A 72089-nucleotide genomic window follows, 5' to 3' on the forward strand; every position below is an offset into this window, starting at 1 on the left:
GGGACCATTTAAGTACCTTACACTGAATATTTGCCCCCTCCATACAAATTCCAGTTTCTTCACTGCTTCTGTGATATTTATCAACCTGATGTACAGTTGGTTGGACTCTGAAATAGAACACAGCTCAACAGTTCAGACTGAGCAATCTGAATCACAACCAAAGAAAACACAAAGCAAAGGGCAAGGAGAGGGTTTTACAATTGTGATCGGCCTGTCTGCTCAGCATTTAATTTAAACCAAAGCACTGTTTCTTAGTGCCTGTAGCAATCATCCCTGCTGAAGGAAATGAAATATACTTAGTAAGCTAATACATGTGAATCTGTTTGGGGGGATATTTATTTATGAGCCTGGCACTTCAGGGTGTTTAGAGGGTAATTTCAAACTGTGAGGACTGTAAATTTAGAAGCCATTTTTCTAAATGTCAAGTATTTATTACATGAAAAATCATTTTGAGTGTGGAGCAGCTCCCCTTGGAACTGTAATGCATTTTGGGGGATGCTTTGTGGATGAATAGAAATAATCTTTGAGAAGGGACAAGGAAATGTTTTGTGTGAAATTGCATTGTGTGTGTAATAACAGGAATAAAAGAACTGGGCAGGATGGGGAGACAGATATTTTTCTCTGCCTCCTGCACTGGATCAGGTTAATCCAGTGTAAAATATAATTGGATCTGGCTTTCAGGGAAAGGCCATGACGTATGTTACTGTGCCTGATAATGTCATAAATTCTGAGAATTAATTGAACCAAAGTGAAAATCATAGCAAGGATGGGGCTCACAAAGGTGCTTAGGCACCTAAATCTAACATTTAGGTGTCAATGACATTCTCAAAGCCACGGCTTAGCTTCCACCTAACCCTATAGGTGCCCAAATCCCCATGGCGCCTAAGTTTCCACTGGTGGGCATGTACAAAGCTGCCTAAGTTCTAATGCTGCCCTACCATTAAGGAGCAGCTCTGAGTCCTAGAACAAGCCAAAGGGAATTCTCAACTAGGCATTCTACCACTATCTCACCAACAGGACTGCAGCCTGTAGGTGTGCTCAGAGCAGGCCTACAGGCTCAGGCCCTGCCCAAAAGATAGTGGGTATGCATATGCCCCCAGGTTACCCAGTACCCCAGTGGTTAGGGAATTCACATGAGATATGAGGGACCCTGTTTGAATTCCCCCTCTGCCTGATTTAGAGTACAGACCTGAACCCAGGTCTCCCATATCCTATATTTGCTGCGTTCAGTTTTCTTTTCAAGTCCCTTAGATTACATGGTTGATTGATAACACTTCCTTATTTACTTTCTCCACACCAGTCAAATGATTTTATGGCTCTATAAATATTTCCATTCCACTCTTCCTACAACATTTTTTCTTCCCTGATAACACATCCCTCCATCTTCATTCCCGACCACTATTTCATATGGACTCCCATGCTGTCATGTCTCCCTTGATGATTCCTCTCTGGTTTGGTTTTATCACTGGTTTCTCTCCTGAATAGAAACTAGCTTACACAGCATAGACGTCTAGCCCTCATGATCTCCATGCATAGATAGGAATACTTTTACATGATTATTTCATACTGAACTGCCTTGGAAAGTTCAATATCCATTCTTCATAGCAGTTATTACTTACATCAGGGTCTCTCTCGTATAGTTGGGCATTTAATGTCATGCGCTTTACTAGTCCATGAAACACCCAGACTGCAGTTCACTGATAGATTACGCAACAATTAATACCCACTCAGAACCAACTCTCTCTTTGTCTGGAGTCACCCCCTGCTAGCTCTCTCTCAGCTGATCTCTTGTCCTCTGGCTTTGTATGCAATAGCCTCAGCAAATCACCCAGCTCCCCCAAAGCACATTCAGCACAATCAGCATAATTACCTTAAGTCACACCTCAGTTCACACCCAAGAATCACTTTGCTTTAATGGACCACAGTTTAGATGAATTTAGAAACAGCTGTAAGTTAATGTTTGCAGAGTTTCTACTTCAGACTCACTGTTAAATGTCTCAGCAAAAGTGATTCTCCACTTTGGAAATTATCTGTATTACAGTAAAACCTATGGGCCCTAACAAAGACAGGTTGCCTCATACAATGGGTCCCATTAAAAGACATAGTAAGAGATGAGACTGACAAAGGGTATGAGGGAAAAGAGAGGAAGTGACTTGCCCAGGGTCACAGAGTGGGTCAGTTATAGAACTAGACCCAGCTCTTCTGACTCCCTGTCCAATGACTTGTTCCCAAGACCACTTGGGCTTCCTTTAAAGACCCTTTTATTGTTCAATGGTAATTACTGTACATTTGATGAAGAACAGTTTACTTTTTACAATAACTCAATCTGGGACCACTACAACCCATCCCTTCCATTTCAGGTTGTTGATAGTTCCACAGCTAATCCTTCTACAATCCTTCTTGTACTATCCCTCTACAATTTATTAAGCCAGGATGTTGAATTTTTAAAAAATGGCTTCTCACTCCTGAAAGAGATGGAGATGGTAGCTATTGAGTGTCTTCCTTTGGAAATCTGTGTCCCAGAGCCCAGGCTATAAGACATTATCGTTGTTTGCCTTGGTAATGTACTTATTGACTGGGTGCCGCACAAGGATTGCTGTGCTGAGTGCAAGAGAATAATTATTGGCATCTGGAATAGGGTTTTTCACCTGCAATGTGTGCGCTGCAGCTATACAAACAGTGGAAGGAACAAACTGGGCTGGAAATACTGAGAAGACATATTCCTCTGTACTGCACAGGGGTTGAACTTATTAACGATGAAACGGGCAACTTCAGAAGCATTGAAGTTATATCCCATAGGAAGCTCAATTGTAAAGGGTGCTTCTTCTATAGGTCCAGAATGTGGAATTCAGAGGAGCCATCCTACTTCAAAGACTTTGTGTTATCAAAAATGAAATGCAAACCATTTCCCATCCTAAACCAGTAACAGAATATAAATACGTACCTCTGGATACCACCAGTAAAGACACTGGGAAGGTAAGTGCTATGTGGCTTTGACATGGTGAGGGAACACAAAAATAATTTCTGAGCAGGCTTCCAGATAGCCCTCACTGTAAGACTAGTAGCACTTCGGGTACGTCTACACTTTGAACTGGAGGTGTGATTTCCAGTTCAGGTAGACTTACCTGCACTAGCTCTGATCTAGCTAGCACACTGGAGCCACTGCAGCGAGAGGGGCTAGCCATCCCCAACTACCTACCTACTAGCCCAGACAGGCTTATACTAGGGATTCCTCTTTCCTCCACCATTTCTATTCTTAGCGCGCTAGCTCAATGAGTTATTACACCTCCAGTTCAGAGTGTACACACACCCTTTGGGGCACAGTGCTCTCTATATTTGTTTCCTTATATGGCTTTCCCATGGTGGAGGAGGTAATCAAGTAACGTGCTTGTGGTCACACTGTGCTATTCCTTCTCCTTGTTTCTGGATGCTAAACTACATTAAAGACAGTTAGAAATATATCAGTATTTTCCTGCCGTAACATCTCCAGCTAAACAACTTATGTCATTGCCACAGGGGTGTTTTGTGAATGGGAGGGGAGGGGTTCACATCATTTTAACAGATTGTCATGGGGTCCATGCTATAAAATGTCCGTAGCTTATTTTTGCACCATTGCACAGCAGAGCCTAACTGCCTGAAATTCAGTGTCATCCGCTGTATGCATCAGCTTCACTATCACAGCACTAAGGAGGCAGGTCACTCTCTATCTCATCTCATTCATTATGTACTTTTGTAGAATGGCTTGGGTGAAAGCAGAAGCTGGACTAGCTGAAGAGCTTGCATCCCATGTAATTATCAGGGCATGCTGCAATGGGAGTCTGTAGAGAAAGACAAAGAAGCAAAGAAGTCATGTCGGGAAGATAAGAGAGAATGGCTTGATCAAAAGGTGAGAGAAGCTGAAGCAACATCTGTGAGAGGTGGCTGTAAGAAACTGTTTCAGGTGTGTAAGCAATTGCCGTTACAGTGGTATCATAAAAACGAAGGAGGAAGATTGTTAACAACAGAAGCGGAACAAAAGGAATGATGATGAGAACATTTGAATGCCATACTCAGCCAACTAAAGGCAGCAATTCCATTTGATGGATACAAAGAAGGTGAAAAATTAAATGTTTCACTGTTAGAAATTTCAGAAGCCGAACTAGAGAAAGCAATTAAGCAGTTAAAAAAGGGCAAAGCATCTGGCCTGATGTTTCGGTCACTGCTGCAAGGACCATGCATAGGGCTGCTTATGCTAACCCTGTGCCACCACTCCCCTGAGGAAATACCCAGCACAGTGCAAAGTGGCTGAAATAGGGAACATTATCTGCCCCCTTCACTTCTGGATTCAAGGTAGATTTTGTTTTGATTTTTGTTTTTTACAGAATCAGCCCATTTCCACTGTTACATGAAACCATGAACGCTTCTTGAGTCTTCAGGAGGTTAACAAACACACCCCTCCTCCTGGGCCTCAACATAAGTGAATCTGTTTTGGAGGGGTTGTCTTTAAAAATAAAATGTTACAAGGATTTGACTACCCAGGGTGTTGGGGCTGGAAAGGAAGAGGTGGGGAACTAACTTGTTGCCTGTTGCAGCCACAGTCCAATTCATCTACTTCCTTCAGTGCTTAATTTTTGCCAGGGTTGACCTCTGGGCTTGACAGTTTATAGTCCCGACACCTCTGGACTTGCTGAATCAGGTATGAATGTAAAAAAAAGTTGCTTGAGCCCCAGCACCTCTTTCATTACAAATTAAACACTGACTTCCTTCCCCTTACACTGGATACTTCATCAGTTCTCGCAATCAGTGCAAATGTAGGGTAGATAAGCAATCCTATCATGCACAGCATCTGTCAGGCTGGGTTCCCATTCCTAATTCAGGGTGGCTAGGGTGGGGCTGCTGGAACAGAGCCAAAAGATGCCCCACATGGCCCATGTTTCAGATTAAACCCTGGGAGCTGGGAAATGCTGGCCAGTCAACACCCCTATCTCCCAGCTGGCTAATGGGTACCAGAGAGACCCAAGATGGGGAGGAGTTACCTAGTGTCCCTCAATGAGCATCTGCCTCCCTTGCTGCTGGGACTCCCCACTTTCACTGCTGGAACCATCAAATTCCCCCACATATCGAAGCACATGGGTGGCTTTTCTTGTTTTGGAAAGGAGATTAGCATCTAAACAAAACTAATACCCTAGAATTTCTGTATGCTGGAGTCAGACAAATGACACTGTTTTTGCTTGTTTGTTGCATAAAGATGTATTAAAATACCTGGAAAAGAAAGAGGAAAATATAATAATTAAGTTATTCCATTTTAATCCCTTATCTCGTATGCACCTAATATCTAGCGTAAGAGGAAATACTGGGTAAGTGACAATATGAATCAGTTTAGTGTCCCTGATAGGACAGTGGTGCACATTTAGTCCTGAGTTGCTGTGAGTGTAATGGGAATTACAAGCATCTGCCCTAAGTGAAATTTGACCTGTAAATCCGTAGAACTTTCAGGGCGGTATCACGTTTTTGTCACACGATTAAACAATTTCAGTCCCATTTACAGGCTCCAGACTGAACAGCATTTTAATTTTGGCAAAATTCTACCATCCAGTATCCAGGTGGCTCAGTCTAGTGCTTTGTGTGCTACTCCATTCCATACAGGTTCTTAGAGCATGCTCATCGCCCTAGTATCTGAGATAACATGAGACCTTAATGTTCATATTCTTTTTCTTCATTCTTTCCAGTCACAGACTAAACAAAACAGTGTGCTGGTTTCTATAGTTAAGGCTAATTTCACACAAAGAAGGGCAGGGCCGGCTCCAGGGTTTTGGCCACCCCAAGCAGCCAAAACAAAACAAAAACAAAAAGCCGTGATCGCGATCTGCGGCGGCAATTCGGCGGGAGGTCCTTCACTCACAAGCGGAGTGAGGGACCGTCCGCCGAATTGCCGCCGAATACCTGGACCTGCCGCCCCTCTCCGGAGCAGCTGCCCCAAGCACCTGCTTGAGAAGCTGGTGCCTGGAGCCGGCCCTGAAGAAGGGATGCCAACTTTTCTTCTTTTTTAAACAGGAGGTTAGGTTCTGAGGGAATCACAAACTTTGTGGGAAACTTGTTGACATATCTACCCTTCCTTCTCTCTGAGGAGACCACAGAGATCTACTGCCCTTAGCTCCTAGATTAACTATCCATCAGGTTTCATTACCAATAAGGGAGTGTTTACAAAGACAGGTTTTAGTTAGCAAGCAGGATTATATGTGAAAATATGCCATAAGGTCACAGCAGCTGAGAAACTAGTATTTGCATATCTGAATATTTGGCAATGATCTGACTTTAGCATAGCAAATAGCATACCCCATGGTGCTCTTATATTTCAAAATTAGTGTATGATATCTCAAGTCAAATGGCATCTCATCAGATAAACACTTCAGCTAGCTTAAGTGCTCTAAAGCACTCTAAAGCATTTTCTTTTTGATGCAGAAATGCATTTGATTAGCAATGCCACATGCAATTGGGACCTATTAGTCTCTTTATTTCTCATGTATGCATCTTCAGTTGTTTGCATAACAAAGAAAAGAAATGGGCTGTTTTTAAACATTGTCAGAAACTGACAAAAATGTATCCTTTCATTCCTAATTCTCTGGTCTGATTCAAATAAGTTTTGGCAATTGCAGTTCAGTCCCTAACGGGCTCTAGAGCAGTGGTTATCAAAAATTTTTTCCCCCATGGACCACTTGAAAATTGCTGAAGGTCTCAGGGGATCACTTAATGATCTTTCTAAATGTTGTTTGTACCATTAGCTAACTATTGTAAAGTGCTTTGGATTAAAAGCACTATATATATATATATATATATATATATATATATATATATATATATATATATATAAAAAAAAAACAAAACATTTTTTGTTCTACAAATAAAAGCACACAATTTGTATTTTAATATCAGTAGTCTTACCTTTCTAATGTGATGGATGTGCCCTCTTTCCCCCCGCCACGGCAGCTCCCAAGCTAGGGCTGGGAAGGAGGGGAGTCTCTTCCTCTCTCCCCTGATGTGGCAGCCCCTGAGCTGGGGCAGAGACGGGTATCTCTCCCACCATAGCAGCCACATTGTTGGTGCTGGGAAGGAGGGCTGTCTTTTCCCAGAAGCCACAGCCCTGGAGCTGGAGAAAGTAGACTCTTTCTCTGGCCGCTGCAGCCCTGCATGTCCCAAATTCCCCCCACCCCCTCTTCTCACCCCACTGCCCCCTCCCACCTACTTCTTATTCCACCCACACCTCACCTTACATGTGCATCTTCTCCAGGGTCTAGGCCCCTAATTAGTGGAGCCACGCCTGCGCGGTTTCACTAATTAGCTGGGTGGCCCTTCATTGTCTTGTGTGTGGCCACCCAGGCACACACCTTAGCAGGAACTATCTGCGGACCACCTGAATGGAGCTCTGTCCACAGACCACAGTTTGAGAACCTCTGCTCTAGAGGAGAAAAATTCGTATCACAAAGCCACACCCACTACATGTACATATTTGATTTGATTTGATAAAACAGTCAGATACTACTTGGAGAATCTCGCAAATATGTAGCATAGAAGCTAAATCACCTGCTGTTCTCTTCGACTGAAAGGCAAATGCATCAAGGAGTTTCAGAGTAGTAGCCATGTTAGTCTGTATCCGCAAAAAGAACAGAAGTACTTGTGGCACCTTAGAGATTAACAAATTTATTTGAGCATAAGCTTTCTCAGGCTAAACTTTCCCTCTGAAATTCATCCACTTGAGGGTTTTTTCTTGTATGTGTCAACTTAGAACTATTGTGCCCTAGATTTCTATATGATCAAAAATGACTTTAATAAAGAATCCATACTATTGTCTACGGTACTTAATACCTTCAAACCAGATGTTTATGTCACATTTTCATTTAATTGCTGTTTTGCAAATGTGTTTAACTTTTCATTTTTTGAAAAGAGAAAAGCAGCAATGATATATTTTTTTAAAACTTTGTTTTCTTTTAACCAATCCACTAAAAATAAAAAAAGGCATTTCCAAGTCATTCAAAACAATGAAGCGAAGAAACAAAAGGTATCTCCACAAAGGAATGGAAAACATTTGCTTGTGGTCTGCAATTGCTGGTATTTATGGAACGGAATATATATATTTTTTTATTGACTTGAAGTACAGTCCAATCCCCCCCCAATCTATATCTCTATTTGAGAACCTCTGTAAATATACAGAGAAAATATACTGCACCATTTAACTTCTTGTTGGAAGGTGTATTTTTAATAGTACGTCTTAAGGATAAAAAAAAGCACACGGATATGTCTAATAAGTCTTTATTTACAAACAGAAATTGCAAAAGTATTCCATTACAGAACAATATGGAATCGGTGCAGTGTGTTAAGAATGCATCATAACAGTGAAATCAAGGGTGGGTTTTTGTTTTTGTTTCCCCCCCTCCCCCACACATAAAATCATTAGGCACTTAAAAACATAAAACAAAGTAGAAATTAAAATGAACTGACTGATGTCTCAACAATACAACTTCACCTCAATTTCCTGTTATAAAAGCAAATGGTGATGCACACGTACAGTAGAGGGGCAATGCATGCCTCCTCCTAAATCCTGCAAAGAGACATTTATACATTATACTGTAACACCCTAATGTGTGAGAACAGACAATAGCAAGTTTATATCTTAAAGCATAAAAATGTGCAGTGATAAATCTTTAAGAGACCTTTTGAAAACAACAAAATTAGCAGAGCCTACACTATCAGCGTCTTTTTTTCTGGCAAAATGCAGTCGTAACAGCACAAAGGATGTATAATAACTACTGTGATATTCACATATAAAAGAAACAAAATAAAAGTGAACCCAAACAATACACATTTTGGAGATATTGAAACCTCAGGCAAGGGATACAAGTTTTAAACCTGAGACTACAGTTATGTGTTATGATGCATGGAGTTACCTTGAAAATGAAAATGTATGTTTACTTATAACCTTATAAACTCATGTAGTTTAGAATCTCCCCATTTACCACTCTCCTTTAATTTGAGTCTATGCATCACATGGACTAAAACAAAAGTAGAGATGGTTTGTAAAGAAGCTTAACTCCTATATCTGCTTCAAACCAGTATCTCAATTTGCAGCCATGATTTTGCACCTGTCAGTTTTGCAATTGTCTACAGGCACAATTAATCTCACCAAGATATTTAACTGATATGTACAATTAGGTAGCTGGATTTCAAAGCGTTAGATTCTGGAACTGGATCTACCCATACACACCCCTGCACCTGTGTCAAATCATCTTGGATTCTACACTGTGAATTCAGGAGAGGGTCTGCAGGGGTGCATTCCGGTGATCCAGTTGCAGATCAGGATGTTAGGTGACATTATTTGAACCCACAAGCTGTCCTTGCACAAGCTGTCCTTGCACACTTGTGGGTAGGTTTTAAAATCTGTCCCTTAGTATGTCTGTAGTGAATTGGGGGAGTCACAAGAAAGGCAAATGTTGGGGGGGGAAAACCCAAAGTTTTTTTTTTTTCCCCCAATGGAATAACTCTTATAAATAAAAAGGCAAATGGAAGAAAGATTCTCTCACTTCTGAAACCACCAGGTAATGAAGTCTCTTGGTGTAAAATGGGTCTTTACTTGGTCTGACTTTTCTAGAGGAAGTAAATCCGGGAAGCAATTGTTCAAAATGACAGGTGAAGAGTTACTTGTTAATGGAGAATTCAATGTGATAGTCTCAAAATTCTGCCATTGGGATGCATCACTCCTCTTCCCCCCTATTTTTGGAAATATTTTGTAACTTCTGTATCATTCTAATAGAATTTAATGAATAATAATTTTATTAGGTATTTTGATGTAATTAACATCAAGAATATAAACATAAGGGCCAAATATGAAGCTGTTATGAAAATGCACATAAAACATGTGTAAATTACAAATATATTAAATATGCTTCAATTTCACAGGACTGTAGGAATATTTCTATAACACAGGGGTAGGCAACCTTTCAGAAGCGGAGTGCTGAGTCTTCATTTATTCACTTTAAGGTTTTGCGTGCCGGTAATACATTTTAATGTTTTTTAGAAGGTCTCTCTCTATAAGTCTGTTTTACAATACAACACTAGTTTACTTATATAATATATAAACAAGTTTTTCAAAATGTTTAAGAAGCTTCATTTAAAATTAAATTAAAATGTTGATTTTACACTGCCGACCTGCTGCCAGTCTGTTCACCTAGGCCGGCAGCGGGCTGAGCGGGCCTGCGGCCGGGATCCCGGCTGGCCAGGGTCCGGCAGCCAGAATCCCAGTGGGCACTCTAGTCCACAATCAAAATGATTTTTTTCTGCAATAATTTCTCCACTTAGTGGAGGAATTTGCAGGATCAAGGCCTTCAATAGAAAAAGTTCATTGCCAAATCTAACACATCATACCATGGAGCTAATAAATACACACTTTTGTCCACCTTGTATGAAAACAACAAAAATGTCAAAACATTTTAAAATTATAATAATTTAACAAGCAAAACATTACAAGTGTCACAGTGGCACCATCTTGAGATTGTGCTTTAAATTTAACCAATAGTCAGGAGTTCCAAAGATTTTCCAGATAAATTTTGTTTGCATAAACAATTTTGATTACAGGAAGTTCAAAAATGTAGCAATCACTATGTCAAAAATCATTCACTTTTCTCCTTAAGTGTAAAATATTTCCAAATTATAATAGTGCAGTTTAATGCTCACAAAACAACATCATATCAAATCCAATACCAAACTTCTGAAATATACACAAATTTTCTCCTTTGGAATCACCACCCTGGAATTAAAACAAAACAACATGTGTTACTGTTTTTTGTGCATAAGTAAACCCTATATTAGATTAAAAATAAGCCAATTTTTACAATTCTTATCACTTAAACCGGTTTTGCCTCACACATCTGTATTCAGCCTTATGTTAGAATAGAGTCTGTCTCAGACATTTGTTATACAACATCATAGGCTCAGACTCCTGAGGGTGTGGAAAGGACTGATAGTGAGCTATCTAGTTCAAACATCTGTTCTCTTTAGAGGAGGGCTCTAAGCTCACTAGAACATCTCCAGTAGTTGTTATTCAGCAGTGCCTACAGTTAGGCCATGGCATGGTATGCCTCTTTATCACCTCATCGCTTTATCAGCAGCTTTTATCAGCTAAGCAGGGTCAGGCCTGGTCAATATGTACATGGGAGATAGACATAGAACATTCAGATATAAATATAAGATGCTGTAGAGGTAACTTTTAGTGTTTCAGATTCTTGCATGTCTTCTCCTCCCCTTCCTGATTACAATTAGCATAAATTAATTGTAAATAAAATTGTTTCCATTGACAATTTCAGATCCATTATATCTATTCTGAGGCTTGCTAATTAGACAAGAACAATTTATCTTCACCAGCGTTATGCTCATTGTGGCCCAGATCCAGCATAGCACTTCAGCACATGCTTAACTTTAAGCGTGTGAGTAGTCCCACTGAGTTCATAGAGTCGACTCATGAGCTAAAAGTTAGCACATGCTGAAGTGCTATGGTGGATCAGGACTTATATGCAGTACTATAGCAATGGCAGCTGCTGCTAAGGTTGCCTGGCTCCAGAAGTTGCTACATAGCCTTCTCTGGCTTGGCTGGAAAGTCGCATTATTGCTCGCCTTTGTATCAAAACTAGCTGCCTTTGGACCATCTTACTACAGCTGAAAAACCCAACCCCAATTCTTGGGCTCCACAATCATCACTGACCTCATATATTCAAACTGAGGCTCAGATGAAGGCATGTTCACCTATACCTTTCTGTCTGGCCCTACCTACCGAGGCTTTACTAGTATCAATGATACCCATCCCCTTCCTCTCCAAGGAGCAGCTCAACTCCACCACTCTGCTCAGCCCCTCCTCCTTTTGCCCCTCCCCTCTGATGGGCAGCCCAGCAATATTAACCTGCTTAGCCACACCTCCCCCTCCTACCTCTGAGGTGGCTCAGTCCTCCCTGCTTCACTCCTGCTCTCTGGCCAGCCACCCACCCCTGTGAGCAGCAGCTTAATGCTTATGTCAGATACCCCCTCAGTCTGGAGCCAGTCTCCTTGTCTCTTTCTGGCAGGCAGAACGCCTAGCCCATTTGCTTGTCCAGATAGCATTTCCACTTGAACAAGCCTTCTGAACAATGATGATTTTTGCCAGACTAATTAATGAAAAGGGCCTATTTTTCTCCTCTGGGGCCTATGTTTATTTGAATCCTCCAGGCTTATCTGGTTAAACCAATGAGCAAACAAGACTCTGTTCAACCAGAGCCATAGCAAAAATGACTTCGTTATTTAATACAAAATAATCTAGATCAGTGATTCTCAACCTTTTTGATAGCAGGGACTAGCTCACTGCCTTCCTCAACTGTATCAGGGAGATGTCAGGGACTGGTGCCGGTTCACGGACCGGTCATTGAGAAACACTTCTAGATCATTCTTTTAGTGTAATTCCAGGATTCTGCTGGAGATCTCATTGTCTCTCACTCAGTGAGAAAGTATGCATATATTCTAGTGCAAATATGTGTGGGGCTGTGTGTGCATAAGGACGTGCGTGCATGAGTGTGCATTTAAGTAGATGGAGCTCCCGTACTGCTCTGAACTGATTCTACACATACTGGCCGTCGGTTGATGGGAAATGGTGCCGCTTCATTGATGTCAAAGAATCTATGCCAAATTAAACTGCTGGAAGATTTGGCCCACTGTATGAAGTGCAATCTTCCCCTCTTCCTGTGGTTTGGCTTGATGGGCGACTCAAACTGCAATGGAAATGTAAGCCTCAGGCTAAGCTTTCTTCCTGACTACTCCTAGGGTTTCCTTGACTACACACCAGTAGCCCAAACCATCATTTCCTCTCTCCAAAAAGAGACACCCCTTAGCGCCAGGGTGGAGTAAACAAGCCACACCTGCTACAAGGATTTATCAGGAATCAGTTACCATCTCCCTGCAGGGTTCTCCACCTGCTAAAAGGGTGGGTCAACAGGAGAATCCTGCCACTTTGCTACATGAGTATATGAGAACATTGAAGTCAATGAAACGGTACCATCCGCAGAGAGTGAACACTGTGCGCAAGATTATGGCTGAAACCTCTATGGGTGCCCCAAGGAAGAAGAGCCTAAAAAACCTGCCCCAGTTGCATACACCTGCAGGGGACAGACTCAGACCTAATCCTTGTGCTCACCAGAGAGTGGAATATATTTTTTTAAATTATGAAAATGTCTGATTTTTAAAAGACTATTTTTTAATGAAAAACTTCATTAAAAATTTTAACCATCTCTACAGTAGATCTTAATAAAATCTTTCACTTTTGTTGTTAAAAGGACTAAATTCTTTCCTTTTGGAAATACAAGCCATTAAGTAAAAAAGTTTAAGTTTTTGGGCAGTGCAATTTACTCCTCAGATTGTTTTTTTGCAGCTTCCCGTGCAAATCTGGCCACAGACATGGTTTTCAGATCCTCAATCTGTCAAGCATTGACAATGTTTAATTCACCCATACATATGCTTAAGCTTTTTTGTGACTCCTATGTGCTCCATTCTGATGAAAAATTCATAAATGGCTTCCTATTCATTTTCCTAGCTGGCATAGTTACTATAATTAAAGTTATATGGCATAGTTATCATGATTAATATTATATGAAGCGCAAACAGCGGGATGTAAAAAGCATAGCAACTGCATGTGTGATTACAAAATACATTATGTATTTCTCAACATTCCCTATATGCCATTCCTTTTTACAGCTAAAATGGATAACCTAGTAATGTGCGTGCGCGCAAGCATATATCTCCCCATCCCCCATTCTATTCGGTATTGTAATGTTATATATAAGCAATCCTCATTCCGTTTTATTCTTTTGAACATGGGAAGCTCTGAAACTGTTGGAAGAAAATTGTGCTTATTTGGCTTGGCCCAGCAATCTCTTATCGTTATGAATCAACTGTGAAATATATATTTGAAAGCACATTTTCTAAATAGCACTGAAAATCATTTTGAAATACATTTCACAGTCTAAGCAGAGAAAAGTATTTCTTAGCTTTTGAACTTTCAGATTGCTTGGCTGGGTAGTTTTCTTTTATATAAGCTTGAAAAATACTGGAGAAAGATTATATCAACCCAATTAAAATACTATATTCAGGTCTCATTGTAACCTATTTATTGATGTTTGACTCTCCAAAAGATGGGAGTCCAAAGTCCTAGTGACTGACTCAGTCAACAACAGTACTAGATGATGAGCTGGAAATTTTGATGTAGCTGAAGGATGTACAAACAGCCACGTTGGCAGGTTGTGTTTTGTCAACAGATCAGAAGAATCTCACAACCGAATCTTTCCACAGTCAGCTGTAATTTGCACTCAGTAAATTGGTTCAAGATCTGGGCTAGGTTCTGTGCTGCATCGCTTAGGATGCAGAACAAAAGATGCAACCCAGGCAAAGAGGGTGCAGTGCTTCATGCCTCTATGATTCTGGGATGCTCTGTGGGCCAGTGCAATCCCCAAAGTAAGTTACAGCAGCCTCAAGAGCTGCTGTAACCTATGGCAGCTTCTACACTTTTGTTGACCGGCTGCTCTGCAGACCAGAACTGCAGCAACACAGAGGAATGTGGTTGCTCCCTCCCCTTGTGCCAACCTGGCATAGCCACTCTGCAGGAACATGTAAGTGGGGGGCACAAGGTTGCATACACCTGCCATATGCTGCCTCTTCTCTGGGTGAATTTGTCCATGGACTGCTTGGCCCTTTTTATGATTCCGTACACTGTTGCATCAGTGTAGAAAGGTTTAGGCAGCACCAGAATCTCGCCTCTTCTCTCTTTCAGGTGGTAGAATGTGTCTGCCTTAAACAAAACAGCCCACTTTTAGTCAAAACAGGACACCTTGGGGAAATCCATCACAACACACAAGAGACTGGCGGTCACACATTTGGGGCAATGGAACACTATTGATAGACTGAGTTGTGGCAATCACGGATGGTGCTGCCAATCCTTCATGTATGCAGAAGGATTGGCAGTGTGGAGGAAAACGTCGGAGTTGACCCTAACCTTTCATCTCCATGGTACTGTACATATAGGTAGAGCAGTCAAGCCTCCCTCTAATTCATATACATAACTCTCATTGACTCTTTGGGAATAGTGTGCATATCTGGGGAACACCACCTGGTTGCAGAAAATGCAGTTTTGCCCTGATATAAAACACTTCCGTTTAAGTCTTTGAGGAATCTGACTTACCTTTTTAGTCCGAGTCACATTTACCAAACTGCAGCTTCAGAATGCCCTTTCCATGAAGTTGGAGAATCTGGTTATATTCTTTGGGCATTGCATGGAAACCCGGCTTGGGCAGTTGGTTGTCATAATAATGGTGACTGATTGGCATCTCCTCTGTGGTTTTAGAGAAAGGCCAGAAGCCATACAACTTCACATTCTCACACAGTTCAATAGCAGCACTAGCAATCATAAAACCAGAAGACAATCGATATGCTTTCACGCCCTTAGTTCTCCAGAACTGGGCTAGATTTTTCAGGTATCTGGGATGAAAAAATATCGCCCTCTGTTTTGCTCTGAACTCTTGTAGAGTGTGGTATACTTTGAAAGAAGCAGCTGTGTTGCTTTTGAAGGAAAATGCTGGCAATAAAAGGAAAGCATTTCCATAACTTGCAATGTTCTCCAGAAACGTCACCTTCTTTTCATTCAGCTTGTTGTATCTGTCAAATAAAAGGCCTAGTGAACTTATCAGTTTTAGAGGGAAAAAATGCTTGAATTCAATATTCAACTATTTATTATTGTGGGCCAGAGTTTCACAACTGCTTGAGCAAGTAATCTGTGAGCACTATTACTGCCATTTAATCTGTACAAGTAGTAAATGTATAGGATATGAGCACAGTTTTACGTGTGCTATTATGAAAATCTGGCCTTATATAAATTTTTTAATATTTACTTAATTTCACAGGAATTGCCATATCAAATCAGACCTGTGTTCCACCTAGTCCAGGATCGTGTCTTCAAAGGAAGGTGCGAGAAGCCCCACACATTTAAAAATGGGCACATTAGCATATCCCATAAAAATCTTTATGCAAAGTAGTTACTACATGTGTGGTAGCTGCTTTACAAATGTAGGCTGCAACCGTGCAAAGACTTGTGCATGTGCCTAGTATGTGAATAGTCCTCATGGAGTTAAAGATAAGCACATGCTTAAGTCTTTGCAGAATCAGAACCTTAGCTGCTTTTTAAATATTGCTGGACTGATTGTCCAAGCTGATGACACCCAAAGCTCCTACTGACTCAGCACTTCTGAAGATTAGACCAAACTTCTAATGAATTGCCAGATCCCATGTCATAAACTGTTGAGCCCTCCAAAATTCTGCAATAAAAGAAAAAAATGGTCAAAGTGATTTTGCTTTGGGACTTTGTTTCAGCCCTGCAATAGTTTTTACATCTGTACTGTAAATGCCTTGAAAACCACAGTCCCAGGGCCGGCTCCAGGCACCAGCAAAGGAAGTGGGTGCTTGGGGCGGTTAATGGAAAGGGGCGGCATGTCCAGGTCTTCGGCAGAAAGTCCCTCACTCCCTCTCGGAGGAAAGGACCCGCTGCTGAAGAATGAAGCAGCGTGGTAGAGCTGCCACCGATTGCAGCTTTACCTTTTCTTATTTATTTTTTTGCTTCGCCGCTTGGGGCGGCAAAAAAGCTGGAGCTGGCCCTGCACAGTCCATAACAGAATGGCGGATATAAACTTCAACTATAGTGTTGTGAGAAGAACCCCACACTTAGCTTGCTAATTAAAAGTGATTAAAATTAGAACAGTTCTCTAGACAACCCTTTCCCTCTAAGACACTTACAGCTTTCTCTGAATAATAAAATCATTGAAATGGCCAAATCCCAAAGTCCTGACTCATTTTTATTGAGACCTTATTAAGGTTAACGCTGTTAACTTCAATGGAGGTTTGCCTGAATAAAAACCGGAGTAAGAACTTAGTGGAACATCATGATTAAGCCCAAGAGCAATAAATAGCTTCAATAGCCACCAATGAAACTGTCTTCTTATGCTAAACCTCTGGACCAAATTTTGCTTTTACTTGCAACCCCACTGAAGTCAATGGGCCAAATTCACTGCTGGTGTAAGCCACTAATACATCTCCATCTACATCAATAAGAATTGCAAGAGCATCAAAGCAGAATTTATTCCAAAGACTCCAGATATCTCCTTGACTAATGACAAACTTCTTTTAGAGACAAGATGGGGAGGTAATCGCTTTTACTGGACCAACTTCTGATGGCGAGAGAAAGAGAGACAGAAGTTCATCTAATAAAAGATATTACCTCACCCATCTTCTCTCGCTCTAATATCCTGGGACTGACATGGCTACAACAAAACTTCAGTTTTCTGTGTATTCGATTGTTTTCTTCTTACTTTTAAACTAGAGTCAATTTTGTCTGGTTGTGTCTGTTTGAGGAATACAGAGAAGACAGACCGTAAGAGGCTGTAAGATTATTAAGTAGTAAATATCAACATACCACACTGGTTCATTTGGCAGGTAAGCACTAGCTAGAACTGAAAGTTATAGAATAATTAGCAAGTTCTAATCAGACTTTTGTTGTTTTCTTCCCAAGAAGGGCAAGAAAGAAAAATACTTCAGAGATATATGTGGGAGGGATAGCTTGGTGGTTTGAGCATTGGCCTGCTAAACCCAGGGTTGTGAGTTCAATCCTTGAGGGGGCCACTTAGGGATCTGGGGGAAAATCAGTACTTGGTCCTGCTACTGAAGGCAGGGGGCTGGACTCAATGACCTTTCAAGGTCCCTTCCAGTTCTAGGAGATGGGATATCTCCATTAATTTATTTATTTAATTTAAAAAAAGGGAGATCTACTTTGGGTTGGATTCTTTAGTGTTCAGACAATTATAGAAATTTAGGTCCCAATTCAGGAAAGCACTTGAGCACATGCTTAACTATAAGTCCCAGTGATGGACTTAGACACATGCTTAAGGGCTTTCCTAAATCATGGCTATAATGCCAGCTTTAGAAAATGGACTTGAGATGAGAAATGCTGCTATTTCCCCTGGTTAGGAACATGTGGATGGGTGCAAACAGAGGCACTGCTAATCTCTGTATTGTTGACTCATTTCTGTTCAAAAGGACTTGTTTAATGGGTTTCCATTCACTAGTATACCTTTTACCTGGGAATTAAGAATCACTAATGAAGTAATCAGAATGCATTGCCCACTGTGATGGTATCCCAAAGGGTTTAATAACAAAATCTAAAGCATGTCAAACAATTAAACAACATTACACAGGAAAAAAAAAAATTATGGTGATACTTACTTCTGTGCTATGATACTTGGATTAACAGTCACGAGACTTGTTTTATTGCCAACATCTTTGCTAACACTTCCTGTGGTTGGGGGAAGGTTACACCTGAGGTTTAGAAACAGTTATTTAACTAGAACCCCACCACAAATGCCTTGCTATTATTCTATGCAAATTCCTCAACTGCACCATAATATTTACGTCACCTCCCTCTAAGCACCCGATAAATAAATATTAACGAACCCTTACAACATGCTTGAAAAATAAGTTTTTAACCGGTTTAACAGATGAGTACACTGAGGTACAAAGAGTCACATTTTCTCCATATCACATGAGTCAGTAGCCAAGCTACTAATAACCCAGGAAGTCCCATCTCCCAGTTCCCCTGCTCTAACCACTAGACTATATCCTGCCACTATTTCCTTCCAAGAAAGTAATGCAGCTCCTCTAAAGGTTTTCTGTCATTTTCTGCCTAAAAACAGTGTGATTAATAAGAAGATGCAATTGGTATAGTGATGATATTGCCTGTATCAAAAGATGAAGAAAAAGTTTTAGTCTGAATTATGTTTATCAACACTTATGTTCTTTAAAAACCTGCTACATTTAGGTTCAGCATCTCATCTTGTAGGTTCATCAGTTCTATTCAGGCCAATCATCTAAATTAGACATGGGAAGGCTTCTCTTTTGTCTTATTTAAAAGCACCAGATGCAAGTCAGAAATAAGAAAGGTGACAAAATCCAGTAGAGATGGGTGTGGGCTCAGAGGTCTGCCTGCAAGGCTGTCGTTCATTCACATGTTGGAAAGTTTCTGGTGGAGAACAAGGTGGGAATTTTATTTCCACAACCTGGAGTGAGACTCAAAAGGAATCTCTGCCACCCAAGCTCAGATTCAAGATTTCAGGTGGGCTCGAGAGCGTCCACACTGCTATTTTTTGTGTGCTAGCTCGAGCCCCTCGAGTGCGGGTCTGTCTAGCTGGGCTGGGAGGCTTGCTCTCAGCTGCAGGATAGACATACCCTTAGGCACCTCAAGAGGCAGTTAGGTGCCTATAGGGATTTTCAAAAATGCTGAGGTGCCCAAGTCCCACGGGGAGTTTGAGAAGCTATTTAGGTGCCTATCTTTAGGCACCTAAATAGCTTTAAAAACCTGGCCCCTAGGCCTTGCTCCACTCAGCATTGCAAGGCCTAAAAACCTAGACCCGAGGCCCCAATCCAGCAAAAAACATGTAACCATATGCTTGACTTTATACCTATGAGTTGTCCCATGAATGTCAATTGGTAACATTTTTAAAAAATGCCCAGAGTGACTTAGGCTCCTAAAACCAGTTTTCAAACGGTACCTGAAAATACCAGCAGGGGCCTAGGGGATTTTCAAAAGTGCTCAAGAAAGTTAAGTTGCCTGGCATGAAGACTATAAGGCAAGGGCAAGCATGTAACATATTTAATGCTAGGTTATATCAGTCTTTTTTAAACACTCTTCTCCCAATCCAAAGAAAAACACCCCTCAACCCTAAATGAGAGTCAAACAAAAACTGAGCTTCTCAGAGGCTCCACTCCCAAACTAGAACACATCCAGGTTCATAGACTAAGGCCAGAAGGGACCACCATGATCATCTAGTCTGACCTGCACATTGCAGGCCACAGAACCTCACTCACCCACTCCTGCAATAGACCCGTAACCTCAGGCTGATTCAGTGAAGACCTCAAATCAGGATTTAAAGACTTCAAGTTACAGAGAATCCACCATTTACATGACCTATGCCCCATGCTGCAGAGGAAGGTGAAAAACCCCAGGGTCTCTGCCAATCTGATCCGGGGGAAAATTCCTTCCCGACCCCAAATATGGTAATCAGTTAGACCTGAGCATGTGGGCAGGACCCAACAGTCAGACACTTGGGAAAGAATTGCTGGCATTCCCTGAAATCGCAGGTGTGTGAATACAGGTGCGCTTTTTTCTGCTTCTGCTCTCTTCTTATACGCACCCAGAGTAGTGACATTTACAGAGCAGAACATGGTGCTTGGCTATTGTGTTGAAGAATGGGGCAGACAGGCTGAGAGGATGGGGAAAACAGGGATACGGCGCATGTGCACACCCATTAACCATAGCACAGCCATTTGGTTTACTTTTTGGCCTACCAAGCTTGACAGAGTCCCTTCAAGAGCTTTAGCACTCTAATCCCATTAGTGTTTAGCAGCTCTTACCTAAATACAAAGTCAGAGTTATCGATTTCAGCTCCACAGCTGGAATTTTTCAGAACGCCCCCATTTCCAACCACTGCACAGTGCTTAAAAGGATAGCCCAAAAGGGGTGGGGACTGAAAAGAACAAAAAGAGGATGAACAGAGTTTGGGGTGGGTTTTTTTTTTTTTTTTTTTTGCATTTCTCATGATATGGAATCAGAACTGTAACTACTTGCAGGCTAACTCCAGTAAATTGCAGAGAATGCACACAGAAAATGCAGCACGTGTCTGCCACAAAAACAGTCAGAAGTAACAGAGGTGGAAAGAGCAAGAATGGACTCTGAGCTGCTATCTTTGCTTTCAACAGTTTGGGGAAGTCTTTTTGCATTGTTAAAATTGAACAAAAAGATAAATATCTTGCTTTGTTTCTTTCCTCAGAACACATTTGATATAGGTTTACCATACAATACTCCTGTTATGGACAGTGTCTCCTGAAGGACACAGGGTATGTCTACACTGCAATGTAAGCCAGTGTTAGTGGGTCAATGGACTCGAGTCCCATGTTAAGGAATCCTGGGTTTAAGCAGCTACACTGTTTTTAACACTATGGTTGAAGCATGGGTTAGAACAGTCTTAACACACAGCTGTGCACAGACCTGAGCCAAACCAACCATATCCCAGAGTCGCAAGTGCTGCTCTAGCCCTCTGACTGATGTACTGTGGGAAAACTTTACTGCCCACCCTGCCGATTACAGGAAGTATGAACAACCTCAGCCTGCCGAGCAGTCATTTTGGTTTGTGCATTCCCAATTACTGGAGCCAGCGACATGGAGGAGGTGCCTTCTGAAGAACTTCTCTTGCTTGTGCTTTCACTTCTGCGTCAGGAAACTGGCAAAGCATCCATGAGGCACTGGTGGACGTTTCAGCAGCATTTTCTGTCCCACCAAAGGTACCTGACGGATTTCCTGATGGAGTAGCAGGAGGAGGAGTACCCTGGCATCACAGACTCACACTGGCGGACGCTGCTTGGTACAACTGGCATAGCCACTGATGCCCCATATGTAGACCAGCGCTTCTGGCACAAGCACATTGTCATGAAGACCTGGGATGACCAACAGTGGGTCCAGAACCTTTGTCATGAAGCAGCTACATTTCTGGAGCTTTGTGAGCAGCTTACCCGCCAACCCTCCAGTGTAAAGAGACACAACTGAGGTCATCCATGCTGGTCCAGAAGCAGCTTTCTATAACTGTCTGGAATCTGGCTATTCCGGACTGCTACAGGTCCGTTGCCAACCAGTTTGGGGTTGGAAAGTTGACTGTGGGTAAAGTGGTGGCAGAGATATCTGAGGCAATCAGGTATGTGGCTCTTTGCCCAGGTGGAGGAGAGGGTTTCAGCGAGGGAGCAGGCACTTGCAAAGCAGTTCCTGGAACATGAGAGGCAGCTAAGGGAGGAGGACAGAGCTCAGAGAATTGTTTCAGCAACTCCTCCTGCTTCTCAGCATGCCGTTGCTGCAGGCTTTCATCCCTCTTCTTCTGGTACTGGACCTGCTGGTCTGCTGTGTCAAGAACATTGATCATAAACTTATCATGGAAATGCTTCCTTTTGGAATGGCCCGTGAGGGTATCTTGGGCCATGGATCAATTCCTGATGAACAGCAGGCAGTAGAGGTTGAGAGGTCTGAAAGAGGACAAGAAACAGAGGGTTACTGTCTAAAGTAGCTCAGTGAAGAAGCACAGAATTAATTCTTGTGGAATCTCAAGGACATAAAATGATACATTTTGAAACGGAACCGACACGTACAGGGCCAGCTCTGGCTTTTTTGCCGCCCCAGGCAAAAAAGCCTCCTCCGCCCCCGGCGGGGAGTGCCGCAGGGAGAGTGGCGAGCCCAGCCGGGGCCCCGCTCTCCCTGGAGCGCCAGGAGGAGGGCAGCCCCGCTCTCCCCGGCTGGCTAGAGCGCCGGGGAAGGGCGGTGAGCCCACTGCGGCTCTGCTCTCCCCGGGTGAGCGCCGCCCCCCTCCAGGTGCCGCCCCAAGCACATGCTTGGTAGGCTGGTGCTTGGAGCCGGCCCTGGACACGTATTGTGAAAGAGATGCTTCAGTCCACATTCTCTATGGCCACAGCCTGGTTATTTGCAGTTACAGAAGGGCAGAAACAGTAGCATGGTTAAAACAACAACCTGTTTTATAAACATTTTATAATTAGGTGGTATAGGGAGCATGTATGTGGGGGAGGATAGTGCCCTTGCTGCAAAAGGCTTTTCCCGTCATTTCAGACCTTTCACACTTCGGAGGAAGTAACGGTACTTGTGGTGCCCTACTGCCAAAGGGACATGCTGTTCCCAGCTGCTAGTGGGAAAGCTGCAGTGTAGGCAGCAGAAGTAGTCAAATCTATACTGACTGAACAGCACATCTGTGAGTGGAGTGGGCTAGTCAGCTCCTGAGGTGGCCCTGGAAAAAATACACCCTTCCCCACAGTGTAACTGCATATCTGAGTTCCTGCTTCAGGAAAAGTTTGCAGCTATCACTAACCAGGATTGGGTCCGAGGGAATTAACAGGATGCTGTGTTAGCTCACACGTTGCTTTACCCTGTTATTGCTGCACACAAGCATGAAGAACTCCACAGCCTTCCGCACCCACCACAGTTCTGGACAAAAACTGACACCCCACTTGTACTTGGGAGAAATAATTTGGTGACCCACAGACTGCATGGACTACGTCTCACTGAAATGGACAAGATTTGGAAATAGAAAACAGTTTCTCTCTCTCTCTCTCTCTCTCTCTCTCACACACACACACTTCACTGTTTCCAGGTGGTTCCATAGAGCGAGGAGGAATGATTACAGAGAGGCAAATTTCAAGCCCTTACTACTGAAAGGAAAACATGTATGACCCTGGCAAACATCTGTGACTTTACAGTGAAGATACCTTTACAGCTGTTTATGACTGTCTGAAATTCCCAGTCGCCATTTTGAACTCCACATAGTTGGGGACGGGAGGGGAGAGGGGACACCAAGGTGCTTTGATACAATCCACCATTACCGGACACACACTGGTAGCCGGAGCTGATCATAACTTGTGCATTGCTTCTAAAGCAGAAATCCCTCCCAATATTGTAATAATAAACTGTAAATCAGAGTCATAAGCTTACCAGGCTCCAGGGTGGTTTCTGTCTCCCCCAGGTCTGCTGTAGACTCAGTGGGCTGTTCTCAGAGGGGGAGAAATCAAACAGCTCTTATGAGTAGGGATCTTGAATTTACTGTTGATCCTGATCCACAGCCTCCTCTGGGATTGGTTTAATAAACAAACAGTCACTTCATGCACCTCTCTCGGAGCCTGCTGCTGGCTCTCATCTGTCCCCATGCTGGATTCAGGGGCCAGCAGGGCACCATCCCAGCTCACCAGGTTGTCATCATGCATGTTGGCTTCATGCTGGGTGCAGTGCCCAGCACCTGGTCAAACTCCTCATAAAACAGCCATGATGTTGGCAAGTTGCCCGAGCTGTGGTTCTTGTCTCTGGTCTTCCAGTACTCGTTCTTCAGCCTCTTACTATGCTCCTTGCACTGATCACCCATCTAAAGCCGACAGCTTTTTTAGCTATCTGCTGGTACGCATGGTCATTCCTGGTACTTTTGCTGAAGTTCAGCTTTACTGGCCTTGCACCAGAGATTCACCAAAATTGGGCTGTGCTCCTGTGACCAGGAAGCAGCACGATTTACAAAAGTCTTGCCCTGCTCAGTCTCCATTGCAAACCCAGGAGGGCTGATAGTGTGCTGGGAGCGTGGTGTTCAGAAGAGAAGGAGTTAACGCTGACCTGAGCTGCTGCCGTATGCCAATGGGGGTGACTCATTTTCAATACAGTTGACTGGAGATTTTTGGGATAGCAAGGACTAAGGAGGTTTGCCCATAGAATTGTGGGACACTTCTGGCAGACTCCCAGGACAAGAATAAAGCAAGGCTGCATCTACATTGCAAGGCAATAGGGCTTGAACCTGGGGGTCCTGGCTTGACTTGTGCTTAGACCCTGCAGCCCTGAGGTTCCTGGGACCCTGGGTCCGTGCAATTGCAGTGTAGATGCGGGGGAGGGTGTTACACTTAGGCTCAGGCTTAAGCATGGAATTGCAGTGCAGACATACCCTTAATGGGACCATGCATCTAGGGAGACCTCCAGGAACTGCTACTGCCAGGGGGAAACGCAGGTGCCTAATGTTATCCTTCCCCTTCTCTCAGGCAGGCCATGTGTGCTGAGAGGGAGAAGGAGAGAAACAGTAGAGGGTGCCATAGAGGAAAGCAAGGAAGTGCGTGAAAGCTGGTAAATGCCAGTCCCTATAGAAGTTTCTCTCAAGACAACACAATAAAAGGCTTTGTTTGGAGAACCAAAGTATCTCTTATGTTGGAGAAAGACAAATTCTTTCTGCAGTGAAACCTATTGGCAAAAATCATCATATTTGGGGGGGACAGACCCAAGGCTAAACTAGTCTGGCTGGGATAGCAAGTGCATGTACATATCAGCAGATACCAGAGGCCTGCTTCTCCACTCACTTACCCTAGTTTTACACCACTGTAACTTTATCTACTTTAATGGAATTACTCCTGATTTACATCATTGGGAGAGGAGAATCAGTTCCATTGTACTTGAGCATACACAAGAAGCTGAAGAGGTGTCAAGAGGAACTGTGTGTCAGATACACTCAGGAAGAGAGATGCACATGTGATCCAATGGTCAATGTTCCTTTCTGTGCTCCATCCACAGAGGATGAGAGTCTTTAACTCAACCTGTAACATAGTCATGTTTTCAGTTCTAGAGATGTCTGGTTCAGTTCCTGATATCCAATCACACAGTAATCGGGATTGGCATGGAATAAAAGAATACAAACCATCTATTGAAGACTGAAACTTTTCATGATCACCTGAAACTAGGTGTGAGAAGAGCAATGTTAATTTGCACAATGGCCTTTAGTCCATAGACCTGATCTCTTGCCCCTGGACTGGAAGTACTACAGAGGCACATCTGGCTGCTGAGAGAGGTTACAATTTGCAGCATTCTGCAGGAACCTCTATGGCTGAGCTACCAGCAGAGTTCATGGATACTAAAGGTATGTCTACACTGCATCTGGGAGCGAGCCTCCCAGGCCAGGTCCACTAGCAGGGCTTGTGCAAGCATGCTAAAAATAGCTGCGTAGACACTGTACCTCGGGTTCTGAAGTCTGGGGGGGGGGGGGGGAAGGGGGAGGGCTGAGTGGGCTTGAGAGACCAAGCTGCAACCTCTACACAGCTATTTTTAGTGCTCTGGTGCAAGCCCCACCAGTACAAACCTGTGGACCTGGGCTGTGAGGCTTACTTCCAGGTTCAGTGTACACATATCCTAATGGGAGTCCCAGCCAGCCTCTCTCCTTTGCACAAGAAAGTTACCAAGAAATAAGAGAGAGAGAGATTGTGAGTGAGTGAGTGGTGGGACCGTCCTCTGAAGAGCCAAATAAAACAACTAGTTCAAAAAGAAACACTGTTCTTACCTCAGGCAGCATCCTAAAAATGTCCTCTGTGATGAGGATAGTCTTTTTATTGTCCACCTCATAACTCATGTTACTTCCCAGCAGGGTATTGTTTTGAGAAGCAATAAAGTTGTGAACAGCATCACAGCAGGAAGCTAGTTCTAACCTGCAAAAGACCAGTGTAGCTAATGAATGTTAAGGAGGTGGCAGAGAACTAGAAAATAAAGTCTGTTTTTAATTAATTTAGTTACCAATAAAGCTGTGTGAACCTTTCAGAATGACTTTTCCCCTGACTTGCTTTGTAACCAGCCCAAACAGCTCAGCTTTGTCAAGAAAGATTGTATGATTTGTGGCAAACCCAGGAACCCCTTCTCTTTCCTTGTTTTTCCATCCCCCTTTCCAGGAAAATAGGCCACAATCACCCTTATTATTGTTATAAATTAGTATTACGGAAGCACTGCGGCCCTATCAGAGACCAGGGCCCCACTGTGCAAGGTGCTGTACAAAACATAATAAGAGTCAGTCCCTGCCCTAAAGAGTTAACAACCAGACTGCAGCAAAAATGTAAGAGGTGGGTGTAACAATCACAAGGAATGCGGGAGAGAGGATGCAGGAACAGTGAAAGGAAATACCTGGTTACATAGCTCAGCTTTGAGAACAGCTAGATGGTTCTGAGTTAATTAATTAATGATTAATATCTTCAACACTCAGCACAGTTCTGCTGTGCAAGATTTGGCAGATGTTAAATAAATTAAAAGATACAAATAAATAACAGATATCTTAGTGGGTGGGTGGGTGTGCGTGAGAAAAATAGTAAGATAAGCCAACACAATCCACAAAAACCATCTAATCAATAGGGCAGCCTCCATTTAAATGCCTTCTAGAAGGATGGTCTCTTGATTGTTAAACCCATAACTCAGTTTATTTCCTCCAGGGGTAAGTGTAAATGCTAAGCAGTATTATTTTGAAAAGCAGTAGAGTTGTGAACAGTACTATCAGGACTCTGAAATCTGCCATTGATCCTGCTGCCCTTTGTCTTATTCTGGGATCTGATACACGCCACAATGAGGCAAGGTAAGGGCACATTCATGAATCAATGGACACTACTTTCAAGTTCTCCAGCTCCTGTTGTATGGCGCACATGCATAAACCTTCAATGTAATACTATAGGGACCATCACTCAAAGAGAATTAGGTGAACAGTTCTCTGGTGTGCTCTTAGAGCACCACTACCCTTACTCAGAGGGGATAGTGTGGTTACAAAACAGTAGGATATTGTCTAAAAAGAGTTATTAATCCTAAGGTATAGACTCTCACAAGACCTCGTGCACTGCTTAAGCCTCACTTAGCCCCTACATTCATGGTTTAAGCAGTGAAAGGGGCTTTGTTGGCCCAACTGAGCAGGGTGATTTTCACCCAAAATATTTTCATATACTGACAAAAGGTATTTAGCAAAAATCAAAAGAAAAAAATAAAACCTTTTCTTTACAGAACTTTAAAAACATTGGATTCAGTTAAATAGACTGCTTCTGTACCAAAATTTTGTAGGACTTTGTAGGACTTGGTATTTTTGTAACTAAATTATACATTTGTTTTTTTGAAAACAGTTTATAATAGGAAATTGAAACACTTATCTAAAGTTGGACCGTTGGATCAATATAATTAACTGTATTCTCGAAGAGAAATTATGAGCACAATTAAATATTTTGCTGCATTTTAAAAATATATATATATTTTGTATTTTTAACTTGAAAGATCAGCTGCTATATTTACTGTTAAAAGGCTGATTTTTCTTATGTTATCTGTGAATTGTTGCTAGCTGCTGCCCCCAATAAAATGATGGTCGCAGTGGTCTACAACCTACCTGGAGGCAGATGATGTTCCTGTGGAGAAAGCAGGAAGGGGGTGGGGGAAACCAGGACATTTGAGGAGACAGTGCCCTCACAAACAGAATTGCAGCCCAGGGAAGGACAGGGTCCTGATGCGGAACAAGAATGAAAGTTGCCAAGAAAAGGGCATCACTCAGGGAAAGATATGGAAGGGAGGGCCAGAGGGCCAGAATGGATGCACAAAGATGGTGGAGAAGGCCGAGGTGGCTGTGAGGGAGAAGACAGATGAGAACTCCAGGGAAGGAAGAGATTCTTAGAGGCAAAGCTAAAGGATACAGGGACCAATATGGAGACTAACCAGTGCGCAGTTGGAACTCAGACTCTTGAGAAAAAGGATATTGGGAGAGTCTGGTAGGGAAAAAGCTACATGAAAAGTTGTTAGCAACAGAGCAAGCATTACAAGTAGCCATAGAGGACATGCAGTTTCAAAAGGAAAAACTCAGAAATAACATGGAAGAGAGGGGTAAACGATTTCTCATGGTAGGTGACCAGGAGCAGGATGACCCATGGAGCCAGCTCCAGCAACTCCAGGGGAGAAGGCAGCCATACCTCTGAGGGATGTAGTCTCTAAGAGGAGGGTGTGTGACTGGGTGTCCATCCTCACAGGGATAAATTAGCTCATTTAACCTATAGGCTGCATCTGGAGTGCTAAGGCCTGATTGCTGATGAAGGATAAAGGGCTACAGCTTGAATTCCGTTGGCACAAATGAATAAAGCCTAAAATCACTAAAGCAAAGAAATTGTGAAGCTGCATCTTGCTCAAAAGAAATGTGTAGGTATTAAAAAACAATTACAGCTGTGGAGGTACCCAGCTGGGTTCTGTAGTTTGTTGTACTAACGATATACCTCTTACATGAAAAATCAAAATGTTAATGTAGTAATTAATATTCAGGTTACCTAGGGAACCTGAGACTAAAAACTCTAGACAGAGAAGCCTGTGGGGCAGAAGCAACCCACCCCACAGTAGTTTCCAAAGCTTTAGGAATGAGCCTTCTGGGGAAAAAGCAAGGCTCTTTCGCCCATCTTTTTAATGTTCTCGGATTCACTGTAATATCCAAGAAGAGTGAGGTCTTGGTTTGGTTAGAACAAGTGTAGATTGATGTAAATCTGTAAAAGGAGGAAGAATTCAGGTGGGCTTTGAAGCAGAGAGGTTAAGAGATAGGCTAGTGGAGTTGCCATGCTTGTGTTTTGATTGGTGATAAAGAACAAGAATAAGGCTGAATTTTGAGACAAATGGACTCCTGGGAAAAAATTTCTGACCAAGATTCATATGTAGTACTAAGTATTGGAAATAGTAGATGTTCAGACACATTTTCCTTACTGCGTCAGTCACTTGTCATCTGCACTCCATTCAGTTGTGGTAAAACTGTATCGCAAGATACTACAACTGCTGCTATCGCTCTGCCATAGTGAGCTGGAGGACGGATGAAGAAGTAGGAACAGCAGTGGGGATGGATGATATACTCAAGCATGTGACACAGTATGTCCTCCATTGGAGGCACAAAGGCAATAACCAGAAGACAAGTGCTAGGTGGGCCATGCACCCCAGTGGACAGTCTAAAGTTGGTGGAAGGGTTGTTAGCACAGGGTAGACAGACACCCTGAAATGGAGAGAAAGAACATGAAACCCTTATCTACCTATGAGGCCTGGGCAAAAATTCATCATACAAAGGTGACTGTGGTGTGTGTGTGTTGGAGAGGTTTGGATTTGTTTAGTGGCATTCATTGACTTTGAGAGGTAGAAGGAAAAGAAAATTCACCACACAGCTATCAGAACACGGACCACTGGTTGAGAACGAGAACAGACCCACACAAAGCTGCAGGTAAAAGCCACCACTGAGCTCTGTAAAGTATGAGCACTCCGTGGACAGTGCTGGAGAAGAACATTTGGACGGGGGGGGGAAAAGACATAAGAACAGCCGTACTGGGTCAGACCAAAGGTCCATCTAGCCCAGTATCCGGTCTGCCGACAGTGGCCAATGCCAGGTGCCCCAGAGGGAGTGAACCTAACAGGCAATGATCAAGTGATCTCTCTCCTGCCATCCATCTCCACCCTCGGACAAACAGGGGCTAGGGACACCATTCCTTACCCATCCTGGCTAATAGCCATTAATGGATTTAACCTCCATGAATTTATCCAGTTCTCTTTTAAACACTGTTATAGTCCTAGCCTTCACAACCTCCTCAGGTAAGGAGTTCCACAAGTTTACTGTGTGAAGAAGAACTTCCTTTTATTTGTTCTAAACCTGCTGCCTATTAATTTCATTTGGTGACCCCTAGTTCTTGTATTATGGGAATAAGTAAATAACTTTTCCTTATCCACTTTCTCCACATCACTCATGATTTTATATACCTCTATCATATTCCCCTCTTAGTCTCCTCTTTTCCAAGCTGAAGAGTCCTAGCCTCTTTAATCTCTCCTCATATGGGACCCTTTCCAAACCCCTAATCATTTTAGTTGCCCTTTTCTGAACCTTTTCTAGTGCCAGTATATCTTTTTTGAGATGAGGAGACCACATCTGTATGCAGTATTTAAGATGTGGGCGTAGCATCGATTTATATAAGGGCACTAATATATTCTCAGTCTTATTCTCTATCCCCTTTTTAATGATTCCTAACATACGGTTTGCTTTTTTGACCGCCTCTGCACACTATCCACGATGATTCCAAGATCTTTTTCCTGATTCGTTGTAGCTAAATTAGCCACCATCATATTGTGTGTATAGTTGGGGTTATTTTTTCCAAATGTGCATTACTTTACATTTATCCACATGAAATTTCATTTGCCATTTTGTTGCCCAATCACTTAGTTTTGTGAGATCTTTTTGAAGTTCTCCATAGTCTGCTTTGGTCTTAACTATCTTGAGCAGTTTAGTATCATCTGCAAACTTTGCCACCTCACTTTTTACCCCTTTCTCCAGATCATTTATGAATAAGTTGAATAGGATTGGTCCTAGGACAGGCCCTTGGGGAACTGGTTAACCACTAGTTACCCCTCTCCATCCTGAGAATTTACCATTAATTCCTACCCTTTGTTACCTGTCTTTTAACCAGTTTTCAATCCATGGAAGGACCTTCCCTTTTATCCCATGACAACTTAATTTACGTAAGAGCCTTTGAAGAGGGACCTTGTCAAAAGCTTTCTGGAAAGGCAAGGGTAGTAGCAAGAAGACTCATTGTGCCTGTCAGTTTTGCACAAGCTGAGGCAGGTAGTGGATAGCCAGCTTATACCCTGTGCCTGCAGCGGGGCCACTGGGGTTTGTGCAGCATAGAATTGCCAGCTGTTATATTTACTGAAGTGTTTGGCCAAAAGGTTTCTTCTCCCTTAGATCCATACCTGTTCCTTGTACCAATTCACTCCCCCACCCCCTTGTTTGTCTTTGAGTCTGCGAGGCTGGAGTCATCTGCAGAAGGCAGCAGATGATACTAAGAAAGAGGTTTGCTCAACATTAGGTGGGACTGGTTTCTAGTAACATAGGAATTGCCATACTGGAACAGAGCAATGATCTATCTACTCTAGTACCAGTCTCTGGTAGCTGCCAGTACTAGATGCTTTAGAGGAAGGTGCAACAAATCTCAGTTATGGAATAACCCATGCATGGGGGAAGCTTTTTTCAAACCTCATTAACTCAAGATTAGTTTATGCCTGGAAGCACAAGGCTTTACATCTCTTATAAAAATGTATTTTATCCTATCTATTCTATTCTTCATAGCTGCAGGGAGGAACATGGTGATCCTGTACAACAATACTAAACATGCCTGTGAGGTTGGTAAGTGCTATTTCCATTTTACAGATGGGCAAACACAGACAGAGAGAAAAGTTAAGTAGTTTGTCCGTGGATACCGTGGTCTAGCCATTAAAGGACTCCAGTGTATTAGGCATGTGAATGTAAATTTTAATCCTCCTTCTGACAGTAAGTAGCTGCATGACCTGATTCATGTCACAATCTCTCTAAGCAAAGTTTCATCATCTGTGAAATGGGTGTGACTGTATTTACCTAGCTCATAGGGAGGCAGAACGGAGTAATATTTGTAATGTACTCCACAAGTGTAATGTACTATCCTGTAGACGCAGAACTCAGTAGTTCCTTGCTCCCAGCCCTGTGCTCAATGCATTAGGCTAGTACCCGATAAAGCAGGAACACACGGACAAACAAATATTAATTTAGAGGTAGAAATAGACAAATGTGAAATTTATAAGCAAAAGCAGCACTTTGACTTTTCATATGCTTCAGTGTGAAAAATTGCCACAGTCTGTTTAATCCTGATCTGATGGTGTCAAATTTGCAAATGATACACACAATAGCAGATGTAAAGGTAGCCATCTTACAGCAAAAAACTTCAGGACCAGACTCCAAAGAGAAACTGCTGAGCTCCAGTTCATTTGCAAATTTGACACCATCAGATCAGGATTAAACAAAGACTGTGAATGGCTTTTCAACTACAGAAGCAGTTTCTCCTCCCTTGGTGTTCACACCTCAACTGCTAGCAAAGCACCTCACCCTCCCTGATTGAGCTAACCTCGTTATCTCCACACTGATTTATACCTGCCTCTGGAGATTTCCATTACTTGCATCTGAAGAAGTGAGGTTCTTACCCACGAAAGCTTATGCTCCCAATACTTCTGTTAGTCTCTAAGGTGCCACAGGACCCTCTGTTGCTTTTTACAGATTCAGACTAACACGGCTACCCCTCTGATACTTGATACCAAAGTGTGTGGCAGGTTTCTAAGGGGCACAGATTTAGTTAGGAAGCAGTGTACTGAATCTTAAAGGAAAGCATATTTCCTCTGATGTGCTAAGAGATCAGAACTTTTGCAAGATTCTGAAGTGCTGGAAGAGCAGGATATCTATAACATTTTAATATCCGGCTTCTTGAAAAGAACAGAAAGGAGAAGAGATTGAGATAAAAAAAGAGTTACTTGAACACATACATCCCACACATGATAATCATCCAGCCACCAAAAACAAGTTAAAATAAAATATGATCACTGACCTGTAAGTTGTGTCTGTATATTATATATAAAATTAGACTTTTTATAGATAGGGGGAAGAGAACTTCTTATTTTATTTCCTAAAAGTTTAGGAATTAGTACAATTGTTACAGTAAAAGTCAATGGGCCCAAATTTCAATAAGCCTATCATGACCTATCACTAGGGTAGAAGGCCATATAATTACCTTAAGTTTCCTAGAAGGCTACTGTATCTAACAGTTTGCACATCTGAATACTTCTGTCCTGATCTTTGCAAGCATGACAAAACTTGGAGACTTTGCTGCTCATTTTAGATACTTCTGGTCAGGAGAAAAAAAAAAAAAAAAGACTGCTAGAGCAACAGTGAGGATGCTCATAGACTCCTCCTATGCTGTAACAAGAGGACTGGATAGAAGGTACCATGCTAGATTCTCATGGAATCTATTTTATTTAAGAGCTAGAACAGGTGTGGAATGGGAGGTGGGAGCTCTGGCGGAGACAAGCGAGGAACAAGTCAGCCTGGAACAGGGAGAGGTTGCTCTGGGGATACATCTGCCTCACTGGCAGGGCAGAAATAGCTTGCCGAGTGGCAAGTGGTGGGTAGGCCCCTCTGAAGCAGCTCTGTAGGTAGTAGGCCGTAAGAGAAAAGCATCAGAGCACAGCAGCCCTGGCTGTGGCTGGGGAAAATAGCCGATAACACAGCCTCACTTCCAGCTTGTTCTGCAGGCATATTATTCCTGCCCACCCTGAGTTATGATTGAAAGGGTCTAAAATGAGCATGGCTGATTTTGCCTATAGACAGGACCATAAATAGCTCCTTATCATGCTCTAAAACCTTTATGCCTGGGAGGCCTGATTCAAAGCCAACTGGAATCAATACAAAGACTCTCATTGACTTCAGTGGTCTTTGGTCAGGGCCTTAGCACCATACATTATATTGGCTCAGCTTCAGGGAACAGTGTTGGTTAGTTAACCAATGCTTCCCATCGCTGGTCGTGAGCATAACATTTCAAATTCTCTACAAAAGGACGTTTCCACCCTCTACCCCGTCCAGTCAAACTGGATATTAAAATCTCAGAGCTACCTAATTCTAAACAGCTGTAGGGTAGGTCAAATTATTAATCATCTTCCCAGAATCTCTAACCCTCTGTTCTGTAGAATAATGTAATTCAAGAGAGTATTTTTCCTTCTTGAAAAATCAGTATTAGCAGAATAAAGTTGTGCTTCCCTAAACCTGAAGTTGTGCTTTTCTAACTAAGTTCTTTGGGGCAGGGATTGTCACTCACTGGCTCTGGTTCAGGATAACACTTGAGCACGTGCTTACTTACATGCAGTCTTGAACAGGGATGGATTTAGGCATGGGTTTACTTGGACTCTGGCTACAATGGGAACCCTAATCTAGCACCAGTCTTGATGGGGGCCCTCCAAGCATTTCTACAATAGAAACCATAAATAATAGTCTAGAACCTTGAATTAAGAAATGTATTGCACATTTACAAAGCCTCTCAGATACCAGGCACATTAGAGATGTCTAAATAGATACAGCTATACTATCACTTTTCATTTATAATTTAAAATTGACAATTTTTTTTCCTGGAGCTGGGAATTCTTTATTTGGCTAATTCTAGTAAATTATCCAGCTGTTCACTCCCAAAATGTAGAGAAAATTGGGGAAACTAGATTTGTTTAGCTCTTAGAATGTGCTCATTGCTATACATTTCACAGAAATAAAGATAGTCCAAGCTCCAGAGAGATAACAGAATCTTACAACCATATACTACATACAGGAGGCACTGGTTTATTCGGTATCAATTTCCTGGGGAAGATCTGCACCATACATTTATAAAGCAAACCCTTGACAGATTGCTTTTTAAAATAAATAAAATTAAGTTACCTAAATTTTGTATATTCTTCTGGTCTTCTTTTCCATGTGCAGTTCTGTATTTTTGTCACCATCTGAAGGTAATAATCTTCAGAGTACCTAAAAAAAAAAAAAGGGGTGGGGGGAGAAAGAGGACCAAAGGCTAGAGTATGTGTAATATCTATTTAGTTCCAGCTATAAATAGAAAATTTCTCAAACATTCAAATATATATATACACACACACACACTATATATTTTATTTTAATACGGTTTATGGTTCACACAAAACAAATAAATCCCTTTGTGAATTTCCATGACCCATTTTACCTCTATGTATTGGAATACTACTATCCTCATTTAATTATTGTAACCTATTAAACCATCTTCTTTTACCTCTTTGATATATTATTGAACTTCTATTATCAGAGTTTTTCAATACACCTACAGATTCAGAACTTGCATATTTTAGATTCATTGGATCAAAATGATCTCAACACAGCAGTCCAAATAAATATATAAATCTCTGCCTGTGTTATGCCAGAAAACCGCTTTTTCCTTGTATGCTTTAAACTTTAATGATGGTTTGAGACATAGCTGTTGCAAACCAAGAGGTAGCCTTGCAATTCTCTTCTTATTCATTTATTTACTTCATAGATTCTTACGAGATCAATTTTATTATCCAAGACTATCAATATTTAAACATGAAAGTTTGTTTGTAAAACATCTCTTAAGTAAAAATATCAAATCTGTATTGTATACACCACAGAATCAACAACACTACCAGGGCATATGGAACAAGAGGTTTTTTCGTACTGTAAAGAACCTTTTAAAGAGATTTAAGTTTGTGCACAGATGAAATACTGCACAACATTTTATCAAAACTAAGGAGAAATTTTCTTCTGTTATGGATCTCTGCTAGTACAGATTCCATTTGTGCTTTTTTATGTACTTGAAACCTAATGGAGTTGTGTGTATTTATTCCCTAGAAACAAATCTGATTTATGGTTTGGGGTTTTTTGTTTGTAATGTGACTACTAATTTTACAGGATTTGTTGCTCCAGAAAACCTGTACCCAGTGTTTTTAGTGAAAAGGATTATTTTTGGAACCAGAGGGCAATTAGAGTGCCACAGTTTTTATATGCAAATGTTTCTGAAAATTGCATCTTTCCTTCTGTTTCTTTCTCAAGCAAACAAAAGTTGCCTACTGTGTAATGTTAACTTTCTGGTCAGGTTTGCCAGACTTCTAATTACTACCTATTTGCAATCATTTAGGGCCCAATCCAAAGACCCACTGAGGTTTGAGTTCATTAGGCTTTGGATCAGGTCTTTAAACATACGCAGTGTAGCTCACATGGTCTTGAAATAAACATTTAAGTGCAATGAAAACATTCCATGTTTACCAGAGCCCCAGCTTATTAACAATGTCTGAGGAAGCCAATCATTTTTACTTAGCTGATTTTAGGAAAGTATCAGTTGTATAAAATGGTCTTAAGTACAGTAATCATATCTAATATTACATTATGCTGCTTAAAAGGGAAGCAAAGGTAGATGTTTCTGTGTGGAAACGCTGCATGCTAGCTTTGTTTTGTTTTTTAGTGCTGAAATCAATAAATAACTTTATTTAGGAGACTGGGACCCAAGGAGAAATTGTATAAATTAAGGGAAAGACTACAAATACGATAGAAAAAAAAATTACTTGGAACAACATTATTGTTTAGGGGAAAACCTATGAGAATCTGAAAGCAAATTCTTGCCTAAGGACATCAACTAGATGAAGATCAGTCTTCAGTGAAAAGGAGTGCTGTCAGCTTGGGAAGAAATGCCATGAATTGACACTATTAGAGTGCTTCAGAGAGCCATTAGTTATTCTGAGGGGAAAACAAAACAATCACCACAATGCCAGTTCTAAGACCTCATGAAGGACTTAACATGGGACTGGAAGGGAACTCCTGGGTCAGAGTCCAGACAACCTGGTCATATAAACCCATGCGCATCAAGCTCCATCTTAAAACCAGTTAAGGCTTCTTGCCCCCACTATGTGCATTAGCTGTCCTTATAAAATGGGAGAGGCTTCTTAATTATATATTTATGAGTTAAGTGCCTCTGTCTAGAAACACACACCCCACAATGTGCAGTCTTGCTGTGTTACTACTGCCTTCTGCTGGATGGGATCAGCCCTGCTCCAATACTTACAATCTCACTCTCTCCTGGCTGATTTACAGAGAAGAATACAAGTTAAATGAAGACCTGTGTTAATGAAACCTTCCCCCTTCTGCTTTGGAAGGTCTATCACTGACATCCCAACCACTGCAATGACATGCCACCCTAGGAAACTCACTTGTGTTAACTGATCCCTCCCAGCTAGTCAAGTGATTTCCCCTCCCCCAGCAGGGCCTCTCACTCATGTACATAGGGTGCTAGAGGGCTTCAGCTACTGGGGAATGGCCAGGATGCAATGTCTATTAGTACGCATGGTGGGGATGTTGGCAGACTAAGTCTCCTGCACTGCAGCCTACAAGCTTTGGGGCGCTAGCAGAAGGGCCACAGCCAGGAGTGGGTGATGAGAGCCCACAAGGAGAGTCAGGGAGACGTTAGAGAAGGAAGACGGAAGTAAACCCCACCTATGACATGCTGAAGCTAAGCATCTGCCTTCAGAAAGGCCAGTTCATTTAGCAAGAATGCTAAGGAGGGGCTGTGAAAGAGGAGGCTCTTCTAACCCGATAGTAATCTTGTGGGACAGAAATACAACAAACAGAAGCAGAGGGAAATGCAAGACAAGGGAAGGCTGCCTCGTGCCTTTTGACATTACAAAGCTGCCAAAAGAACCATTTTTTTTTTTTTTAAACTTTAGGAAGTGCCCTCAGGGCTTGCCCTAGAATAAAGATGGAAATCTTCCAGGAAACCCAGCCCCTCAGGCCATCCATCACCACCAAGGCATGCTTGGTATAATACTTAGTACTTACTAGCATTTTTTAATTTTCAAGTCATTGGACAAATATTAAACTAGATACATACCAGGATAAATCAGCAGCTCAGGAGGCTGAAGTGTCCAGATTATTACTGAAGGCACTCTGGAATGGCAGTACAAATCACTGCTTACACATACTCCTTGCCAGAGGTAGATTCAAAGGGCAGCTAGCTATGGAAATGGAGTTGCAGCACTCATGGAGCAATGCAATGCCCTGTTCCACAAACCCAGCTCCTCTTCCAGCCTTCCCAATTCATTATCTGCCTTCTGCAATCTACACAGCTCCTCTTTCCTCAGCCACAATGGTAGAATCAGAGCGGGAGGCATGAGCACTCTCCCAAGCTTTGTCTATAAACCAAGCCCCAAACACTTGAAATGCTGAAACAAGTCACTACTCTAAGTAGGTTGTCCAGATATTCATCATCTGATGATCCCTCTTCTTTCTGAGTGCTTTGATCAGCAATTGTAAGGGGTAACAATGTTGACAGTTATATTGTTGTCACTAAGTTTCAGAGTGAACATATGTGAGGGGACTAATAAGGACAATTTACACCTCACTTGGTGCTATCAGTTTAGGCTGACTGCAGACACAGCCTGATGGTCACTGTATTGGTTTACATCCAGCTCACATTCTGAAGAATACCTATGCAGTCATTAAGGCTGGTGACCAGACTCTTTATAAATAAAAGCAGATACTGAAGCACAGACAAGCAGAAAGAAAATCTCCAGAAAGAACTACTACTTGCTGAGCCAGCTGCATCTATTCAACTGTGGCTTGGCTACTCTCCCTTCTGATTACCACCAGCTGGAAGGGGAGGCAGTACCAACACTTCAGTGCTTCCCCATCCACCAGGGGATGAACAGGCCTGGGAATACTCAGCTGGTGGGAAGGAGCATCAGTGGGAGGAAACAAAGAGGAGTGCAGTTTTGAGATGAGGACAACAACAAATAGGGTAGGTGATCATAGAATGATAGAGTTAATGATTCTAAGGAATGGTAGGAGGGAGAACAAAATAAAGACAATGGATTTGAATAAGGCAGACTTTAGCCAACTCAGGGAGTTGGTAGGTATGATCCCATGGGAAGCAAGTCTAAGGGGAAAAACAATAGAAGACAGTTGGCAGTTTTTCAAAGAGACATTATTAAGGGCACAAGAGCAAACTATCCCACTGCATAGGAAAGATTGGAAGTACGGCAAGAGACCACTCTGCCTTAACCAGGAGGTCTTCAATGATCTAAAAATCAAAAAAGAGTCCAACAAAAAGTGGAAACTAGGTCAAATTACAAAGGATGAATATAAACAACTAACACAAGTATGTAGGGACAAAATTAGAAAGGCCAAGGGACAAAATGAGATCAAACTAGCTAGAGACATAAAGGGTAACAAGAAAACATTCTGCAAATACATTAGAAGCAAAAGGAAGATTAAGGACAGGGTAGGCCCATGGGTGGGGGAGGGGGAAGGGGGGAAATAATAACAGACAATGTGGAAATGGCAGAGATGCTTAATGACTTCTTTGTTCCAGTTTTTACCAAGAAGGTTGGTGGTGATTGGATGTCCAACGTAGTGAAGACCAGTGAAAATGAGGTAGGATCGGAAGAAGCTAAAATAGGGAAAGAACAAGTTAAAAGTTACTTGGACAAATTAGATGTCTTCAAGTCACCAGGGCCGGATAAAATACATCCTAGAATACTCAAGGAGCTATCCGAGCCATTAGCGATTATCTTTGAGAAGTCATGGAAGACAGAAGAGATTCCAGAAGACTGGAAAAGGGCAAATATATGGTGCCCATCTATAAAAAGATAAATAAGGACAACCCAGGGAATTACAGACCAGTCAGCTTAACTTCTGTACCCAGAAAGATAATGGAGCAAATAATTTGCAAACATCTAGAAGATAAGAAGGTGATAAGTAACAGTCAGCATGGATTTGTCAAAAACAAAATCGTGCCAACCCAACCTGATAGCTTTCTTTGACAGTGTAACAAACCTTGTGTATAGGGGGGAAGTGGTAGATGTGGTATATCTTGATTTTAATAAAGCTTTTGATACTGTCCCGCATGACCTTCTCATAAATAAATTAGGGAAATGCAACCTAGGTGGCGCAACTATAAGGTGGCTGCAAAACTGGTTGGAAACCCATTCCCAGAGAGTAGTTATCAGTGGCTCACAGTCATGCTGGAAGGGCATAATGAGCGGGGTTCCGCGGGGATCAGTTCTGAGTCCAATTCTGTTCAATATCTTCATCAATGATTTAGATAATGGCATACAGAGTACACTTATAAAGTTTGTGGACGATACCAAGCTGAGAGGGGTTGCAAGTGATTTGGAGGATAGGATTAAAATTCAAAATGATCTGGACAAACTGGAGAAATGGTCTGAAGTAAATAGGATGGAATTAAATAAGGACAAATGCAAAAGTACTCCATTTAGGAAAGAACAGTCAGTTGCACACATACAAAACTCCTAGGAAGGAGTACTGCAGAAGGGAATCTGGGAATCATAGTGGACCACAAGCTAAATGAGTCAGTGTAACACTGTTGCCCAAAAAAAAAAAGGGAAACATGATTCTGGGATGCATTAGCAGGAGTGTTGTAAGCAACACACGAGAAGTAATTCTTCTGCTCTAATTAGGCCTCAACTGGAGTATTGTGTCCAGTTCTGGGTGCCACATTTCAGGAAGGATGTAGACAAATTGGAGAGAGTCCAGAGAAGAGCGACAAAAATTATTAAAAGTCTAGAAAACATGACCTATGAGGGAAGATTGAAAAAAAAAAAAAAAAATGGGTTTGTTTAGTCTGGAAAAAACAAGACAGGGGACAGGATAACAGTTTTCAAGTATGTAAAAGGTTGATACAAGGAGGAGGAAGAAAAATTGTTCTTCTTATCCTCTGAGGATCGGACAAGAAGCAATGGGCTTAAATTGCAGCAAGGGAAGTTTAGGTTGGACATTAGGAAAAACTTCCTAACTGTCAGGGTGGTTAAGCACTGGAATAAATTGCTTAGGGAGGTGGTGGAATCTCCATCATTGGAGATTTTTAAGAGCAGGTTAGACAAACACCTGTCAGGAATGGTCTAGGTAATTAGTCCCCTGCATTTGTGGCAGGACTAGACTAGATGAGTTCAGGTCCCTTCCAGTTCTATGATTCTATGGTGACTAAAGAGAAGAAAGAGCCAGTGCAGCAATAGGAATGGGTGAAATGGAGGGAAGAGATGACCAAGTGCAGGGGAGTAGAGTGACCAAAAAAGTGGTAGAGGAAAGACTGAAAAGTCAGAAAACCCTGACGTTTAAGATAGATATGGGAAAAGAGGTTCAATCAGAAGAAGGGAAAAGGCCTTGACTAGTGGGAGAGGTAGAATTAAAAAAAACCTAGATCAAACCATTTTAAAGAGAATTAAAATTTGACTGAGGGAAGACACGGAGACTGATAAAAACAGGAAAAAGCAGCATCAAAATTTGGACAACAAATGTGTGGAGTAGGGGCAAAAAAAAAAAAAAAAAAGTTTTAAAAACTGATTTAATGGTGGTTTCCAGTGAAGCAAAGTTTAAACATTTCCTGGGCTTTGACTGGGCAAAGTTTGATAATTTATTATTATTTTGTCTCATTTACATGTCATTTGTCCTCTGTGTACAAATAAAAGGCCACAGCCATGATCTTGCACATATTTAAGCATATGCTTTCATAGTATGTAATAGAATGGGGAGTGGGAGAGGGGTGGAGAGAGGGCAAAAATAAATGGGCCACTTCTCTATTTCCTGCACAGAGAGGGGCAGAGTGGCCAGGAACCTGAGCCAGGTTGATGTCATAGTGTCTACACTAGGAAAATATATATATAATTTTTTTCTGCACTGGTGCAGTTTCACCAGTGGTAGTCAATGATGAAAACTGTAAAGTAGAGGAGATGCTGGTGTCTGTCTATACAATGGAACAACTAATCTCCTGGGGGCAATATTACAGTCACTATAGGTAATTCAGTTTTTATACTAGCTCATTTCTAGGCCTTTTCTGAAGAGAATCCACTTATTGGGATTGTGTATTGGTTTTTTAAGAATGTGAACTAATCAGGAAAGGAAACCCTAAAGGAAAAATGTGCTTCTCAAATTCTGTCAGGGTGTTTTTTGTTTTGTTTTTTTAAAAAAGACCCTAGATTGAAGAAGAAATAGAAGTCTCCCCTCTCATTTGTAACTGTGAATGAGAAATCTTCTTGACATACTAATTTGTTTTCTTTAATTTAGACCAAAAATAAATCCAGTGGATGCTAAAGAAAAAAAAAAAAAAATCAGCCAAACACTAGTTGCACATTTTCAGTTTGCTGTTTTATGGTTTTGCATTAATGTCAATGAGAATTATGTGCAAAAGACAAGCAGACACTTAGACTTTTTTAAACCAAACATAGCAGAAAGCAAACCAAACACCTACCTTTTCTTTTTGATAGATGAAGACCAAATGTTGTCCTGCATCTCCTTACATTTTGAAGCCTGTTGAAGTTGGTAAATTGCATTTTTGAGAGTTGTTCTGTTAAAAAAAATAAAAATGAAAAGCTTCAAAAGATAGAAACCACTCTTAGCATCCCCACAGTTAATTTGATGTGACAATGAGATTAATAACTGCCACAGATTCTGGAAAAACATTACCCATGAAGTCTGAATCACTTCTATTGTGAGGTTTCTCTGCAGAAGGGGAGGTTGTTGTTCTCACCAGCAACAAATTTGCTTTAACATAATCTCAGTTCATACCATCAATTAACTTGTGCCAATTCCAATGTAAATCAGAAATGTAATTAAAAAAATAATTGGGACTCAGAAGCAGCTTGAACGTTACATTTTGAAGATTAAAATATTTTTACAATAAATATTTAACAGAGGGTGGTTTTCCAAAGCTGTTGCTAAAATGCAATATTCAGGAACAGCCTACAATTCAAAGAAAACTGGGTAACTTGGGAAGGCTACGTAACTGGATGTAGAAACTTTCACCTGTAGGTCACTAGTTTTTAATCTAGTGACCCAAGATTAGTATTTGCCCCTTGTTTTCTTCTTTGTTTTATAGGATAAGATGATGCATAAAGAAAATGTAGTCACATGAACAACATCTCCCCTCCCCCCCACCCCCGAACTTCTAAGTAAGCCTCTTGCTCCCATGTTCCTGATAGAAGACAGACCTTTTGGTTACTAAACCTCTTTGGGTACGGCTACACTGCGTTTTAACACCCATGAAGTGAGTCTCAGACATAGGTGCTGGAACTAGGTGCTGAATCCCCAGCACCCCATCCCTGGCTTGAAGTGGTTTCCATCATGTACATGGTTTACAGTTTTATTCAATGACTTTCAGCACCCCCACTATAAAAATTGTTCCAGCACCTATGATCTCAGAGCCTGGGCCTTAAGACTCGGACTCACACTATGGCACTAAAAACAGCTGCCCAGACTAAAAATCACCCCTGACTTCAGAGCCCAAGTTCCGGCCCATTCCCAAATGTCTACACAAGCTGTTTTTAGTGCCATAGCTGTAGACCCAGGCTCTGAGACTCACTGTCATGGGTTTTCAAACGCAGTATAGACTTACTCTTAGATTGAGAACAATATCTTCTCTCTCTCTCTCTTAAATTCTCTCTGGTATCCATGTTTTATATCAGACAATATCCTCTTTTTATCATCTCTTGCAACATTTTTCTTCCCTCGGACATGAGGTTTTTTGCTCCACTGACCATAATTTCTCATTCTCTGCACCCACTCTTCCACTTCACTGATTCAGTAGGAGCCCACCAACATCTTCATACACTCAACTGACCAACATTAAGTTAACAGGCTTTTGTATCCAAACACTTCAAAACCATCTGACTCTCTAAATTCACCTTCTGGCATGCTGGACCCTAAATTATCCCCTTTAATGATCCTAAACATGTTTGCTAGACCTAGGTGAAGATATTCCTATTCCAGCATAGAAAACCAGCCTAAACAATAACTTCTTAAAGAGTTCCCTTCTGTCACAGGAAAGGCCAAGACCCTGTCTCAATAGGCAACTGGACGGAGAAAGTATCCTCTGTTCTTATTGATCCTGTATGAATTAATTATATGAACACTGCAGTGCATACATACTCATATTCTAACGATTAGGATGCCAAGGGCTTCGTACATTTCTGCCTCAAGGCTGATGAGCCAGGAGTGCTGATGTTGTCCCTGCACCTGTGTCACCATCACTGGGATGTGCAGGGCCCAATCCTGTCCTTGGGTGCACACCAGGCTCACAATGAAGTCCCTGAGAAGCCTGTGCCACATGTCAAAGTAGAATTTGGCCCACTCTGTGCGCACAAATACTGAAGCAGAGGCCGATCGTGCAGTTCTTATTCGGGCAGAACTCCCTTAAGAGTCAGTGGAAGTCTTACTCAGGTAAGAATCGCAGACCAGCCCTTGCTTGACTAAGCAGGAATAAACAGACTAAAGTTAGCGGTAACAACATTTTGGTACTAGGCTATGACAAGCACTTACATGGCCAGGCAGTAGGACAGAGAGGGAGTAAGGAGCCTTTCCTCCCCCAGGACAGGGCACAAAAGGGCTGGGCAGAATTGCATCCATTTGCCTGGAGACCACAGGAACAACTCACCAAGAGTTGGCTGGCTGTGATGGGGAGAAGGAACATACTGCATCCCTAAGAGGGAAGTCACAGACTGCACTTCCCCCTGGACAGAGGGGGGCAGGGCCGGTGCAGGGAAGTTTCGCACCCTAGGCAAAACTTCCACCTTGCACCCCACCCCGCCAAGCCCTGCGGCAGCTCCCCGCCCCCCCTCCACCCTGAGGCGCCCCCCCTGCGGCAGCTCCCCCCACCCCGGGTAGCTGTGCAGCACCTCCCCACCCCAGCTCACCTCTGCTCCGCCTTCTCACCGAGCACGCCGCCCCTGCTCTTAATTCTCCTCCCAGGCTTGCGGCGCCAAACAGCTGATTGGCACTGCAAGCCTGGGAGGTGGGAGAAGTGGAGCGGCGACTGTGCTCGGGGAGGAACGCTGTTAAAAAAAAAAAAGTTATTGGGGGCACCGCTTTTTGGCGATCCCAAATCTTGGCACCCTAGGCAACCGCCTAGTTCGCCTTAATGGTAGCACTGGCCCTGAGAGGGGGTTCCCCCAGGAGTGCATCTAGGGTTCTCCTTAGGGAGCTGCAGCTCTGCACACACATTATTGGGGGCTGTGGCAAAATGCCACAATCTAGCTCTTTGTTTTTTCAGCTATACAGGACATCCAAGAGACAGACAATAACAGCCGGTATTACTTGTTATCATCTCAGTGGCTGATTTTGGATATGGTTTCTTATGTTAATACTTCTTTTGGAAGAGTGGCATACAAATATAAGGGCAGCAGCTTTTCAGGGCACCAAACTCAGTACAGCATGTATATAATTGATAATAAACGTTCTGTCAATACAGTTCACACACACACACACACACACACACACACACGTTTATGAGGTTTACTAAATGAGGTCCCTTTGTCCTGGCTCTCATAAGAGCTCTGCACACATGTGCTTAAGCAGCTTTTAGTTAGCCCAGATTTATAGATGTAGATATTTCTTTCAAAACACAACAGGAATGACACCGCAGAAAAAATAAGTGAAATATACTGATGCACTGTTCCTCTCTTTTGTTTCTGTTGTTCCTGTTACTGCGGTGGTTGCTAAAAATTATTATTATACTGCAGCAGTTCAAAGTACAAATGGGAACACAGTCTACGATTAATTATATAAAAACCATCTTAAAAAGAGAAATAATATTATCAGCCAAATGCATGCTACTGGTGCAAACGGTCATTGCTTATAACCAGAGATATGGGACTGGATGAAAGAGTGAAAAGGAACTGTGCTAAGGACAGATCTTGGAATATTCAATAAAACCTTGTGATTCAGCTACTTGTGTGGATGCTATCAACATGAAAGAACACAGTCACAAGTGTTAGGACACGTACAGCATACGAGGAGGAAAAAGCTGCTTCTCCAGAAAGAATGAAGGGGAACATCATCTCCCAGTTGAAATGTAGTCCCCAGCTTGAGTAGACATACATGAGCTAGCTCTGCACAAGCTAGTGCACTAAAATTAGCAGTGTGGCTATGTCAGCACAGGCAGCAGCTTGGGCTAGCTACTCACGTAAGTAGCTAGGGGGTCAGGCAGGGTTGTACTCAGGCAGGCTAGCTAATGCCACCACCTATGTAGCCATGGCCACACTGCTCTTTTTAGCACACTAGCTTGATCAAAGCTAGTGCAGGCATGTCTACCTGAGCTGGAAGTTATACCCCTGGCTGCAGCGTAGACTTGCCCTGAGTGGTTACTCTACCTCTGTAAGGGAGCACTTTTTAGTCAGACATCCTCACAGGTCAGCCAAGGAGAACTGAAGACGTAAGTGCCACTTGTCATTTCAGTTAAGCTGGTGTAAATCAGAACCTTTTCCATTTATGTACATGGAGCTTAAGTCTGATTAGCCTCATCAGGCCCATGTCTGTTATATACACCGACTGTTTGTATCCACCGGCACACAAAGCGTTATCCACAGCAGCCTCGGAGTTCAAAACAAGACAAAATTGATCTCCAAATACAGAAAAATACACACAGCCACAGAGGATCCAACAGCATCTGTTCCTTTTTACTGCTAATCTTATACATGAGACCCTCCTTGTTACCTGCCGACAGTGGTTTTTCAGAGATACACAAAAGCCAATGGTAATAATTGGTCATACTTTGCATTAGTTGGTTTCCACATAAAGTAAGGCTGGTTCAAAGTCAAAGTTGATACACTGCCATTGGCTTGTAGCTAGTACTCAAATGCTTGTTTGAAGCCTGTTCAAACGAGTTCTGAAAGCTGGCACTAGGTTTCCTGGCCAGAAGAAGTCACCCCCTGCCAGGAAGAGCCAGTCAGAAAGCTGATCGGACATGGCATTATTTCAGGTAGACTGACCATCTGAGGCACATCCCATCATAACATTAACACATCACTATGCAAGAACTGGTGTTCTTTCAAGGAGTGAACTTCAGCTCTATACAGAGAGCCAGCACGAGGGCCTTGGCCCTATTTGGTCCCACTTAAGCATGATCAGTTTCAAGCAAGTTGCCTTCCACCTTCAGATTCACAGACTATTCCTCCCTGTTGGACAAAAACCAAGCGTACAATGGCTGCCTTCGTGGTTACTTCCTCTACCTTCTGAAACAAGAAGTTGTCCCCGATACATTCCAAGAACTTACTGGACATTTTGTGTTTTGCCGTATTACTTTAACTACCCAGATCTGTTGGCAAAGTCCCTCATTACTACAGGTCATGAGTTTTGGATTTCTGTTATCTAGAAATGCTTCATCCACCTCTTCCTCTTGGTTTGGTGGTCTGTAGTAGACCTTTGTTTTTCCTCCACTTTTTTCTTCACTCAGAGACTTTCCACTGGCCTGCCTCTTACCTCCTTCTGAACCTTAGAATGAGCATATATATGCTTGATGCACACACAGTATCTCCTCCCTTTTTCCCCTTTCTGTCCTCCTTGAACAAGCTGTACGCCTCCATACCAATATTCCAGTCATGAGATTTCTCCCACCAAGTCTCTGTGATGCCATTTAAGTCATAATGTATCTTATGTACTAATACTTCCACTCCTTCACATTTCTTCCCCAAAATGCAAGGAGTATGGGGAATAAACAGACACCACTCACACCACCTGGTTCCTCCTGTCTGACTTTCTTTGACAGGTACATACAGGCCACATTCCCAGCAAGTTACCAGAGTCATAACACCTATCTGACCAGGTCCCCCACAGGTGCAGGCAGAGGAATAGCTAGCTAGCAGTGGCATTAGCAATGTGCAATTTCCTCCCATTGTGGGTTCTCCCTTGTAGAGTACCAGCAAGTTAAGGGGGAGAAAACAAACCCACCTACCCACACTCTCTCCATCTGCTGGTAAGCTCAGCTGGCTAACTCCTTTAGTCTCCCATCTGCCTTCATCTTATCAGTGACTGGCAACATCTGTGCTTTTTAAGGCCTGGGCCCTACACACAGCTGGAATGGGTCACTCACCCCTTCTCACTCAGCCAAGGCTGATTAGTGGAGTTTTTTCGATAGGCCACTGCTCTCACTTCAAACAGTCCTACTTGAAATCAGATGCTCACCCACCTAACTGCAGGGCAACCTAGCTCAGTCAGTCAGCAACCAAGCCTAGATTTCACATACACCAAACACAGAAAACCAGCCCAGTGTCCTACCAAACTCAACGGCATGTTCCCAGTCTCTCCCCTGCCCAGGTCTGTATAGCATAGACAATTATTAACTATATAGTTATTTATTCCCCCAAATTAAATCAATAGCAATAAGACAGAAGTACCCCTGAGATACGCACCAGCTGACTAACTCCCTTAGTCTCTCAGGTGCCTTTGTCTTCATATTATTGTATATGTACCTCTTTCTACCAGATTTGGCTACTGAAAACTGGCAGCCTGTTTGTGAATATTCTTGTGTCTTATCTTCTCCCTAGTAGACACATTTAATTTGGAATCTTTCACGGTGTGTTAGTTGGGTTATTAGAAACCAATAATCCACTCTTCCATAGTAAGGGTGTTATTAAATTGTTAACTCTGCCACCAATTTAAGTGAATTAGATAATGAGAATACATTGATGTTTTTAAGGTTCATGACACTTTGATTAATAAGGCAATACACAATCTAAATGCTTTGTGAAATGGACTGTAAAAACTACTTTATCAAACCACAGGAGCAACTATTTGCCTTGTAATATTAATAATGGTAACTGTGTAAAAGACTGATCTTTCACTCCTTACTCAGGAAAAATTCCCAAGAAACTTTAGCTTGAATAAGTAATGTTACAGCAGGTCCTAAATATCCTTTAACTCACTGGCACTTTGAAATTATTTGGTTGTCCTTCTGTTGCATTGAACCAGTGTCATATTTAGTATCAATATTTTTGCTTTATAAAATCCATAAACTAGTCAGAGAACATGGCAAACAATCTTCACAGTCTACTAGACTAGTGAAGAGAATATAATAAGGTGATAATACTGAAATGGTATTAGAACAATACACACTCGACAGAATGACAGACAACAACAATTTCACTTTGGCTAAGTGGACTGGAAGAGGCTGAGAAACCCCTTGTTGGTGTCAGAACATAAATGTGTCCTGGCAGTAGCTTACAATAGAACTTCGATTCATTTAGACATAGCAGATACACTAGGTATGTCCTGGAAATACACTTCTCAAGTGTGTCTGCACATATCATTGAGGAGGGAAGTTACAAAACATTAAGACAGCAGCAAAATTAGTCAGCAAAGGTGGCAGCTCTGCTAATCTAAACTGCAGTTTATTATTTGTATTACTAGGTTACGATTCATAACCTTTGTAATCAGCCTCTCTCACCCTCCACCCCACTGATACAATATTTTAACAGAAGAAAGAATGTATTGGACTCTAGAGCAGAGTTCATTATTATCACGATATAGTTATTTATTCCCTAGCCCTGCAAAACGATCTGCTATTGTAGAAGAAAAAAAATGGAGGAAAAAAGGCTGTGATACGATGTATTAATTAATTCTAACTTATCCTCGCTGCAAACATCTCCTTTCTCCCTGCTTACTCACAGCTCTTCTAACACCTTCGCCAATTATCCGACCAACCCAACAACGCAGGTCATGTTTGTTACAAAATAGACTTTTTTGTTGAAAAGATAATGATGCTCAAGACAAAGAAAATATTAAGAGGTGCTTTAAAATTGGTGCCACGTAGCGAGTGGTGGCTGGCCAGCTCTTTGCTGCCCCGTCATCATTTCTATTAACCTAAATCTCTGCATTAGTTGAGTTTTGAGAAAGCTGTCTTCCCCTCCACCGGCATGGGCTGATCTTATTTATCTGCTTCTTATTCTAGTTGGTCTTTAAAGCAAGGTTCCTGCTATCAAGAAGGAAAGAGATTGGTGTGAGTCAGTGGGCATGGGAAAGAGATGTCTGACTAATAGCAATGGAATGATGACTTTAATAATGGAGAATCGTAGGGAAGCTTTCCCGGATGTTCTGCTAACAGTGAGATATATTAGACTCTGAAATAATCTCTCAAGAGAAGTGGCAGAATCCCCATTGCTTGAGACTGGAAAAACTAGACCAGGCAAAGCACTAGAAAATGTCCTGTAGGGAATAATTGTGCATTTTTTAGGGAAATTGACTAAGTGATCTAATAGGTCTTTTCCATATCTACCTTCTATACCAGGGGTGGCCAAAACTTACTGACCCTCTGAGCCGCATATGACAATCTTCAGATGTTTGAGAGCCGGGGCGTGCCGGCTGGGGCTTGGAGCTTCATCCCCGTGGGAGGTACCTGCCAGGACTCAGGGCTTCAGCCCTGCTCCTGCTGAAGCCCCAGCAGGTGCGCCCCAATGGGCAGAAGCCCTGAGACCCCCCCATCCCTGCTGGACAGAAGCCCCTAACCCACCACCCTGCTGCACGAGGTCCCCCACTCCCCCGGTAGGTGGAGAACGGGGGGTGGGGTGGGGTGGAGGCAGGGCTGGCTCTAGGCACCAGCAAAACAAGCTGGTGCTTGGGGCGGCACATTTTTAGGGGTGGCACGGCCAGCGCCAGAATGCCGCCCCTAAAAATGTGCCCCGGCCACCCTAGCTCACCTCCGCTGCTGCTGCCATGGCGCGCGAAACAGCTGATTCGCACGCTGCTACTCGCCCTTCCTCCCAGGCTCTCAGGGGGAGCAGCGGCACGCGCGAATCAGCTGTTTCGCGTGCCGCGGCAGCTCGGGGTCTCCCCCTCCCTCCCTCCCAGGCTCTCAAACCTGGGGGGGGGGGGGGGGGAGAGATCCTGAGCGGCCGTTTCGCGCGCCGCTGCTCCCCCTCCATCCCAGGCTTAAATGGGGGGTGGGGGGCAGTCAAAATTGTTTTTGCTTTGGGCGGCAAAAATCCTAGAGCCGGCCCTGGGTGGAGGGGGCAGATGTGGAGGGCACCGCACGAGCCGCACTTAAATGGTAATAGAGCCACATGTGGCTCACGAGCCACAGTTTGGCCACCCCTGTTCTATACTCCTGTAGAAAGTGGGGTGGGAAGGTGAGTCCACAGTAACAGAGTACACTGTCCCTTTAAAACTGAGGAGAGGAGTCTCCAGAGACTGTACTGCAAAGACGGTTGTTGTGAATTTCCCCCGAGACAGTGAGAATCCGCATGGCTGCTTTGGGCTGTGCCTGCTGCATTTCTGCGAAGAGTCTGGATTCCCAGCAGGAATATGGGCAAGGAACAAACCGCAGGGAGAGGCCATGTTCTGTTTTTGGGGTTTGATTGAATACTTTACTTTGGTTGCCTTTTGGACCTTGCTGCCAGACTTCTGGGGAGGAGTTCTCCAGAGGTATGCCTAGGAGAGAGACACATGCCACTTGGGGTAGAGGCCATATTTGTTTTTAGAAGAACTCCATCATCATGGCCCTTTAGGAACACCAGTTGGCTGCATCCACCAACCATGAGGTCCCTAACAATGATCTGACTCTATCTGGGGATAGCCAGCAACACCCCATCAACACTTGCCTTACAACTGAGATTAAAAGCCTGTCACTGGTCTTCCCACATGCCTCCTGTCCCGTCTATTTCTTTGCTCTGGTTGTGACTGTGCTAATAGCAGGTTAAAATTGACTAGACTCCCATTCGCTGAAGCACTCTGAGTCTGCCAGCACTTCCAATTCAACGTGACTCCATTGTTTAGCACACAGAGCTGAGTGGCAGGAAAGCACAACACAGAAACTAGTGGGGAGGAGAAAGAAAGCAATATAAGGAGTTAAGGGGGGGGGGAAAGAAAAAGAAAAAACAAAACACATGAAGTGGAGATGAGATAGAAGCAACAAATACATAAACCTCAACAGAACAGAGTACATGCTGAGAAACCACTTACTAGTAATTGAGAGCAGGAAGGAATGAGAGGGAAAGCTAGGGTTACCATATCTCATAAATAAAAAAAGAGGACCCTCCACGGGCCATGGCCCCGCCCATTTCCCCACCCCTAGCCCCGCCCCAACTCCGCCCCTTCCCCCACCCTAACTCCGCCCCCTCCTCCCTCCCACTCCCAGCCAGGGGGAAAGGGCTGCCCCAGTGCTACCAGCTTCACGGTTTGCCGGGCAGCCCCCAGACCCTGCGCCCCCGGCCGGCGCTTCCCCAGCGCAGCTGGAGCCTGGGAGGGGAAGCGCCCAGCCGGGGGCGCAGGGTCTGGAGGCTGCCCAGCAAACCGTGAAGCTGGTAGCGCTCGGGCTTTGGGCAGCCCCTATGCCTCCGGACCCTGTGCCCCCAGCCGGGCACTTCCCCTCCGGGGCTCCGGCGGCTCTGCGTAACTTACACTGTATAAGTTACAGAGCCGAAGAGGAGCAGAGCCCCCGCAGCTGGAGGCTCTGCTCCTCTTAGGCTCTAAGAGCCGGGCTGCCCAAGCGCTACCGGCTTCGGACAGCCCCCGTGCCTCCAGATTCTGCACCCCCAGCCGGGCACTTCCCGTCCCGGGCTCCGGCGGCGCAGGGTCTCCAGGCACGGGGCTGCCCGAAGCAGGTAGCTCTGGGGCAGCCCAGCTCTTAAATAGAGCCTCCAGCCGCTGGGGCTCTGTGTAACTGACACTGTGTCAGTTACACACAGCCCCGGCGGCTGGAGGCTCCAGCCGACCCGGCTCTATTTAAGAGCCGGGCTGCCCGAGCGCTACCAGCTTCGGGCAGCCCCGTGCCTCCAGACCCTGCGCCACCGGAGCCCGGGAGGGGAAGTGCCCGGCTGGGGCTGCAGGATCTGGAGGCACGGGGGCTGCCCGAAGCCGGTAGCGCTTGGGCAGCCCGGCTCTTAAACAGAGCGGGGGCAGCTGGAGCCTCCAGCCGCCGGGGCTGTGTGTAACTGACATAGTGTCAGTTACACAGAGCCGCAGCCGCTGGAGTCTCTGTTTAAGAACCGGGCTGCCCCAGCGCTACCGGCTTCGGGCAGCCCCCGTGCCTCCAGACCCTGCGCCCCCAGCCGGGCACTTCCCCTCCCGGGCTCCGGCGGCGCAGGGTCTGGAGGCACGGGGCTGCCCGAAGCCGGTAGCGTTCAGGCAGCCCGGCTCTTAAACAGAGCCGCCATTTTCCCGGACATGTTCGGCTTTTTGGCAATTCCCCCCGGACGGGGGTTTGACTGCCGAAAAGCCGGACATGTCCGGGAAAAAGAGGACGTATGGTAACCCTAGAAAGCAGACAGAGAGGGAAAGAACACAGAAAATGGAAACAGATAACAAGAACACAAAAGGAGTTCACACAGACTGACCAAATGCTCCACATGTTAATGTTACATGTTTTGTTGCTTCTAAACTTTAAAAAAACCTAAGACATTTGGAACACCTACATTCGGGGGGGGGGAGGGGAGGGGAGGGAGCGTGTCATTTGTTGTTATAGTTCTCTTGGCATCCAGCCATTAAGGTCATGGGGCAGCGTGCCTCAGTTTCCTCATTCACATACAGCAAAGCAGGTTTTGGTTTTTTTATGGTTTCTCTGCTGTGATAAGCTTTAAACCTATTTACAGGTATTTAATTGAAAAATAGCATTATCATAAGGTTTAACATCCATATCAAAATTCTTATCCCCAAAACTTAATATTAGTACCAAAATTTTTATCATAGATGTGCGTTTACAAGTATCTTTAGGATACTACACCCAGGGCTGGTGTGCCACCCCCTCACCCAGCTAACCCCGCCCCCCCACTCCCCCGTGGCAGCTAACCACGCCCACCCCTCCCACCCAGGGAGCCCCCCCCCACAGAAGCTAACCCCGCCTGGGGAGCCCGCCCCAGCTCACCTTCGCTCCGCCTCCTCCGCTGAGCATGCCAGCGCCGCTCTAATTCTCCTTCTCTCCCAGGCTTGCAGCGCAGATTGGAGGAGAATTAGAGCAGGGGCTGCATGCTCAGTGGAGGAGGCAGAGTGGAGGTGATCTGGGGTGGGGAGCGGTTCCCCTGTGCGCCCTCCACCCCCATTACTGCGGGCGGCCCTCCCAGCGCCCCCACCCCACCCCCCACCCCAGCTCACCTCCACTCCACCTCCTCGCCTGAGCGGGCTTTCAGGTGCCCTAGGTGGCCGCCTTGTTCACCTAGTGGTTGCACTGGCCCTGACCACACCCTCTGTTCAGATAGTGTAGTTTGAGATTAGTTTGTTCATTACCCATGGTGTCCTTTGACTCTCTCTCTCCCATGTAATCAGTCACTGGCTTTTCTTTCCCTCCAGTGTTCCCTCTGTGTGGGCTCTTAATTTAATCATGTTTCTGGAATTTTGGTGCCTCAGGGTCTGGCAAGATAGGTGTTCACGGGGATCCTGCACACTGGCTGGCCCTTTGGGGAGCGGTCTCCCAACCCCAGGACTGTACGTATGTAGAAAATCCAGCTTCCCTTTTGGGGTTACCCTGTGTGTTCCCCTTTCACTGCCCACTAGAGGGCGATGTTCTGTGCTCTCTGGGCTGGGTGTGTTTACCCTTTGATCAGATTCACCCTTTCCCAGCAGCTTTCCCATAACTGCTCCCGGTGTCTCACCAGCCTGGGGGAAAGCACACCTCCCCCCGCCCCCCATGAGTTGGGTCGGCTGTATTCTGGCAGACTACTGCCTGGCAATTTCCTGATCTCAACTCCTCTGCTGTTAAAGGCGCTGGAGCTGCATCTTGATGTAAAGAGACACTGGGCTGGTCTACACTTAGTCCGGACTTCGGACTAAGGTACGCAAATTCAGCTACGTTAATAACGTAGCTGAATTCGAAGTACCTTACTCCGGACTTACCGCGGTCCAGACGCGGCCGGAAGTCTCCCCCCGTCGACGCCGCGTACTCCTCTCGGCGAGCTGGAGTACCGGCGTCGATTGTGAGCACTTCCGGGATCGGTCCGGGATCGATTTATCGCGTCTTAACCAGACGCGATAAATCGATCCCAGAACATCGATGGCGTGCCTCCGGACCAGCCGGTAAGTGAAGACTAGGCCACTGTTACTTTCCAAAAACTTATCAGGACTAGCATCCTGAAAAATTGGGACCTGGATTGGAGTACCCTCCATCACCCCTTTCTCTGTCCCCGAGAAGTCAGCTGTGTGACTGCTCCCCTCTGGGAGGTCAGTTACACAGTTCCTTCTCAAAACCTGGGTCAGAGGCGGAGTGCCAGGGTGCACAGATGCAGATCCAGTCATCCTCCTAGTGTCCTGGGCATCCTGCCCTATGTGACTAGTGAGGAGACATTCCTATACCTCCACTATTCCTTCCCCAGTTTCCTCCTCCGCCCCCTCCCCCCAAGACACATTTCTGTGTTCTCTAGGAAGGGTTCTGTCTTTTGTTCAGCTGCAAAGCTCTGCCAGCTAACAACTGGGACAGTTTCCTTAATTACAGACAACACCTCTCCTGTCCCTGCGCCTGAGGGCATGTTGCCTTCTGCTGGGAAGGAGCTAGTCTCAGCCCCTCCCATACTTGGAAGCACACTGCTTCCCTGTGTTACAGTGTCATAGGAAACCTCATCCACCTCAGTGGTTTCTGAGATCCCCTGCCCCTTCTCTTGGCTCTCCTCTGGGACACATTGCTCTATGCTCCCTAGAGCCAGTTTTCCTTCTGGTTCAGCTGCGACCTGTTGGCAGCTAACAACCTAGACAATTCTCTCCTTGGCAGGCATTACACCCCCATTCCTTTCTCCCTGGCTGCCTCTTTTTCTTTTATCTCCAGTTCTTTCAGTTGTAGTAATCTCTGGTGCTCCCTCGCCTTTTCTGCAGACTGAAACCTAAAAAGCTCCAACTTTGCAATTGCTTCACTGCTTTCACTCATTTTCCTGCTTTCCTGTTTTTACTTCCCTTTCCCGAAATAAGCAAACAGGAAATAACAAAACTATGACCTCCTCCTGACTGTTCTTAGCCACTGCACTTCCGACTCGCTTAAAATCACAAATATCAGTGCTTAAAGAGTGATCTTCACTTGTAGTAACAAGCCGTACAGCAACAAAAGATCGCTGCACCACTGTGACGTTCCCCTCTCGTGTTATCTAGGCCTCTCCAATCCTTGACTCTGGGAGCCAGCCTTACTCTGCTCTGCTGTGAGAACCCCCACAGCCTCTGGTATGTAAGCTGCTCCCAGCTACTTGCAAGCTAATGACACTAGCCAATATCTCCGGTCCCAGAAACAACCCTGGGAACCTCTGTCTTGCAGTGTCCAGTATGCCCGCTGTACACTGCAAGCTTATATAAAAGTTAGTCAATTTAACAAAGAAATGTATATGTACCTTGTTCTCTCAATACAAACCAAACACACTGCTTCAGGTAGAGTAAACAAACAGATTTATTAACTATAAAGGTAGATTTAAGTGATTATAAGTCAAAGCATAACAAGTCAGGTTTGGTCAAATGAAATAAAAGCAAAATGCATTCTAAGCTGATCTTAACACTTTCAATGTCCTTAAAACTTAGATGCTTCTCACTACAGGCTGGCTTTTCAGTCAGGCTCTCCCAGGGGTGAAAGTAACTTACAGGACTTACCGGTACCGCCGGAGTCCTGAGGGGGCGTGGCCTCATCTGGAAGAGGCAGGGCCTCTCAAGATTTAGAGGCCCTGGGGCACCAGCTGTGGCTGGGAGCCCCAGGGCCTTTAAATCAACCCGGGGCTCCCAGCTGCAGAGATGGCTGAGAGCCCCCAGGGCTCCAGCTGTCGCGGAGCTCTGGGCCCTTTAAATCCCCCCCCACAGCTCCGGCTGCCAGAGCTGCAGGGAGGATTTAAAGGGCTCGAGGCTCCCTGCAGCGGCGGGAGTTCCTGGCCCTTTAAATCCTGGCCCCAGCCCGGCAGCTGGGCTCGGGTGTGGATTTAAAGGGCCTGGAGCTCCCGCCACTGCAGGGAGCCCCGAGCCCTTTAAATCCTGACCCCAGCCCAGCCGCCAGAGCTGCGGGCGGGATTTAAAGGACTCTGGGCTCTGCGCCGCATCCCTGCTGCGGTGTACCGGCTCTTTCACCTCTGGGCTCTCCCTTTTGAATGGCGTTTCAGTTGCTTGGTGGTAGTGGTGTCTGTAGATGTAGGTGGAAGGGAGAGAGAGCATGGCAAAATGTCTCTCCATTTTATCATGTCCTTTCTTCCCTCATGGCTTTGCCCCCTCTCCCCTTCAGAGTAGGGTGAGTATTACCTCATTGCAGTCCCAAACTGCCCAAAGGAAGGGGGTGACTCCCTCGAGGGTCTAACAGATTCTTCTGTTGCTGCCTAAGCCAGTGTCCATTGTTCCTGTGAGGCTGGGCTGGGTTTGTCCCATCCAGGCCCTGACGAAGTGTGAACTGCCTCTCTGTTCTTGGAGAGTTTTTGCATTGGCTTGCTTTAAGCCATGAAGACACATTTTCAGCCTCATAACTATATACATGAAATTATAACCTATAACATTGCTGTAACAATTACTATAACATCACTATAACAACCATGCTCAGTGCATTATGAGCCTTCCAAAGACACCCAACATGACAAACTTTGCATTGGATACCTCACAATCATTTTATAAAGATGAACATGGGGGTGTAGGGTGTTCCCCTGAGGTACAGAGCGTAACAGTAAGAAATATTGAATTGTCCACATTTACACAGAATGAATAGTAGGACTATCTCCATTTGTATTGACTGGAGGGAAAGCATTTGTAGTTTGAACCAAAAATTTCAGTTAGACTCTTCGGGTGAAATCCTGGCCCTACTGAAGTCAATGGGAATTTTGCCACTGACTTGAATGGGGCCAAAATTTCACACTTCAAGCTTAAAAACCAATTGCTAAACTCTCTCTAAATCATTGTGTGGCTCTTTGGTCACCATACCTGTTGATATATTATATATATATATATATGCTAATTAGAACAGCTGTAATGTTAATATGGCTAATTTAAGTAAAATAAATAGTGGGGAAAAAATTCCAGATAGCAGCAGCTTTTGAAGGACTAATATATCAAGTCTTCTACTCTTACCCATAGTGAGTAGTACCTTATGCTGTGAGCAATCTGGAATAACATCAAGTGGCAAAATATGGTTCTTGGTTATAAACATTCAAGCCCTGCACTTATAAAAAGACTTTTTTCCTCACAGCTTATTTTATTAACTATACCCTTATTAAACATTGTGATATAAATTAATGGGCATGATAACAAGGATCCAGAAAATGATTCAGAAAGAGCATGGCCCTTGGGACTAAACCATGAGACTACATATGGAAGAAGATGCTACTCAGTGTGAGTAAGGGATTTCAGAATCTGGCTCTAAGCTCATGTATTTTAAAGGAGAAATCCACATTATGAACAAAGTGTGTGAAGATGAATTTTTAAAAAAATTCAATGACAGACAAACCCACATTTTTGAAGAAAAGGAAAAAAAAATGCTCAGAGCAAATTATAAAGCACTCTTTGCTTTGCTACACAAAACCAGCCACAGATTGACATTTGACGATACCCAGTATGGAGTAGTCCTTTTATTACACTGCAAGCCAATTTTCTTGTTCTAATATGCTTTAAACATCTCTTTTGATCAAGGCTTTATAAAAGCAAATGGTAACTATAGTGAATTCTTGCTGTATAGAGCATTAATACCACAATCATAAATAATACGAATACTAAATAAGAAATAAATAGCCTGTACCTGTTCTCGGTTTGAGTAGCAAGCTGGACAGATGTTAAAGGGGACCTGAGTTTTCTCAGCCCTTTAGGTGTGACATCAGTAGCTGATTTGGTCTCCTTCTCCAAGCCCCTAGTAAGCAAGAAGGAAAATAAAGTTGTCAAACACTGTAATGAAACGTTACCATGCGTGAACCGTTCCCTCTCCATGAATCATTAATACACTGCAAAACCTCAGAGCCAAAATAGATCAGGAAAAGCCGAGCGAACGCTGTTCTGCTGTTGTTGTGTCTAGTGTATAAAGGGGATTATAAAGTCACACTCCTTATTTTCCAGCTGCATTTCAGAGGCTAGAGTATCTGATCTCTGGAATCCCACCTCCTCCAGGCATGGAGCCCACCTTCCAGCCAGGTATCAATATCAGCCAAGCTGCTGCCTGCTTCCAGCCAAACCAAAACTCTGCCCCACCTACACTTCGGAGCTGGCTTTGGACGCCCGGATTCTTTTGGATTCACCCCGCTGCAAGTCTCTCTACCTGGTGCTGAGGGACCCGTCTGCTGTGAGCCAAAGGAGGCACACGAAGAGAAGCAGGCTGCTGAGCATAGCGATCAAGGCAATGACTGCCCGCATCTTGTGACTGCTCGGAGCAGCTGCACGGCCAGTCTGAGCGGGAGCAGCGCCCGCTGCAGCTAAGCCGACCCCATAGTATTTAAGGGAGGCAGAAGAGGGAGGCGGTGATAGCAACCACAGGGTCTCTCTGCTCCGCCCCACCCAGTTCCGGCGTGTGGGGCCCAGTGCTGCCACCTTCCCCCAGCCACTGACATCAGCCCGCCAGCCTGAAGCATCCTCCTTTCTTCCCGAAGTCACCAGGGGCTGCACAGCAGAAGAGCTGGGTGTCACAGTGAGTGATTGCATCCTGTCCCTGCTCTGCTTCAACTCCCCTGGGCAAGCATCAGCCCCCCTCGGGAGGGGCTGTATCTCCCAGGCACCTGCCAGCATGGGGCGCTGTGGTCGGGGGGTGCCAGATAGCCACAGCAAAATGCCAGGCATCTGGGATGTCAGGGCGCCTTCCCACAGGGCATTGGCAGGGTAGGAGAGCTGCCCCTGGCAACCCGAGTGCGGGCTTGCATGTCTCCCTGCCCTCTTCCAGCATTGCGAGGGGGGCAAGGAGAACGGAAACTTGCACCTAAAGGTGTTTCATGTCAGGTGCTGGGTAACAACATGAAAGGACTCTAAATGCCTGGCCTCCTCGCAGGTGCCCCCCTGCAAGTGGCCCCTCCCCGCAGTTTCTCTCTTCATTCTTTACACAAATTCAGTGCTGCCTTCAGATAGGGTGACCAGATGTCCCGATTTTACAGGGACAGTCCCGATTTGGGGGGATTCTATTACCCCCCCACCCCCTGTCCTGATTGTTTACACTTGCTGTTTGGGCACCCTACCTTCAGAGTATATAAACAGCCCTTTCTGCAGGGTTAATTTATTACCAAAATGCTCACTACCATAGACCAGAATCCCCCAGCACACTTCAAATGGTATATTCATCCCACCAGTCCAACACCAAGCACAACGCTAGCATCTCTCACCACACCTCTCCCTAGATCCCCTAGCTGGGGTATTTCTCTGCCCTGCTTCCTTCTGGGATAGGATTCCAGCTCTTGCCTGAAGACAACAGCCAGCTCACCCCTCCATTTTTCTTCCTCCACTGATCTCAGCCCTCTCTGGCCTGCCAAAGGTTGTAGGTGACCCCCGACTGCCTTCCACTTTCACCAGTCTGAACTGGCTCCACTGCCCAACCAGGGAATTCTCACCCCTCCCTCCTTCAGGGGCATCCCTTCCCTGTAGCTCTTCATCTCAGCTATCTTTACTCTCATTTGTAATCCCCAGAGTCAGCCCCACCCTCCTAATTGCACCAAACAAGGGCGCTCCTGGAGTGGAAAAGGAGAACTGAGCCCAATTTCATGTACTGGGCCAGCTACTCAATTACAGATTCCATGTGTCTAAAATTAAAGTGTTTCTTCATTAAAATAACTCTTTACAGAAGTGCCTTAACTACTACTAGCACTTAAGCCATTGACATGCAGACTTATTTCCTGGTACCCTCCTGCAACCTGTATTCTTCTACCCAAGTTCCATGCAGATTGTTATTAGGGCTGTCAAGCGATTAAAAAAATTAATCGCGATGAATCACATGATTAAAAAAAGTAATCATGATTAATCGTGTGATTAATCGCACTGTTAAAGAATAATAGATTACCATTTATTTAAATATTCTTGGATGTTTTCTACATTTTCAAATATATTGATTTCAGTTACCACACAGAGTACAAAGTGTACGGCACTCGCTTATATTTTTATTACAAATATTTTCAATCTCTTTATCATGAAAAATGAATTTACAAATGTAGAATTATATACAAAAAATAACTGCACTCAAAAACCAAAACAATGTAAAACTTTAGAGCCTACAAGTCCACTCAGTCCTACTTCTTGTTCAGCCAGTCACTCAGACAAATAAGTTTGTTTACATTTGCAACAGGTGTTCATACTGTTATAGCTAAAGATTCATATGCCCCTTCATGCTTCAACCACCCTTCCAAAGGGCATGTCCATGCCGATGACAGGTTCTGCTTGATAACGATCCAAAACAGTGCGGATTAACGCATGTTCATTTTCATCATCTGAGTCAGATGCAACTAGCAGAAGGTTGATTTTCTTTTTTGGTGGTTCAGTTCTGTAGTTTCTGCATTGGAGTGTTGCTCTTTTAAGACTTCTGAAAGCATGCTCCACACCCCATCCCTTTCAGATTTTGGAAGGCACTTCAGATTCTTAAACTTGGGGTCGAATGCTGTAGCTATCTTTAAAAATCTCACATTGATACCTTCTTTGCGTTTTGTCAAATCTGAAGTGAAAATGTTCTTAAAACAAACAACTTGTGTTGGGTCATCATCTGAGATTGCTATAACATGAAATGTATGGCAGAATGCAAGTAAAACAGAGAAGGAGACATACTATTCTCCCCCAAAGGTCAGTCACAAATTTAATTAACGCATTTTTTTTGTTTTAATGAGCATCATCAGCATGGAAGCATGTCCTCTGGAATGGTGGCCAAAGCAGGAAGAGGCATATGAATGTTTAGAATATCTGGCACGTAAATACCTTGCTACCCCAGGTACAACAGTGCCTTTCAGGTGACATTGTAAATAAGAAGCGGGCAGCATTATGTAAACAAACTTGTTTGTCTTAGTGATTGACTGAACAAGTAGGACTGAGTGGACTTGTAGGTGCTAAAGTTTTACATTGTTTTTGGTTTTTTGAGTGCAGTTATGTAACCCCCCAAAAATTCTACGTTTGTAAGTTGCACTCTCACGATAATGAGATTGCACTAACAATGCTTGTATGAATGAATTGAAAAATACTATTTCTTTTATCACTTTTACAGTGCAAATATTTGTAATAAAAATAATAATATAAAGTGAACACTGTACACTTTGTATTCTGTGTTGTAATTGAAATCAATATATTTGAAAATGTAGAAAAACATCAGAAAATATTTAATGAATTTCAATTGGTATTCTATTGTTTAACAGTGCGATTAAAAGTGCAATTAATCACTATTAATTTTGTTAATCGCAATTAATTTTTTGAGTTAATCATGTGAGTTAACTGTGATTAATTGACAGCCCTAATTGTTATCTTTTTCATTTTAACTGTTGTTGTTGTGTACTTTGTGCAGGCATTTGCTGACTTGTGGAGTCCAGAAGTTACTAGTATGTAGTCCACCATTAGGGTGGCCAGGTGCGCAGTTTTGGACTGGAAAGTCTGGTCGAAAAGGGGACCTGACAGTGTCTGGTCAGATCTACAGATCAGACACTCAAAGTCTAGTTATTGTGGGTGGGGGAGGCAGGGGGTGCCAGGTCATCACCCATGCCAGCCCCCACTGCAGCCTCCTACCTGTGTCGGGCAGCTGCAGCTTCCAGCCCCAGCTCCACAGGTAAGTTCCTCCTGACCCAGGCTGGAAGATAGGACGGGCAAAGCAGTGAGTGATGGGGGTGGGGGGAAGAGAAGTGGATGGGGATGGAGCCTTGGGAGGAAGAGGGGGCGTAGGGCCTCCAGGGGTGGGGGGGAAGAGGCAGGGCAGGGGAGGGTCCTACAGACCTGCTGGAGTGTCTGGTTTTTAAATATTACCAAGTTGGCAACCTTACCCATCGTAGTGACATGTCCTTTACTGCCAATCCATTGTGGCCTATTAGGCCTCATAGTTCTTCAAGTGTGCAGGTCTCCCAACCAGTCTCCCGTTTCTTGTTTGTGTTACTGCTCTTGGTAGGGGATTTGCTTCCACCCTGTAGCCTTTTATTTAATTTAAAGGGAATTTTGTAATGTGGTATTATACCACCATGGGTATATGATTATATATGACATAACATGTTAGTTAATCATAACATCACACAATAAATTATCAATAAACTCAAATCATTGGCTACAACTCTGTTCTTCATTCACTGTGTTGGGTGGCATCCTGTGTTGCTCATATACCTTGTTTCTTCTGACTCTCCTGTGTCATGCCTGCTGACGGCTGTGGCTGTCTGGCCTGGCCATGGCCCTGTCTGCCTGGGTGTGCCATCTGTCTGCCCCTAATCAGCAGTTGGCTTAGGTTTTGTCTCTACTGCTGTCCTGATTCTGTAGCTACCTCCTACGATCTGTGTCAAACAGCAGCTTGAATTGTTGCCTTTTGCCATTGCCTTGTGTGGCTATTTGATGGTTGGATCCAGACCTGGTCACCTGTGCATAGTAGCCTCAGGTCCTTTGTTGTAGTGGGCTTCCTGCTTAGCTTCGCATTCTCTTAGCTGCTTCTGCGTATCGTCAACCATTCCTCTATTGGGTTCTCCAGCCCATCAGTCCTTATGCTGGGCTACTACCTAGTCTCTGAGAGGCTGGTAGGGACCTCTTCCTGTCTGTTTTTCCTTTGCCATCAGTCTCTTATCTGTCTTTTCTGCTGTCTCTGTCTTCCCATCACTTTGGGGATACCCAGGGGAAGAAGTCTTGTATTCTATTTCCCATTTGGTGCTGGATCATTTGAATTTTGCTGCAGTATACTGTGGACCATTGTCTGAGCACAGTTTGTCAGGTATGTTAGACCTTGCAAAAAGAAGCCTTCAGTTTCCCCATCACAGTTCTTGCCTAAGTGTCTTCCAGATAGTCCACCTCCCAGAAATTGGAGTAGTAATCATAGGACTGGAAGGAACCTCGAGACATCATCTAGTCCAGTCCCCTGCACTCATGGCAGGACTAATTATCTAGACCATTCCTACAGGTGTTTGTCTAACCTGCTTGTGACGGGTTGGATCACAGAAACCCCCTTGGGAGCTGCCACCCGATGTGCAAAGACTACCCCTGCTCCTGTTTTCCCTGCCAGCTCAGGACTCCAGCACCCTGTCTTGCTGAGCCAGACACTCCTGTTTGGCTCCAGACACAGATCCAGGGTCTGAATCACTTGTCCCAAAGCTGCAAGTTTACCTGAAAACAGCTCACAGTAGTGTGCTTGTCTTTAGCACTCAGATGCCCAACTCCCAATGGGGTCTAAACCCAGATAAATCCGTTTTACCCTGCATAAAGCTTATGCAGGGCAAACTCATAAATTGTTCGCCCTCTATAACACTGATAGAGAGATATGCACAGTTGTTTGCTCCCCCAGGTATTAATACATACTCTGAGTAAATTACTAAATAAAAAGTGATTTTATTAAATACAGACAGTAGGATTTAAGTGGTTCAAAGTAGTAACAGACAGAACAAAGTAAGTCACCAAGCAAAATAAAATAAAATGCACAAATCTATGCCTAATCAAACTGAATACAGATACTCTCACCCTCAGAGATGCTTCAGTAAGTTTTTTCTCAGACTGGACTTCTTCCAGGCCTGGGCACAATTATTTCCCCTGGTACAGCTCTTGTTGCAGCTCAGGTGGTAGCTAGGGGATTCTTCATGATGGCTCCTCACACTCTCTGTTCTCTTCCCCCCTTTATATATCTTTTGCATAAGGCGGGAACTCTTTGTCTCTCTGGGTTTCCACCCCCCCCCCCCCCCACTGGAAAAGCACCAGGTTAAAGATGGATTCCAGTTCATGTGACATGATCACATGTCACTGCAAGACTTCATTACTCACTTGCCAGCACACACATATACAGGAAGACTCACAGGTAAATACAGCCATCTGAAGACAATGGGAGTCATCAAGATTCCAAACCATCATTAATGGTCCACACTTTACACAATTACAATAGGCCCTCAGAGTTACATTTTATATTTCTAGTTTTAGATACAAGAGTGGTACATTTATACAAAACAGATGATCATACTCAGTAGATTATAAGCTTTGTAATGATACCTTACAAGAGACCTTTTGCATGGGGCATATCCCAGTTACGTCACATTCACTTATTACCATATTTTCTCTAAAACTATCTCAGTTACATTATATTGACTTATTATCAAGTTTTTATAAAACCATATAGACTGCACAACATCACGCTGCTCTTAAAAATCTCCAATGATGGAGATTCCACAGCCTCCCTAGGCAATTTATTCCTGTGCTTAACCACTCTGACAGTTAGGAAGTTTTTCCTAATGTCCAACCTAAACCTCCCTTGCTGCAATTTAAGCCCATTGCTTTTTGTGCTATCCTCAGAGGGTAAGAAGAACAATTTTTCTCCCTTTTCCACGTAACTACCTTTTATGTCCTTGAAAACTGTTACGTGTCCTCTCAGTCTTCTCCTCAGTAGACTAAACAAACCCAGTTTTTTCAATCTTCCCTCATAGGTCATGTTTTTTAGATCTTTAGTCTACTGAGCCTATGTAATTCCTGTCATGAACAGTGAAAAGGTCTGTTCTGACCTTTTTCCAAGGTTGGGCTGGGATTTCATGGGGCTCTAGAGTCTCCTAAATCTTCTGTTGTTGATCACTATAGTCTCTGCATACCTCACACTTTTTCATGTATACTCTCAGTTGGGCATTCTTGCCTGGCCAGTAGGTACACTCCTTGGCTCATCTCAGGATTGCCTCTATATCTAAGTATGAAGCATAGATCTGTCTCATGATGTCAGCTCTTAAATCTGGTGGATTACTGCTCAGTTCACTTTAAACAAAATCCCATCTTGCACACAGAGCTCATCCCTCATGTGGTGGTAGGGGGTAACTTCCTGTGACACTTGCTCCTAGCAGTCTGGTCAACTCTGGAGTATGAATTGTTTTACTGCCTGTTGTGTCCCGTCTTGATCAGTGCTTTGTTGGATTGCCTGGCACCTCCACCAGAGATGCCAAGACATTGTCACATGTTGATAGACACTCTATCCTGTTCCACAGACCCATCTGTGTTGTACTCAGGAAGGTATGCCCTGCTCAGCGTATCTGCCACCAGCAGAGAAAGACTGTCCAGGCAGTATCTTATGCCCACATCATAGTGCTGCAGTCTCAGTAGCACGCGTGACAGTGTCTTGGGTGCACACAGCAGTGGCTTGTTCATGATGCTTTCTAATGGCTTGTGATCAGACTGCACATCCACCTGTGCCCATCGTTCCATTCCAAAGAGCACAGTCAGTAGCTCCTTTTCTAGCTAAGTGTTTCCCCTTTCTGTGCCTGTCAAGGCTTTACTAGCAAATGCTATGAGCTGCAGGCAACACATCAGTGCTGCTCCTAAGCTTCCTTCTGAGCATCACACTGTAGCTCTAGCTGCTCCATAGGATTGTAGTATTTAGGACCGGTGCCTTGCTTATGATTTTTTTTTTTTTTACTCCTTTCAAATGCCTATTCTTAGGTCTCTGACCATTCCCATGCTGCTTCATGGGATGTTAACTGTCTCAGAAGTTCACAGGCTGCTAATAGGTGTGTGCAGAATCTGGAAAGATAGTTACCCATCCCTGGACTCCCTTCACATTCTTTGGTCTGGGCATTTCCTTAATATCTCTCGGTTTATCAAGATTCTGCCAGAATCCCTCAAAAGTCAACAGACGTTCAACATAGGGAACCTTAGGTCTCGTCAGCTTCCACTTGCCTGCATTCAGCCTAATATTCTGCTCCCAACACCTGGTTAGCAGTTGTAACAACTTGATATCATGGTCCTGGATGGTCTCTTCTTTGTCATCATTGTAACAAGGTGGTCTTCCCCGTAAAAGCCAGCAGCCCTGAGGCCCTCCAGCCCTGTTTGATTATCAGATCCAGCTGGGAAGGGGTCAGAGAGTTCAACTGGGAGGAAAGCTACAGGAGGCAGGTTCATTCCTGTGGCAGGCTGGGGGATAGTGTGAGGAGAAAGGCCTTGGGAACCCTGCAGAAGACCCAGGGGGAGTCACATAAAGACTAGGTTTATATGTGAAGCTTATGCTGAATGACTTTATTATGTTTGAAGAATAAACTGTGTCCTGAAGGAAGGGCCTGAACAGACTTTGGCATGGTTTTAGTCCTTCTTATGTAAGGACTAGTGAAATAGGCCACCCGGCCTACAATCTCCTCCTACAATTGTCAACAGCTACAATCTTGATGCCTGAAGTCCCTCTAATGCCTGGCACAGTACTCAAAGACTTATCAGCTGTTCAGTGTTTCAGGTAATTATTCCTGGCAACAGTGTCTCACTATCTTCTCGTCCTTTTTCCTCATGAGATAGTGAAAAAGCTTTACCTTCCTTTTTTCATCTTTATCTCCTATACTCAGCTCTGTATACAGACTCAATTCTTACTTCTGTGCTTGTGCAAGGTTCTTTGTCTGGCAATCTAGCATATGATTCCTGGTGGTCTGAGTCCCTCCCTATTGCCTGTTTGCTCTGCTTGTAGGTGCTGTTTGTTTGCCTGTTAATCATGCTCTCTACCTTGCTGTGGGTCTCTGACCACTGCCACAATGTTCTGTGTACCAAAAACTGGGTAATACCATGAAGACTCCATGCTTGTAATACTAAATTGCCTCTCTATTAAGAGAACTATTTACAGAGGTGCTGCAACTGCAGCTGGCATTCAAGCCATGTGCAAATAGAGTGACTTCTTGTTGCTCCTCTAAACTTTTCCCTTCTGCAACCTGTGCTCCTCCCTTCAAGTTCCATGCAGGTTGCTGAAGAAAATATCTCTGGGGCAGATACACCACCAGTTCCATTCCTGGTATCTTCCTATGGGATGGGACGCAGAGATGGTCCCTCATCCTCCCTCTTCCCTTGCTCTTCACCACATCTGTGATCATCCTCACACACTCCCCTCCCACACAGTTGCTGACACCAATTCCACCCTCCCCCCTTAGCCATCACTCCTCCATTCCTGCTCAGAATGACTTCCCCACTCTTCAAATTGCACCTCCCTTCAGCGAGCTGGGAGTGTTTTGGAAGATGGAGAGTGACGCATGTGGGGGGCTCAGAGGATGAAATTGGGATTAGAGAGGGGCTATGGTTGGAGGTAGACTACTCCTTAGAGATTTCTAGGTACATGTCTCCCTCACTCCCTGCCCCCTTGTTATGATGAGAGGGGCACAGAGGGTGCAGGGTGAGGGAAGACTTGTATCTAAAGATGTCTCAGGTGTGGTGACACCAGCTGTGCTCCTGGCAGCTTCTCCATTCAGTGAATCCCCTATAGTTCCCTGGCACAGAGTCCTGCTCTGATGAACCACAGAACATTTGTCAAGACCACAAGGAGCAGAACCATGTCCTTGAAGCCAGGAGCATTGGGGTGGGACATAGAAAGCAGGGGGGGTTTCTCGTGGTATCTCACCTGGTTCTGCAGTGCCTGGTTGGCATCAGGCACTAGGTTTCAGCATGCACAGTCCAATGGACTTAGTTTTCTTTCTTTCTGGCCTTCAAGTGTTTTGTTATAACATGGCATAAAGTGTTAGACTTGTGGAGCTCTGATGAACTCTTATTTGTAGGCAGTTGTAAACCAAGAACCTCTCGTCCAAATCATTTCAAATGTCCAGAAAATGTCCACATCAGACCCAGACCTCTCCTGCCACTTGTGAGGATGACTTTTCTTCTTTATAGATTTGAGAGAGAGGGTCCAAAGTAGGCTTAAATTCAACTGTAACTGTGGAGAAACTACCATGACTTCATGATAAATACTGGAATATAGTACAGTAGCTGGGCATGAAATAGTCACAGCAAATGTGGAACAGCTGGAATTTTGAGACATTTTTGTTGGGAGTTTGAAATAGATCCACTTTCGTATACTTAATATAACAGCAATGGACACAGTATAAAATCTAGGGTTAGGTCCTACAACTGCACCTTTGTAATAACATATTGATGTTATTTACACGAACTGTGACTGTATAGGTCATTGTTGCAACCAAGGTCCTATAGTTGAACCAAATCTTGTACAAAGGTGAAGTAAGGTGTCTATGGAAAGGTTGTAATTTGCTGGTTATGATTATGCTGTCTGTATGTGTGTATCATTTTTGTATTTGAAGTTATGAATATTGACTATGTACTTGTATCGCAATGTGTTTGATTCTAAGTAACATCAGTGAAGCATTTGGTCAGTTTCTTGAAAAAGGACTATTCTGAGTAAGTGCCCAATCACGAAACACTTAACTGACAATGGACTTTGGGAGACGCCAGTCCACATCTGAATTTTCCTGGGCATGTTTAAACTAATATGTAAACAATGGTGTCAGCCTGCAAAAAGCTGAATCATTCATGGACATGTGACTTGCCCAGGTAGCTACAGACTTCATCTTGTTGCTGTGATTTTGGACAAAAGAACAAAGGAGTTTCCGCCCACAAGAGAGAGAATATAAAAGGCCCTGGAAGCCTCTCCATTTTGTCTTCAGCTGGCTCAAGAGATGGCCTCTCCACCCCAAAGAGATGCCTGAAAGAAACTGGAACAAAGGCCTCTACAGGGGTGTGAGTGATTGCTGGACCCAGGCCATAAACCACAACGTTGGTTTGAAAAGGATTGGGCCCAGACTAGGAAGGAGTCTAGTCTGTGAAAGAAGCTTATTGGAACATCTCTGGGGGTGGGATTTACCTGCATTCAGTTTCCTACTGTATTAGGTTTAGACTTGTGTGCTTTATTTTATTTTGCTTGGTAACTTACTTCGTTCTGTCTGTTATTACTTGGAACCAGTGGTGAGCTGGAGCTGGTTCCCACTGGTTCGCAGGAACCAGTTGTTAAATTTAGAAGCCCTTTTTGAACCGGTTGTTCCGGGACAACCGGTTCTAAAAGGGCTTTTAAATTTAACAAAAGCTCAGGCAGCTGTCCACCCCATCCCCAGCCCCAGCTCACTTCCCCCTCCTCCCCTGAATGCTCCGCCCCCCTTCTCCTCCCCCTCCCCTGCTTCCCGTGAATCAGATGTTCTTAGGAAGCCTGAAACAAGCAGCAAGCAGGTAAGCTGGGCTGGGGGAGGGCACGAGGAGGGCTCCAGAGTAAAACAGAGTAAAACGTATTCATTTGGGGTTTAGGCTCCCAGAAAGACTTAATATGGGGTGCTGGGAAAGTCCCTATAAACTGAGAAGCCTCATGGGCTAAGTGAATCTTAGTTTCAGTGAACTGCAGAGAGGTGTGGCCCAACCTCTGGGTCTGTGCTGAAGCTGACTGGAGTGTCTAGCTCAGCAAAGACAAGAGTGGAGGGAAGCCCTCTCTAGCAGGGAGGTTTGTTCTCAGTTGAATCCCAGCACATCTAGTGACAGTCTTGAGGGAGTGTCTGTGACCAAACCCATCACAACACCTTCCTATTTTTTTCTAGGCAGTTGTGTGCCCACTTATTAGCATTTTTTGGTGCAATCCCATTTTTTTCAGGGAAGAAGGCTGACCTACAAATAATATTTTATTAAAACTTTCATTCCTGTCCTTGCTGTAATATTTTCATCCTGCAATGCCACTCTTCCCATGTCTTCTTAAATATTTCTGGCAACTAATACATGAGAAAAATAAGTGAAGGCATCAGTATTTTCAGTCTGTCTAGCTTTCAGCATTCAGTCTATAATACTGATGGAGAACTGTTTTTTACTTTCTGCCACTTTTACCAGGTCGATTAGCTAGTCTATGCATCATTTTAAGGTTTTGTGAAGAGAGACAAGATTCTGAGTTGTGTCTGCATCAGCATTTATATAGTATTTTACATCTTCAAAACACTGTGCACACACTCCTATATCAATCCTCACAATGCTGCTAAAAGGTAGGTGTGGCACTTTTCAGGCTTACTCGAGGTGTCCAGGGCCAATCACTAGCACCTGCTTACAGCATGAGAGAGCTTTGACTGTGTCCATTAGGGCAAACCCTCTCCAGCTGGCTGCTGGCAACACAAGCACTCTGCTCGGGGCTCCACAAGCCTTGCTCTGTCCCAGTGCAGGGCTAACAATTTACACACCCTGCTTTGTTGCACTCAATTACCCAGTCCCTTATCTTCTGAATGCCTGCAATGCACACTGATTAGCTGCCTCTGTGGAAGCACAGTTTACTGGTTTCACCTCAGTTCAACACTCTTCTTAGCACAAGGCACTTAGATTTGTCTGCAGTAAAACCAAATTGAAATTTATTTAAGAGAGCTTGAGATAGATATTCAAATAAAAGCACATAAGGGTTGGGAAACATAAGGTTACAAGTAAAAGAAAAATATAAAATGCAATCTATAGCCTATACTTATTAGACAGGAAAGTAACTTGTTAATAAGGTTTTTCTCATCCAGTTGTCAGTCCTTACAATATGTGTCCACTACTTCAGGAAGCTGGAATTCACCTTTCAAGAGACATGTTCCCTCCCTCTGCCCTTCACCCCCCCGTCCCCACAGAGCCTCTCCTTTGTAATGACTAAAATCTTGTGCCTTTTCTTCTTCTCTGCTACAATTAGAGATTATTGTCTCTCACCCTATGGGTCCCCTATGCAGAGACTCTTCTTGGGGTTCTTTTGTCTTTGCAAATCCTCAAGCCTTCAGTGGTCTAGACAGTAAACACAGGGATGGAACCACAGGTGTTAATACTGATTGAGTTCTCCCTGAGACCCACCTCACCTCAGATAACAAGTTTCACTTCAACAGTTTTGAAACCTAATTTTCTACATATCTCTTAAACTATTTCCCATACAAATGTAAGCACAGTGTGAATTAATGCTCCCCTGACAGCTAGCTGGGAGGGAGAGAGACTTTGGGTGTGTTTGTGTAAATACAGTTTGGCCCTGCTCTGCTTAGATATTCAGCAGATAGAGCAGTGCCAAAGTGATCAACTTTGGCTGGTGTTGGATTACAAATCACCTTAGTACTGAATGCAGGGGTAGTGAAATATGGTTACCAATGTTGTAATTATTGTAGGAATACAGGGAAGCAGGACTGTGCTTAACCTGTCCCAAATGAGGGGGTCCTCCTCAGTTGAAAGAACCTTGTTAAGCCAGGGGCTTGAATGCCAGAGCTCTGTGAAAGTAAGAGGAGTGGGGACAGGTGTCCTAGCTAAGAAATTGCAAACCCTCTCCAAGGGTCCTTCCTAGATTGGTTTAACCTGTTCCTTCCCCACTGTTCAAAGAAAGAGCTAAATAGGCTTCATTAGGAGTTTCTGTTGTTATTTTAAAGGCTCAATCACTGAGATCTGAAATCACTTGAGATGGGGCAGTGTTTCTGCCCAGCCTGCAAAGAGCTGAAAATCACTTAGAGACTGATGTGCAGAGGTTATGGCAGAGAGGCAGGTGGCAGCAGAAGGTGACTTACAGTTGGCTGGTGAACAAGTGGCTGGTGAGGTGGTGAGCAGACCAAGCGGCCAGCAGGGCAGCTGGCAGAGAGGTGCAGCGAGCAGCCAGCAGGGCAGCTGGCGAAGAGGCGCAACGAGCCACAGGTGAGTGCCCGAGCAGCGGAGCAACTAAGGTGCCTCCTTACCTCCACCCAGGATGGAAGGTGAACTCTGCAGATGCACCTTTGAACTTTG

At 43.9% G+C, this 72089-nt stretch overlaps 1 protein-coding gene across 2 annotated transcripts; it reads right to left on the reverse strand.

Moving 5' to 3' along the window:
- Positions 1-8270: 8270 nt before the first annotated feature.
- ST8SIA6 (ST8 alpha-N-acetyl-neuraminide alpha-2,8-sialyltransferase 6) lies at positions 8271-58893 on the reverse strand. Of its 2 annotated transcripts, none has more exons than XM_054016764.1 (9): positions 58756-58893; positions 58246-58353; positions 42070-42165; positions 34713-34799; positions 25980-26124; positions 20491-20603; positions 18307-18399; positions 15221-15693; positions 8271-10777 (listed from the first exon to the last, which is right to left on the reverse strand). In XM_054016764.1, exons 1-8 carry the CDS (start codon positions 58848-58850, stop codon positions 15225-15227), a joined length of 1206 nt encoding a protein of 401 aa, XP_053872739.1. In that variant the 5' UTR covers positions 58851-58893; the 3' UTR covers positions 8271-10777; positions 15221-15224. The 2 variants fall into 2 exon arrangements, with proteins under 2 accessions (XP_053872739.1, XP_053872740.1); XM_054016765.1 differs by lacking the exon at positions 8271-10777 and adding an exon at positions 14750-14830.
- Between the last annotated feature and the right edge of the window lie 13196 nt (positions 58894-72089).

Source organism: Malaclemys terrapin, chromosome 2, assembly GCF_027887155.1.
Source record: "Malaclemys terrapin pileata isolate rMalTer1 chromosome 2, rMalTer1.hap1, whole genome shotgun sequence".
In the NCBI taxonomy this organism is placed as follows: Eukaryota; Metazoa; Chordata; order Testudines; family Emydidae; genus Malaclemys; species Malaclemys terrapin.

Coding starts and splice junctions, on each gene's coding strand:
- ST8SIA6 (XM_054016764.1), bottom strand. CDS start 58,850: ATGCGGGCAGTCATTGCCTTGATCGCTATGCTCAGCAGCCTGCTTCTC. Junction 58,354..58,755: donor GACGGGTCCCTCAGCACCAG/GTAGAGAGACTT, acceptor CTTGCTTACTAG/GGGCTTGGAGAAGGAGACCA. Junction 26,125..34,712: donor GAAGAATATACAAAATTTAG/GTAACTTAATTT, acceptor GGTCTTTTGCAG/GTTAGAACTAGCTTCCTGCT.